Source organism: Pagrus major, chromosome 19, assembly GCF_040436345.1.
Source record: "Pagrus major chromosome 19, Pma_NU_1.0".
Taxonomy (NCBI): domain Eukaryota; kingdom Metazoa; phylum Chordata; class Actinopteri; order Spariformes; family Sparidae; genus Pagrus; species Pagrus major.
This window is the reverse complement of record NC_133233.1, coordinates 19538465-19600223: the sequence shown is the minus strand read 5'-3', so window position 1 is coordinate 19600223 and position 61759 is coordinate 19538465. Positions and strand designations below refer to the sequence as shown.

Genomic DNA, 61759 nt, shown 5'->3' with positions numbered 1-61759 from the left:
GCAGGGAGAGTCATCGTACATTTAGCGGGGAAATTTCGAATTTCCTGTCAGAAGAATGGTGTTTTGTTCATGAGCACGCTCCCGCAGCGTTTCGTTTTCTGTCTCGACTTGTCTCGTTCGCTGATTATCTGAGATGTAGACGTATCTCGCATTTAGTCTATTTAGATTTTTCTCTTTTATCACGCTGTTCATGTCTTTATGAGCGCTGCTTGAGACTGGATCTCTGTCGCAGGTGCTGCCTCTCCGTCTACCTGTGTTTAACTTTCTCCCGCAGTCAGCGCTTCGACTTTATGTGTTTGCTTAATGACAGGCTGCGTTTTTAAAGAGAGGATGTGTAAAAAAAAAAAGCAAGCTTCGGCAGGTTAGAAAAGCACACTTTGCTCTGCATAATCAGACAGACTGCCGCATGTCTGCAGTTTATGTGCATAGTGGAGGCAGCAGTAACGGTTAATGTGTCTCTCAACCCCAGGCCATAGAGATTTAAAGGGTCTGCAGAAGGATTACTTGGCATCACACATGCTGCCTACTTAAATAATTCAATTAATATGAAAATGAGGCACGCACCGTTGCAGTTTATTTGCTGGAGGTAACTTGTGAGGGGTCGTGAAGTAAAACCATTCTGCTTGTTTTTGGGTAAGTGTCAGCGGATCCATCAGGCACCAACATGCTCATTTGTTGACTTGAGATGTTAGCATTATTTTATATTCTAGTTGCCAAGAAGGATGTCTCAATCCATGATTCAGTTGGGATGGGCATTGTAGATGAATGCTTGGCTGAGACAGCATTTTCTCACTCCCAGCTTGGTCAGTGGCCTTAAGCTGTTCCTACTCCTTCAGCGACGGTTTTGCACTTGAAGGGCTTCGCGGTCAAGTTATCACAAATCCGTTACATGAATCAAACAGAAACCTATTTGGTTAGGGTCAGGAGTAGGTGACAACAGTTACGTTATTTACATACGTTGAGTTACTTGCGTTATAAAACAAATTAATCCTGATTCTTGGTCACAAACGGGACGCAAACCTCCGCCTCTAGTGGGAAAGTCCTGAAATATCTGAAGGGTCAGTTGCTGCTGTTTTCTGTCGGTGACTAAATCTCCGTGACTAGATATTGTACCCTAAGTGGGAAGTGGAAAAAAATGTTTTTTATGTTAATTTGGCTGAATTTAATAAAAGATAAAGATTTGGTGCTCAAGTTTTCACACTTTGCTGCCTTTATCTTTTAAAGTGTGTGTGCGTGATTGAGTTTGGGTGTGTCAGAGTGATGGACTGCTCCTCCTGACAAACGTTCCCAATGAATCGCGGCTAATGAAGGGAACGAGACACTCTGAATGGAGGAAAAATTGCAACGTTCTCTCTCATGATCTGTTAATCACATCTTCTATTTTTACGGAAGAATTTGTTGAGTTCTGTTCTAACAAGAGGGCCTTTCATCATGCAAATTATCTTTTTTTCTGTTATTATGAAGCTGAAATTAGCACAGTTACGGGAAATAAAACAACTGTTGGCGATGGCTACATCAGTTTATTCTGTGTGGACCCTGTCGAGTTGATCCGAGGTCTTACAGAGCCTGACAGTGAGGGTCCTCCAGAGCACTTGGCAGGGTCTGCTGGTGCACTGATAAAGCAGCTTGCAGTGGGCACTAAATTAAGCATTCTGACACCCAGAGATAGAAAGGCTAAGAAACCGTAGAGGAATGAGACTTTTTCATTCCTCTTTCTGCTGAAATTGTGCACACACACACCAGCATGCACAAATGCAACGAAGCATCCCACCTCCTCTATTTGCCAGTCATGTGTGGCAGTCTCCTGTCAGCAGCACTAAGTCAGGTGGGATCTGGGAGAAAAGAGGGGAAAACAAGCCCAGACCGAATGAAAGAAGGGGCGCGGACAGCACCTTTATTCTGCCGTTTTACGACCTCCTAAACGTCCTTGAAAGGTTTTAGGTGGAACCAAATTACAGTCTCTCCGGTGTTTGTGAATCAGAGGTGTTGACAGGCGTGAGTCCGGCCAACAAGGCTGCTCGTCAGAGTCAGGGCGAAGGTATGCGGGGGCTTTCAGACGCACTGAAAGAAAAGTGGAAGGGGAAAGATTTCCCTCCAAACAAAAGCCGAGGAACAGTCTCGCACTGACGAGAAGCCTTGTCCTGCTGGGGGGTTATTTTAGGTGTCCCTCAGGGGGGCTGCCCTCTCTGCCCTCCCCAAAATGCTTGACAAAAGACCCTGAGTTTCCCCTGGATAATAAGAATCTGCTGCCTCTGAGTCACAGAGGTGGAGCTCACAACAGAAATGCAGGTGCATGGCCTCCTTTTAAAGGGTGACTCATCATGACCGTTCACAGAGGGCCATGCTGGGAAAAGAGCAGCCATTTTATTCAAGGCCCCTATGTTGTGGTCATGGTGTGTTTTAAAGCATCCGCTGTTTGCCAGCTTTCCATCGGATATTGAGGAGCTGACAAAGATCCTTTAATGGATGAAAATAGATGTTTAGGTGCCTCTTGGATTAACTGCCGTTGACAGGAAGTTTGCCTGGGCTACTTTGTTGACATGGGTGTGACTAATGATGACCATTGGGAGCAGAGTGAGTGTCAGGAAGTGTTAGTGGTACGGTGAGAAAGAGACAGTGAGTGAATAGTTGGCCGGGAGAGCTTTCAGCAGCTACCACTAGCAGTCTTTCAGGTTGCATTTACACGGGCACGTAGCCTTTAGCGCAAGTGAAAAACATGTGAAATGCTACTTGATTAAGGCCATTTTTTTTGCCCTTCAGCGCAATGCATGATGGTTAGCCTGGTAAGCTAGCTAATTCTGCCACAGTAGCCTCGGCCTATTATAGTATTAATGCAGGCAACAAAGGTTGACTGCTCCTCCTGCTTCATTTTATCTGGAAGTATTATATAAAGTTTATATGATTTAAGCAGAATACTGTTGATGTAATTTTATTTTGAGTTGAGTCTCAAATTGGGCTAATTGTGAGCTAGCATAGCTGACAGCAGGCAATTAGCATTGAGGCTATACGACTCAGCATTTTCTGTCTCTAGCAGTTACAGCTTTCATGAATTAGCGTGTTTATTATGATTTCTGTGTGTACGGTAACTTGTGCGTTTATCACAGTTTTACTGATGTGAAACTGTATAAGATAAAGTTAGACCTTCTGTCTCTTAGCTAGCTAGATAGCTAACTTTTTTGTGCGGCCGCTCCAAGCGCTACAAGTTGGAAATTTCTCAACTTTTCAGAAAGGCGCGGTGGCGTCACCGTCACTCTCTTTCTTTTTCCTGGCCTTGGTGATAATATTCAACATATTTTTGTCTCCTATGGATCATGTCATGCACCCACATCCCCCTTGCTCTGATGTCCCGATGTCAAATAAAAAACAATTGGATAGTAAACCACAAAGGGGCAGTGTCGATCATACAGCGGCAGTTGTCTAGATGCAAGTGCAGCGTTTTTTCTCTCAGCGCACAAACGCTTTACCTCAGCACTCCCGAGCACGCAGCCAGTGCCTTTCTGCCAGAAATAAAACGCTATGTGGACACGGGCCCTTAGCCTCGGGCTAAGTGCAGTGTGAGAAGCACTTATGAGTTTATTTCATCATAGTAAGCTAACTGCTAAAGCTGTTAAATAGCTGATTAAGAGAATTGGTTTTCAGGGCCTTTATTTGAAAAGAAGGATAAAGTAGTATAGTTGAATAGCACCAACGCTAACAATAAAAGGCTATAAAGACAAGATATTAAAAAATCAAGGTATAAAGTGGCACAAAGCAGGGTCTTTATTTGTTTAAAAGAAGTGAAAATTGAGCTGACCTCTATGTTTTCTGGGAGTTTGTTCAACCTACGCGGTGGTAATGATCGCTGCCTCTCTTTGTTTAGTTTTTACGACTTTTTAGAGCGACCTGTAAAGGCACCGCTATATTGCAGTAGTTAAAGATAAAAGCATGAACATATTTTTCTCAGTCTTGCTGAGACACGGGTCTTTTAATTTTTGACACATTCTTAAGTTAATGTCGGCCAATTTTGTAATTTGTCTCAAAGCGGGTCCATAATTATACCAAAAACTGTGGCTGTGTTTATGGTCTTTAACATCACTGATTTAAGGTGAGCATTAACTTTTAATTGCTCTTCTTTGGCTCCAAAAACAATTAGCAATTAGCAACTCAGCCCTCTTTTTTTTTCTTTTTTTTTTTTACCCTGTGCTGCACCGTCTGCTCAGTTACATTCTTCCAATGTACATCGACACCCGCTTCAAAGAGCAGATTGGCCTCTTTGCTTCTTGCTTTGCCGATGCTCATTATAAAGTGAATCTGTCAGCTTCCACTTTGGGTGAATTAGCATCTGAAGCGCCTCCACTTGCTTTCACCACCTCCTCTCCTCCTCTCCTGAGAACCACTGGTTGGGGGCCCGGGGAGAGGAGAGAGGAGAGAGGACGACGACGACAAGGAGAAAGAAATGTGAGCGTGAGAGAAAAGAGGCAGAGGGGAAAGCAGTGGAAAACGCGCTCTGCTAGTTAAACCCAGTGACCTCTGTCTCACATAAAGAAGCGACCTAGAGTAATAGTCGAGGAATCAGCAGTATTTTCTAGCCTAGAGCCAAAACTATTTGCGGCTGCGACAGCATGCACAAACTTTGTCTTTGGATGAGTGCTATGAAAATAAAGTTTATTTCTAATTGTCTTTAACCGTTTAATCCTATTAGGGTCATGGGGAGCAGGAGCTTATCCGAGCATGCTGAGCATTAGCCTGAAGGCAGGGAAACGAGTCTGCAGTCCATCACAGGACGAACAGATAAACAGACCATCTCTGCCTGCTCTCAGTCATACCTGCAGGTGATTTAGCAACTCTGATCCACGTGATTCAGGGAAACCCATGTAAGCAGGCTGAGAACATGCATTTTTTGTCAGGTTGATCATGTATTTAGGTGTCTTTTACACCTCTTGGGGGGTTCTCGGAGGGCTTAAAGGTCAGTCCACCTTACCTGCAAACTTTCTGTCACACATGATCAGAATACTTGAAAACTTGACCGTTTAAAGTTATAGTCCCCAATTTTATCAGTCAGTCCGCACCATAGTTTAGACAAGAACATAGGATGTTTTAATGTTCAGAAATCTGGCCACCTTACCAGATGATTAGGCCCAGCAGGAGGTCTTGGAATACACTGGCGGAAACTCAGTTTTTGTGAATGTCAGGCAGCACTGTCAGCATGACACGAACCAAATCACATTCTGATACTTAAATGCTAACGTGTTTATTTTCTTATCTGATGTTGCAAAGAAATGGCTTTCTCAAATGTCAGAATAATGACGTACAGGTTGAAACAGGACCAAAATGAGGTAGTGGCGGTGTCAGTTATTGTGTGGTTTCTAAATTTTAGCGACGATTTTTGAATTTGTGCTTAATTCATATCTGCTTTTAGATATCCGTTTCGGTTCGGCTGCTTTGATTTCACTCCACATATTAACCACAACAGAGACGGTCCTGGTCCGGTTGTTTGAAATGCACCAGAGTTTCATTGACTGCTCTCACGCCAATTTAAACAAAAGAGTTTACAGTAGGTGTTAAGTATCCTCAGACTGAATGTGTTGAAGTGTTGTTTAGCTTGTAGGCTATTGTTGATCGGATCGTAATAACGTCAAGAGAGCAAAGTGTTTCTTTTTTATTTCCACCTCTAGTGAAAGCAGAAGATCTTCTGAAGGAGTTATTCCGTTTGATGCCTTTTTCATCTTTATTCTGACTCATTTCAGTTCAAGAAACTCTTTTTTACAATGATGCAGCACATTTCAGCTCAGATCCAGCAGCCTGTCTCAGGCTCAGTTAATCACCTCAGTCTGTATTTACATTCACACTGCACCATTTCTCACCTGTCACCAGCGTCTCATTTCAGACTCAGGGACAGGGATGATTTTGTATGACTGTGGCTCACTGGTCTGTGTGATGGCTGCTGAGTCATTCCTAATGTGGGTCTGTTCCAAGCAGCGAGGTGTTTTTTTCTCAAGAGCAATGAAAAAGTCCCTAGAGACAGTGAGTTATGAGGGAGGGGCAAGAGATTAATGACTTCAGTAGTACCTGGCTCTGTGATTTGACTATTGGCTATAGTAAAAAATTGAATTGTTATTGTCCTATGTCGTTATTTTTCTCGTCCGCCACCACTCCGATTTGTATCACACTGCAGGTAAGAATAATTGTGGTCACCTACTGTAAATATAATATGAAATTTCTGTCTCCCCAGGGGTCTCTTACTCATACGTGCAGGGGCAGGCAGGAGATGAGGACGCAGCAGTGGACGTGAAGCTGTACAGTCACCGGTGGAGGAGATGGCTTCCCCCAAAACCTCGTAACATGGACAGTAACAGAGCCAGTCAGGAGCAGGACCAGGATCCGGTGCAGGAGGAGCCCGAGGGCTTCCCAGGCCTGCTGTCTGCAGAGGACTCAGACAACAGCTCCCAGATAGAGGTAGGTGATGAAACTGATAATCCACTGATTTAACACAAAGAAAGACCATGTTGTGTAACATCTTCAGTGGCTCTGGGCGAGCTTTCTGGGAAAGTGACCTCAATGATGTAATGAGGGTTCTTCGCTTGTGTGTTGGAGGCTAAAAATGTAAAACAAAGCATGCGGTACATACTGGAGGTGGAGATTAATGGAAGACTATTCAGTTATGACAAGTATAGCATCCAGGGTTTTTGTAGCTTGAGCCTTACAAAATCAGGACTTTTCATTTGTTCATCTATTTCACACTTGGCAGGTGTATTGTTGAGGACCCCAGGAAGCGCAGTGTCGAATTTGGTGCAATTTTCGACACACGAAACGTTCAATATTAATACAGTTTGAATAAACAATGAACACCGCTCTGTGCAGCAGCAGAGGTCTGGCTTCAGCACTCCTGTTTTATGGCTTTATGACTACAGGACTTTTCAAATCCGAGACGATTTTTGAAATCGGGTTGTGTCACAGGCATAAGGTGAAGGAGGAGAGAGTAAAAAGTAAAATATTTGCTTCCAAAATGTAGTAGAGGGGAAGATTCAAGTAGCAGAAAATGGAAATACTCAAGTAAAGTACAAGTAGCTTGAAATTGAACATGAGTAAATGTGCTTAGTTACTGTCCATCACTGCATGGAAGCACTGTCAGTTGCTCCGGGACACATCCATCATTGGTTGTTGTGGTTTCAGCCCAGAAAGTACCGATGTGATCATCCTGATTTGGGATTTTGGATCTGTACACCCCCCTCATTAGATTACATTACAAAAGATTGCGACGGATAATCACGGTCACATTAGTTAATGGAATCAGTGTTTGCCATCATCATCTTCCTACTGATTTAAATTCAGACCAGCTTCAGTGTCGCTCACGCAGTGAAACCTTCCCGTCTGGTAAAGAATCCAGCTAATATAAAGAGAATGAATCGATAAAGTCTTCTGTTGAGCCGTACCTAAAAATACTGTTTGGTTGCTTCCCTGGAGCAATTATAAATCTCCTCAGAAGATTGGATGTTCAGTAATGAAAAAGAGGACTAGGAGGGGCCTCTGAGGATTAATATTTTATATCAAATTAAGCTCAGCCCTCAGGTGTTCATCTACCTTCTGCACGGGACTGGATCCTCTTAAACTTGACCTCAGTGAGACAAGAACAGGAAATTAACCCGGCCTCCCCCAGTTCCAAGAGGTTGGTCGAGCTGCTGGAGATTAATAGCCGGGTTTGCCTCGTGTTTTTTGTCTATGTAAATGAAAGGCATCGCCCATGTCCCCTTGTTATGGCGCCTCGGCCGGCACACAGCATCGAGGCGTTCTGTCATAATGATGGCGGCCGCCGGGGCTTAGACAGCTCGTTAAGTTTTCCTGTGGCTTCTAATCATCTCAGGTTCACAGCCCCGCGTCTCTCAGCGAGGAGGTGGAGGGAGCTTTGATCGTCAGCTGTAAACACTCACACACACGCTTCACACAAACATTCATGCAGGGACACGGCTGCGAAACACGCTAACGTGTGAGCACGTGCACTTTACATCCACGCGCACTCTTCACATAGCACCACACAAACACATCCTCCCCCATTGTTGTCAACTCTGAGGTTCATTTGTTGTTGCAGAACAGAAAAGCAGTCCACGGCACAAACACCCTGCTGTTCCTCTTGTCATTACTCAACACACACACACACACATACACTCATTCACCTGCCGCCAACACTTTGAATGTGAATCCTTTTCTCATGTCAACAGAGGGCAGAAACAGCAGAGCTGAAATCTTCCACCCATCAGTGAGCTGAATGGTTTTAAAGACTTGTCTGTTCTGCTCTGAAGGAGCTTTAACTGAGACAGAGGAGTGTCCACTGCAAGGGACAGACACTTAAACAAAGACATATATCATCGTATATCTGTGATGGTAAACACATTCAAAGAGTTATTTTGTGTCTGTATCTGTTTGGCCCACCTGCCTCCCATCAGCATGTTTAGTCTATTTCAGTAAGTGTTTTGCAGTGAAATGTCCCCTCAAGATAAATTAAATCTCTTACAGTTTGTCTTGAAGGCTGTTGAAGGTACTTCCCGTGTAGAAACAGATTTCTCTGACTCTCTTTCAATTGAGATGTTTTGGTATAACTTTGCTGAACAATACTGAGTTCAGTGAAGTCGTTACTCTTTTATTTTGGAGAGGCGGATAAGATCTGTTTGTTTAACTACAGCTGCCCCAAAAATGACTTGCTGTAAAGGAATTGGTTGACATTATGAAAAATACAGTCAGCTGCCAAGAGCAAGTTCAGTATCAGTTCAATATGAACCAATAGCCAGGAGTTGGTTAGCTTAGTGAAGACCAGAATCAGGGGGAAGCAGCTCGGCCAAAGTCTTGTCATCACTACAAACTTTAAGACTGGAGAGAAATAGTTTAACCTCCAGTAAAACCATAACACATTTTTAAAGAAATTCAATATAACGTGAGCTTTAGAAGTGTGGGATAGTTACCTTTGGAGTCTTTTTGCTAAGCTAAGCTAGCTGACTGCTGGTTTCTGCCTTATATTTACCATACACAATTGAAAGTGGTATCAGGTTTGTTACTAAGTTGCTAAAATAAACTTGCAAAAAGTTGATAGAGTTGATATCTTTACACGTTTTCCTTACTAAACCAAGCTGCAGCAAGTTAGGTGGGCTTGGCATGATGGCAGGACACAGGGGAGACAGCTGGCCTGGAGTCTTGTTATCTCCAGAGAAACTTCAGGAACTACACCCAGCCAAGAAATAGTCCATCCTTTCACCCCCCTCTTTAAACAAATTAAACTTAACATGTTAAGCTAACTAGCTGCTGGCACCAGCTTCAAATTAAGTAAGCTTATTTCCAGAAATGTAGAGCTCTTCCTTCAAAGTCATACAACATATGTTTGGCCAGGTATCTCTTAGAATAAAAGATTCAAACAGTTGTTTTACGGTGGATTGAATGCCTCTTAGTTGTAACAGGTTGAATCACTGTTAACTCCAAACTGTTTACATTTTCCATAAATCCACTTTTGTAGACCTGAAGAAATCTCTTCATCTCCTTCATTGTCTTTGCTTTGAGGTCAGTCTGTGTTTGGGTTAACTGGTGCCAAAACGCGAGTCTCCAACAATAGATCCATCTCACCTCGACATGCAGGTTTATAACAGTGGCCTTAACAGCAGACTGTCTGACGCCTTTGCATGACTGTGACTCTCTGTATCAGCTCTCTGGATCATTAACCCAGATTAAACAGCCTCTCGGCTGAAGGTGTCTCCGAGTCACTGTAAGGTTTAACGAGGGTTGAACAAGCTGTGGGAACGAGTCAGTACTACTGAGTTCAGGCCAGTCTCATTACTGTTTCTTTTATGCAGGAAAGGCAGGAGAGTTTGTGCTCGTCCTGACACGCTTACAGAAATCGCTTGTGGCTGTCAACGGTTGTGTTTTTGTTGTTTGTTTTCTGCCAAAGTGCTGCGTCAGAGCTTTTTTCAACCTCTTCTATGATCATGCTTTTCAGGCTCTAGACATTTCATAACCCCAGCTGTTGGGTTTATACTTGTGGAGTGCTTTGTTTGTGCAAGCAGGAAGCCCATATGGTGCCAGTGATATAATTCAAATGTATAATTTATATATATATATATATATACATTTGAATATTAAACACACATTATTCTGGGTGACTATTTCAAATACATATGGCTAATTCTATTGTCATTTCCAATTTTGCACAAAAAGACATGAAGGCATTCCTGTATGAGTCTTCATACTATTTAAAAGTAATATCTAAAGTAGGCACACACAGTTTGAAACCAAAAATGTATTCAGATATTGACGGTGAAGATCACTGAGCACCCTGAAGACATTTTGAAACATCTTTTTGTTGTTTTCTCAATTTGATGGAAATAAGACCATTTTACTGACGTCAGAAGAAAATGAAATCGATGCAGAATAATTGCAGAATCACTGTGAAAATCTTAAGCTATTTCCCAAAGTATCATCACTGTTTATCTTTAGACACATATAAAGATTTTTATATTTTTTTAAATCGGGTGAACCATTCTTCTACTCTGTCAGACTACAATATATCAGTGCTTCATACTGGCAGGACAGCACTGCTTCAAAAACACAATCTCCTTATTCATCTCAGTGTGAACACTGCATTGGCACAGCTGAAGGCTGCAGATACAGAGGACTCTGGGAAAGCTAACTACAGGGTCGTCAAGCAAAAGAGGCCTAACCTTTGTTGAAACGCATTATACTGGCCACTCACTCACATACAAGTGCGCATTCCTTGTGTAGAAACTCGTGACAACACGACAACTTTAATAAATGAATGTACTGTGCTCTAGCTGAGTAAAGTTTGGTGGTACGCTGATGTAAAATCTGCACTGTAAAAACTCACTATTGTATTGCCCAGACGCGACTTCTTGGACTATATTTTACGCTTTTACTGGTTCATTTTAGTGCTATTTCTGGTCCGAACACCTGCTTAGTCTCAGAGATCACCTGAGAACCTTGCCTGCATACCACGCGAGCCGACTTGCGGTCCTGACCTCGAGTTTCAGAAACTACTTTAGAGGTTGCTCACAGCTGTCAGGTGGCACCATTTTAAGTCCGATCTTTATGAGGAGTGTCAACAAACCACCAAAACACACTCCCAGAAGACATGTGGCGGCCACTCGGACAATAAATCGTACAGACTGCTCCTCTTTTCTGACCCTGTGTCATATTGCAACAGGAGTCGGCACCACAAGTGAAGCCAAGAGAGACGCATAACTCCTGATGTTCCCTCTGAAATAATGTGTACATTTGATGATTTCATTTTCACGCCTGGCTGTTCCTGCCTGCAGTAAAGTACAGCCTGTCCTGATAATGTAACCACTGTCAGACATGTCGGGCTGCCAATGTTAGCATACAGTATATCGGTGCTTTGGGGTACTGTTTGTATAGCTTGCTTTGATGTGTAGTTATACGAGTGTAGTTTATGGTGAAGCTCCGGAAGCTCTTTGGGGGTTACATGCTCCACTACATTCACTGTTTATTTGTGTTATTTCTTAAGGGAGAGAATTCACACAGCGAGGCAGCAAGCTAATTTTCATTACCTAACTTGATTCCCAGTGCTGCTTTTACCCTCACGAGCTCCATATTCACAACCTGCCGTGAATGCAAATTAGGTTTTTATTTCTTCCTCTGTTTGTTTTGTGTCTCAGTTTGTCAAGTTTGTTAAAAGATTCCCAGCGGATAATGTGTTTTGGAAAGAGATGTTTACTGTCTGTAGGTTACTGAGTGTTTACGCTCTCTAATGCATCTCAAGCAGCTGCTCTGCAGATGAACCTGAGGTTGTTTGAATTTCACTACGAGTCCAGTCTGCTTCAGCCTTTCAGCTGTCTGGCTGAGCATCGTCTCTGAGAGTTTTTTCTCAGTGGGTCAGCCAACATGTTGGTTTGCAGTCATTTCTGCAGATGAGCAAAGACAGCAGAGGCAGTGCATTTGTGTTACACTCTGTCTTGACCCAAGAGACAGCTTGCAAGTCCTATTCATGAGATCTACAGCCAAAGACCAGAAGAGCATTTAAATTATAGATCAGGTGTCTGGATTCACCTCAGACTACTCATGCATTTTATTCTGTCCAAATTTTCTGAATTTATGAAACAATCACATGCTGACACATGAATATTAATCCAGGTGAAAAGCTTTTTTATGAGAGTGATTCACCTTTTTTTGAGCATTTGAATGCCATCATTAATAGTGGAAAATGTAGTTGTAATTGCGATGAATAGTCAAGGTCATGACATTTCCTCTTGGTTCTGAGGAAGCTAACCGAGGACCCATCAGACTGGGTCCTAATTATACTCAGGTCAGGGTGAGGATCAAATATTGACAATTGATTTTCTTCCTATGCCGCCATTGTTCATACAACTTTAATGAACGTGCTGTTCTCTAGAATCTGTGCCCTGCTGTGCATTTAGAGATGTTTCTGGTGGAGCAGCATTTCTGCCAAGTGATGAGTGAATTTTAAATCCTTAATTACACCTCTTTACCATGGATCAGAAACCTGGCATCTCCATTCTCCATACACCTGCTCACCAAAACTTTGTTCAGCGCTCAATAATAGTAGTTTATATTATGGATATGATTTTGGATTGTGGTATTTAAGATTAGATGACAATGTTCAACGGAACATGATGCTGGTAAATTTGTCATGTTGGGTTATTTTACTAACGCTGAAGACTACTGCGAGTACGTTTAATGACTTTTATTGAACGTCACTCAACAGCATTAGCAGTAGGCTAACTTTCAGGAACAGCTCAACCAAAAATGAAAGTTCAGTCATTATCATAGTCATTGTCTCTGCTTTAACACACACCTCTTGTCACCACTGGACTTTGAAGCGTGATGATCTAGGATATCACACATAACTTAGGTGACACACGTCCATTCTGGCATTTCAGTAGTGATGTCAAGTCATGTATGTGTGGTTTTGGTTTCCACAGGTTTGTTTTCTATTAGGTCCAACATTTTGGATAATACTTACTGTAAGTATCCATACTTCTATTAAAAGTAATCAGATATTTGTTCTTGCAGCACAGACCAGTGTGTAGATTCACATTCTTGAGTTTCACCGCACACTCACGACCAGTACTATCAAGCTACTGAGACTGGAAGAGACAGAGCGTAGCGATGAATAATGGATCACAGGTATTATCAGCCGATGAAGAGCTGCACACATGAGCGATGCCGTCTTTTTACTGCTTTTTTAAAAAACAGGCCGCAGTCTGATTCTACTGTGTATTCTCTTCTCCTTGCGTGTTTGTAGTGACTTAGGAAAAGGAAGTCTGTGGAGGCTGACATGCAGCTTAGTCCCAACATATTGGAACATTTATTCAAAGCTCAAGCGCTCCTTGTGCATACATGAAATTGTATTTCCTCAGGAGGAGAGACATGGTTGCAGTTGAGGGGATTACGGCTTCCTTTTATTTTTCTGAAAAACATTAGTGAATCACAGCCACGGCTAGGTCTTCAATAGCGGCTTTAGAAAACATTTCGAAACATCTTATTTTCTTTTAAGTAAAACACCAAGAATAATCTCATAAAGGCGAAGCGATAAATTCCTCTATACAGGGTCTCCTCTGTGTTAAGGAGCCATTCAGAGTTGAAAACATGTTGGCACAGGATATTTAGGTCTCAGTATAATGCAATATTGATGTGGTGGGCAGCTCGGGTAAATGCCTCAGACAGAGATGGGAGTGAATGTGGAATGAATCTTTCCAACAGTTTGTTTTTGTGCTCTGGAGGCAGAAAATGGTCCATTATTGACAACAATTTGCATGTTCTCCACCTCTATCTAGTCGCAGTATTTCAGTTTGTGATGAAAATGTGTCCGGGTCACACTCATCCTCTCCTCTCACTCGTTCATCACGTGGCCATCTATTCTCCATTACCCTTGTTTGAGCTTCAGGCATCTTCAGTGTCTCTCAGGGTCAACTGGAACTTAGTCCACTAGAGATGTGTTTATCCAACAGGGCATGAAAACAGATATCTGACACACTTTTACAATACTGTATATTATCCAAAATGCAGACCAAAACACATGCAACATACAGCATATATAGAATTGTCTGTCTCATGATCAACAGTTTGTATTGGTTTGCATTAGCAATGTATTAAATTTGTATACATTTGTGTTATTTAAGGAAGGCTGATGTTCCTTTTTTGATATCCTGATTGGATCTAGGTCAGGTTTTGTTACTCTTATTGGTTTTAGTGCTATGAGACCATTGGTAAGAGAGGTCAGAGAGGTCGGTGTGTTTACCTGGGAAACTACAGCTAATAAACTGCTGTATCAGAATTGCAAGAAAAACAGAAACAAGCAGAGCTACTGAGTAGGCCAGGTCTTACAAGAAGTCCAGTAGGATCCTGTGACATGGTTTACTCCGCCGGCTAATAGGGAAGTGGGTGCTGGTACTTTAATTAAATTTTTGAAATTTAATTTGAAATTCATTATAATGACTCCATGTTTTGTGAATCTGCTTTCGTCAAGATGGTTTCTGTTCTCTACCTTTTTAAAATCTTAATATGCTTGGAGCCCATCTGTTCCTGTTGATAGTGCTAATAAAGTCTATTCAAAACAGAATCAGTGCAGTAGCAAACTTCACACCATGTTGGTATTCACACACATCAAAGTTACCAGGAGTCACTTGCTGGCACATTTTGGCACAAATTTGCCTGATTTAAAGAAACAGTGCCATCATCCCACAACCTCCCACCAAACGTCTCTCTATATTTGTGTATTTGTGTGTGTGTGTGAGACTGTTCCTCCGGTCAAACACCCTGCACTCTGTTTGCTGTGGTCCTGTCCACCTACACCCAATCTGGACGATGGCACCCTGCCCACCTTCTCCTTCACCCTCCCCCCTGAGGGGAAGAACAGCCAGCTGGCCTCTCTCACCTCCAAGGAGCCTCTATCTCCCTCATTCGTTCTCCACAAGACCCAAAAAACATCTTGTGCTGATTAGGATGAAGCTTTACAGCCTTGCATTTGTGTCTACTCCGTTTACAAGCGCCCTTGTTTTTTCTATTCTGAAAGTAATGTGCTGACTAAGGCTGCCTGCAGGGGCCTTTTTCCCTGACATGATTTGTCTGCACTTTAAGCTGCGATGAAAGGCTTCTGGCAATGTTTGTTTAAATCTACAAATTAATCAAAAGTAACACCACCTACACGGCTGAACTCCATTTAGAATTTTTGATATTTATCAATCCCACAGAGGCTTTGCTAAGCCAGAAACATTATCTCACTGTTGAATATTGTGTAGAGGCATTCGATTATAACTCTCTGAGGGAAATATGAATCCTTGAAGCAAAACGAGCTGAACAGGGAAGGATGGTGCTTTAATTAATGTTTGTCTCATGGCCTTTTGACAACCAAAGCGCAGTAGCTCAGAATAATACCGACCGTATATCAAAGTATCCACAAGGCTGTGTGAGTTCCTATTAGTGAGATCACAGCCAGACGTCGTGTGTACACTTCCCTGACTCCCCATCCAGCAAAACATTAACTTTAACAGTGTTTTAGATAAAAGGCCCAGCTGTAAGGTATCTCATTGGACCCGCAGGGGAAGAGACAAGCAATAGGAAGCACACGACATGAGAGCATTTCTTCCTAATTCTGCACAGGAAACAATAAAAGCAGACAGGCCGCTCCCACATGGCTTATAAAAGTCCATGAATGTTTCTGTTATAAAAGGCAATCCTGACTGTGCAGTCTGGTGCGAGCTTTTTAAGAGTGGAAGAGGTCGATTGTTTGTTTTTTAATTTGATTAGTGGACTTTAAAACCACTCTGTGTGCTGATTGTGCCCTAATTAAAACCTTGGAGCTGAATAAAAAAAACAAAGAAAGTGCACACGCACGTAGCACGCATAATGGAAATGATTGTATTGTAACATAATTCAATTGAGCAGGTAATTTGTTCTGCAGCTGAATTAAAAATATTCTACGATATTGATTTTCCATTTGTAGATGTTTTGTATTTGGCTTTAATTGTTTTTAAGAAACACTGTCGCTTGGGTTTTGATTTGCAGCAGCTTATAGGAACAATGAGCCACAGGATGTATTTACAAATAGATGTTTATATATTCTGCACACGCTATTCTGTATAACAAGAGCAGCTTTATTCACAGAGCAACACAGCAATATCCACTCTCTCCTTTAAACTGTATTACTTCTAAATAACTTTTGTTGTACTACGCTTTGATATTGAGACAATAGCGTAAACTCACAGGATGCATTTTGTTTTGTCACTTCTACAGGAGGATACAGATCACGACTACTACACGTCAAAATCATACGGCCCGTCTGATCAGATGAGCAAGGACTTGTGGGTAAATACCGACCAGATGGACAAGGGCAAAGTGAAGATTCACGGGATTCTGTCCAACACACACAGACAAGCAGCGGTAAGTTGGCATGAGGAGATCTCTTTGGTGACTTAGGAAGTTTTGAGGTGATGCTCTGCTTTCTTTTCTGTGAATGTTTGTGAGGTAACTCAAATTAAAATATACCCAAACCCTTTGGGGGCTGTTGCTTATTGTCATTAGCTTAGCTGCAGTTTAATCTAAAGTTTAAGATATGATGATGTTGCCGATTAGGGCTGCAAATAAGGAATATTCTCATTATTTGTTCTGGATTTTTTTCTCAAATAAATTCAGAAAATAGTAAAAGAAAAAAAATGTCCAAGGTGACGATTTCAAACTTCTCATTTGTCTGACCAACAGTCCAAAACCTCCAGCTAGATTTAGTTTTCAATTGCTGTGTTTCCAATGTATTTAAATGCACAATTCAATGTATCACATTCGAAAAGATTGATGAAAATGGCATAATTCGAAAAAACTTCCTCAATTTTGCATAGGTCTCGTTTTTGCTTGCTGTGGTTTTTGCCTTCTTAGAAAAAGGGCTGATGCGCTTCATGGCTGATTATTCAGAATTTCTCAGAATAAGTTCTGACATAGCAAACATAGCAAATGTTGAAGTCAAATGACTGATCAGCTGTTTTCGCTCTGTTTGCTGTTGGCTTAAGATTACAATTCCCTGACTAATATACACATTTCCTTCTAAATGACAAAGGCAACTGGTTTCATTTCTTCCTTTTCTTTGAGGTTTATTGGCGGATTGGCAAACAGCTGGTTTTGTTTCTGCTTTGCAACCTCTACTTTTATTACAGCCATGTGAACATAGTCAATACAGCCAGTTTGTTTATTTGCTCCCAATCAGCTGATGGAAACATGTCTTATTTGCATTTTCTTTTTGTGGCAAAAGTTCGCCTCAAATTCGCTCGATGATTAGATGGAAACACAGCTAATGTTCTTCTCAAAGTAGAAGCACGGATGAGAACAGTTTTGTTGTCGTTGCTAAAAAAAAAAAAAACCCATGACCCTGTTTCCCTGCCCCAACACACCTGATTTATATGAATGGCTCGTTATCAGCTTTAGCATGAGCTCGATGTTGAGCTGATCATTTGCATCAGGTGTGTTGGAGCAGGGAAACATCTCAAACACGCAGGACAGGGAGCCCCCAGAAACAGGTCTGAATAACTAAAAAGCTAAAAATTGATAGGATAACTTCATCATACACGTAGTTAAGCTGGTGTTGATATGCAGTTCAGCTGAACTCGTGCCAGTTTTAACACAGAAATCTGCTCAAACTCGGCTGTATTTTAAACCAGGAGTTTAACTGAACTTGATCTTGACTGCAGCTAAGCAGCAATAGCCCCATTTGTCGACTAGAGTTGTGCCGTTTCAACTTTTTATTTTTATACCAATCTGCATTTGTAGATATAATCCTCTAAATGGGCTCAAAGAAAGACAGAAAGCCGACGAAACAAAGAAGAGATTTGTTTTACTCAGTAGTTCTGTGCACTGTATTACTGACTATGCCATGAACTTATACTCACAAGCCCCAGCTGCTAGGTTGGCCATAGATTGCTTATAATACGTCGCCACAAACACGTGACTTTAACATTAAAACCATAGAGATGTGGCTGAAAAATAAAGAAGAAAAGTCTTAAAAGCTTCTCTGCAGTGAAGTTTCAAGGCTCCCCTCCCTCCATCTCTCTTCAAGCAGGTGAGCTATGTGAGGGGCATACTGATGGAGTCACACGAGGTAGCAGTAGATTGACTGGAGAGCAGAATGGGCAGTCAAAGACTTGGAAAGAAAAGACAAGGCATCCAGGGTGAACAATAGCTGGCCAGAAGATAGAAAAGAGTCCCACATTGTGCATTCTGCTCCTCTACCTTCAGTCATGTAATGATGGATTGAACCATACAAGCTATTCTTTTTAGCCGCAGACTCGGCCGGGAGGCGAGCCTTTTCTTCCACATAGTTCAGGAGGGATGTGGGAGGTTTCTCTGACTTTTGCTTAAATAATCAATACGTGAGTTTTCCAATTCAATGACCAGGCAAGCAATGCAGAGTCAAAAGGCGAAATGGAAATCTTGGCTGTATAATTTCATTGAGAGATTGCAGTGAAAACCATCTGTGCTGAAATTTACCCACCGTGTCAGCAGACTTAACATTTAAATAAATACAGTTTATTATGATGGCAGTAAAAGTCCTGAGAAACAGCATAAAATCTCTGAGTGCTGGATGCTGGACCAGGGTTGGGGAAAGCTTCCATGTTCCTTCCTGGCACTGCCGCCTGCCAGAGACGCTGAAAGGAATTGGGCCAATGAGGTCGTAAAACAAAACACAGCCGCAGAGGTCAACTTCATCACAGTGTTGTAGAAATGTTAAGCTCTGGATCGGCTGTATAGTCTGTGAGATTTAGTGTGGCTTGCCACAGGATTACTCCACCCAAACATAATCTAGGCTCATGTATAATAGCTGCATGTTTACTGTGGACTGTACCTCCGTAACATTTTCTGGCAGTGGTGCAGTGTGGCCATAGTTTACTCTGTTAATGGACAAAATAATGAATACTTTAAAACATCATTTGTGGTGAGGTACTTGAGCAGTTTGTTGTTCATTTGGTCCAAGAGAAACTGCGAATCCCCTTTTTATTACCTGTTAATTCCCACCAACATGCAGAAGTTTAAAAAGTATGGAAGTCCAATTCTGCCAGAAAAATAAAAAAAACAAGAGATGAAAAGTCAGGAATGATACCGATGGCCAGTAAAAATGATGAGATATTAAGTCACAGTGAAGAATTTGAAAGAATGAGTCAAAATGTCGACATATCTCATCGTTTTGACTTATTTTGTCACAATCCTTACTCAAAAAAACTCGTAATATTGATTTTACAAGACTAAAGGCCGGGGTCAAGCTTAGCGCTAACGTCAGCATGCTGTAATGCTCTCTGTGGCAATTCTAACAAGCTGATGTAAAGCAGGTATTAAGTCTACCAAGAAAAGTATTATGTAAATAGGTATTTACCAATGAATGCTGTTAGACGTTCTGTTACTGTTACGTTCCTCATAAATAAGGATGAATTCAGTGTTTAATGTTTTCATGCCGACATCAATATTCTTATGAAAATTGGGTATTTTTTAGGAGAGGATGTGATTGTTCTTACTTGTACTAATATGTAATGAAGGTCATATGCAAATATATTTTCACCACATTTAAATTCTTCCTTAGATCCCTGTTTTAGATTTCTACTCAGAAATGACACAAAGCAGAGCTAATCTGGCACACAGGGCACCTTTTGTGTTTTCCCTGCACATTTTTCGTCTGATCTAAATCCTCTTGTTGTTTTAAAGATGAGAAACAGTCTCTTCTCTGATCCTCCTCTTACCTCTGTCTTTCTGACTGGGGTCGTCTGTCTGTTTTTCCCCTCACAGAGAGTTAATCTGTCCTTCGATTTCCCTTTTTATGGACACTTCCTGCGTGAAATCACAGTGGCGACTGGTGGTAAGTGAACACTGTTCTTGGACTGTTTTCTCACTAGCAGTTATAACTGTTGTTGTTGGATATACTGTATGTGCTTGGCATATTTGATTGTACACAGACTGTTTTTATAGCAGCTGGGTTTACGGGGGGAATGTGGTAAGATTTATTAAATGAGTCTGGAGTAGAAAGACCTTTTATGAAATGGAAAAGAAAAGGGGAGAGAGTGCACGTGTTTCTGGTGCTTGGTGTACCTGTGAGTGTGGTGGTGGCTGTACAAAGACATCTCACCCCCGAATACAGAAAAGAACCAAACAATGAGTTATTTCTTTTCTCTGGGAAATTACATCAGAAGATTCAGGGGTTGCAAAAGGCTCGTCTGGCACAAAACCACAATACAAAACCACCGACAACACTCTGCCAGCCAAGCAGTCAGCCTGATACACGACCATTTACAGCTCTCACCTCTGTGGGATAGTTTGCTAGACAAGGGGGATTAAAAAAAACAAACCACTCCCAACGCTCAGCACCACCAACTCCACACCAGACTGAACTGGAAGAGAAACCAGACCGATGGGTTTGGACTGGAAACAGGAGTCCCTCTGCCAAAGCAGCCCAGTACACCCTGATAGACACGGATAAGGAGGTGGGGGAGCATCAGGACGTGTGTGTGTGTGTGGGTTGGACACGTGACTCAGCAGACGTGTTTGCCAGAGTGTGCAAAGCAATTTTCCACTTGAGTCTTGACGGCGAAACCACAACACCCCAACCAGCTATTATCACATCAAAGACTAAAGCTCTGCTCTTACCCAACTATTTCAGAGATGTGCTGCATTTACTGCCACTGGAATAATAGAGAGATGTCTCTTATCATCGTTATCATCACTGTCTCATTTTGATCCTCCATTACTGGCAAAGTTGGCTTTAGAAATGTGCCGGGTGACGGCGTGGAGGGATGGACAGGTTCAGAGGATGCTAGCACAGAGGAGATAACAAGAATTTGAATTCCTTCAGACGGAGATGGAGGGAAGAGACCGAGAGGAGGAGGCAGCTATCTGCCTCTCGCAGGCCTCTGGGGCTTTGTGTCTGAGACGCCCTTCTCATATCCCTCCGTTTCAGTCAGCTCGTCCTCCTCCTCTCCTCACTGGACCGTCTTTTCTCCCTCCTTTCAATACTGTCAGAAAACCACTCCTTTTTTAATATATATTAAATAAAAATGTAAATATTATTTCTTTATACTACCTGTGCTTAAACTCTGCAGCAGTTACAATTACACAGGACAGAAAAGTTACTGTCTCAATAGTGCAGCAGCCACTTTAACGATGTGGGCAACAAGATGGGGGTTGGCTTGCAGCCTCGTCAAACATATGAGGTTTAAGTCCACTTTTATGTGTTTTGCATGCAGTAAAGTGGGAATTACGCTGCAAAAAGTATCTATCATGAGAAGTAATTTGGCTGCTTTTGAGTCCCCAAACCTGATTCAAATACAAATCAACTGGCTGCAATAGTTTTTTACAAAAGTACCTTAGAAAAAGACACATTTTTGCTTACATTTCTAGAAAAACTGTTGCTGAGACTTCTTGATTTGTATAAGGAACTGGTGGAAACAATCTCTTTCTTGTCCTCTAACAACAAATGGCTTAATAAGATTGAATTGTGTTTTTGTGCACATTTAAAATCATACTCCAGCAACTTTGGCACCCTCCAGTGTGAGTCTGAGGCTATTATTTAAATAATTGATTCGTTTATTGGACAGAAAACTAACTGGCAACAGTCTTTTTAATCGATAAAAGCAAGTTGTTTTATTTCAAATTGTTTCTTGCGGGTTTGTTGTTTGTATCCGTTTTATATGCATGTTTTATATATATTATAACCCTGTGTTGTATAATGACAAATAAATCACCTTGAACTTTACACCTTAAAAGCAACATCTTCCTGTTTTAAAACCCACACAGACCTTGCAAAGTTACTGCAGTAGACACCTTAGATGCCTGAATAATAAAAGAGCAGAACATGTTTGATTTGCCTTGAAATGACTGAAAAGTAAATGAAGTACGTCAACAAAGAGAAACAATATTCCTACAGTCAAGACAGTAACTGTGACCATCAGCATGCAGCAGGTGTTGTAATGAACTGACAATAACAGAGAGCCTCCAGTCTGTGTTGAAGAGTGTGTGTTCGGACAGCTCGACATGTAGAGACCGTGAATATCAGTGATGATATATGATCTGACCACCACCAGCTGTGTCGACAGAGATCCAGCTGTGGCGTGTTGTTTACTGGGCCAGCTGTCACACTTTACGACCAGAATACAAATACAGATTCAGAATATACATCAGCATTTTTGTTGATGAAACCTATGGCACAATGTCTCCAAGAAACTATGTTTCTATAGGGTTAATTTTGAAACAATAAATATGTAGAAATGTGATTTTTAACAAAGTCCAACCAAGCCATGACTGTTTGACAACGTAAAAATATTCCAAAAGCCATAAACTAACTAAACTACAGGCTTTATTGTGAAAGTCTAACCGGACGTTGTATATTGGAAACTCAACTTCAGAGCCCTCCACGTGCAAAACCAATACTAGACGGGAAGTTAGAGCATCAAGTTGGAAGTGACAAAGTATTGGAAAAGTCAACAGTGACAGTTACTTGTCTGCTAACAACTAACTAAAACTACAATCTCTCCCAAACCAAACCGCTTTTGTTGACTCAACCTAACCAAACATGGATGCAAACCCCTTTCAGCTCAACCACCCCTGTACAGCTCGACTGTTTATAATCCAAACTATTAGGTTTCCATCAAAACATATCTGACAAAACAAGTTAGTTGCGTACAAACACAATATATGGCCGTCTTTGTTGTGACAAGGATGACAACTTTCTGGCTTTTTTGGCATAATTCAGTTTGACATTTTTGTCCAGTCATGGTGCCGATCACTGCCAATATTAAGTCTTCCAGTTGTGAAACATAAAGCACATTTGGTTCTGTGTGCCAGAGGATTTTTCCTCGGTGACACATAATGGATTAGTTATGGTCTCACTCGGTTTTGTTTTGTATCAATCAGCAATAAAAACAAGAAAAGCAGACATTTCATTTAGATAAAAACCCTGCAGCTTCGTATTTGGGAGACAAAAAGACGAATAGGATCCAGTCGTGGCTCAGAACAGCTGTGATAAATGGAAAATATCCTGTAAATTAAACACGGCTCAGGACGAAAGGAACAACGATCTCGTCTAAACAAAGCGTCCAATAAAGTGAAGCTTTGGTCTAGCGGGGACTGATAATTCCTGCTCGTGTTTTTCTTGGACACACGCAGCACATATAAACATAACTTGAAAAGAAAGATCCTGCTCCATCCCACCCTCCTAAGACCTCTTTCTCTGCCTCCACCTCCTCCCCTTTCTTTCTCCTCTTCTATTGTACATCTGTTGTTCCCCAGGTACCCTCCTCCTCCTGCTCTGTCCAGTCCCCCCTGCGCTGTAAATGACGGCCATAATGAATGAATTGCCTCTCTATTGAGCGCCCCGCGGCTCTCACCTCTTTAGTGTATTGAGAGGCTGTCCTGATTTTCTTTAGCCTGTCAAATAAGTCGTATTGTGTTTGCAGGAGATTGCCGGTAGAGAGCCGAGGCAGCAGCAGCAGCAGAAGTAAAACCCCTTCGACACCGGGCATTGTGTGTTTGTCCAGACAAGTGTGTGTGTGAGGGGATTTCTAGGCTTCCTGGAGGTTTTTAAAGTAAAAGGAGAAACGAACAAAGCGGACAAAGACAGAGATAAGACCGTGTTTGAGGAGAATGTTGGGTAAATATGAGATGAGATGGAATGTATAGCGGCTGATTCGGGGGAAGTCATTTGTGTCGCCGAACAATCAGATAAAGGATGTGAAAGTGCCGACGCAGCAACATATATCCATGAGAACACCACCAGCGAATGAGCATACAGCATGTTTATATTTACTGTAATTTAGGCAGGCAGACTAAACAACCCTACGTCTTTATTTTCTATCTTCTTTACCTTCGTATACCACAACATAACATAGGGTGAAGACTCTTATCTGCTGTGCTGCCCTCATGTTCTGGCAACAAAACATTTGTTTTTTGCACAAGACTGCATATAGGGAGTGTGTAACAATACCTGCTACTGCTACTTGTGTAAAGATTGCTAGTCTCCTGACATATTTTAAATATAATAATATTAAATTGTTCAACTTTTTGGATTATTCGCTTTCTTGCCGAGAGTGAGATGAGAAGATTGATACCATTCTCATGTCTGTACAGTAAATAGGAAGTCATAACCAGCAGTCGGTTAGCTTAGCTTAGCATAAAGACTGGAAACAGGAGGTAAAAGCTAGCCTGGCTCCATCCTGAGGTAACAAAATTGAAAAATCCACATGTGTTATCATATTTGTTTAATCTGTGCAGAAACCCAAGTGTAGAAACAAGTTGCGTTATGTGTTGAACTATTTTGAGCAATAACTTCCTGAAGATTTGTCGCCAAGCAACCAGTAAAGACTTAAGGAAGTTACGGGTGGCAGCCATGAAATAGTCCTGCGCACAACCCTCGTAAAACTCCCCTGGACGGAGTCAGGCTAGCTGTTTCCCCCTGCTAAGCTAAGCTAAGTTGAATATTTAGCCCACAGAGAGTGGTATCAATCACGTCATCAAAGTGGTCACTTCCGCCAGAGCAGAGAAGGTAGACCCAAATGCAGATGGCAAGCGGGAAGTGCAATGGATAAAGTTTTATTCAGGATCAGGGACACACGAGGAACAGGCAAACACGACCGAACATCAGGAAGGGAAAAACACAACAGCCGAATCAGGGAAACACAACAGATGACTCGACAAAGACTGGACTTAAATACATACTAAACTAATGAGGGGATGAGGTGCAGGTGGAGTGAGGCAGAGAAACACAGGTGACAGGGTAACAAGTGGAAAAACACTAGGAACAGGGAAAGAGCTGATGGGTGTTTTTGAAGCAGCTGTGCCTGCAGCAGGGAAAGCGAATAAATGTATTTCCAAAAAAAGTCAAACTACTCCTTTAAGATTATTGCTAAAAATGTGTTGTAATTGACTCATTCAAGGAATACTCATACGAAAGCAGATGAGTCACAGCTCTTTAGACCCTGAAGTGCAACACGGATTAACATTAACTCACAAGATGTTATTGATAAGTTCTGTTTTTCCCTCACGGTCTGTAAACACTGTAAGAATCCACTTTTCTATTATCGGAATAGTTTCATCCGGCCTTAAGGAAAACCATCTTAAAAAACAGTTCTGGCCACGGTGGCTCGGGTCCAGATCATTTTGTTGAATCGTGTGTCCCCTGTGATAGGAATAAAAGTAACTGTAACCATGGCAACTCCTACTATGGAGCCATAAAGGGCAGAAACTTTTAGCTCCATCACTCCTTCTTCCTCGAGGTGGAGTTCTCTACTGTCAGGACTTCACACAACTAAATAAAGTCATATCTTCACTCCCACCTCCCGCCGCTGCTCTCCTCGCTGCGAGTGCTGACAGTGCTCTATATAGAGAGCAGGGAGGTCTTTAGGGAAAGATTGATTCCCCTCATGATCTGCTCTGCTCCTGGTTCCCAAAGTGATAGATGTGTTTTTATAGCCCGCCCACTGTATGAGAAGACATATGGTGACATGAAATGAGGGTTTTATAGGCTTGGCCTCAATAGAGACTTTTCCCCAAAATCCCCTTTTTTCTTTCCGAGTTTTTTCTTCCTATAGACCTCAGGCAGCTACTTTATATACTGTGTTTCTGCTGAACTTCTGCAAAAAAAGCAAACAGACCCTTCCATATGGGAATGATTTCTTACTCTGGGCGGTTTGATGATTTTATTCAGTACATTATTGAAAAAAATGTCCATCTTGAAGACCAAGTGAGGGGAAGGACGTTTTCCATATGCAGCATTTTGATTTAAAGGAATAATTTGATGTTTCGGGGAAAAAACTCACTTGCTGAGTTAATCCCCGTGTTCGTTTATCATTTTTCTCTGCTAGATAAGTGCTGACCAGAGAGCTGGGATGAAGCACTTATGCAGTTGGAGACCAAAAAACTCTGCATGCTGGCTGCGATTAACATTAATTTAACACTAGGTAAAGAGAGGGTTAACTACCCTCACTTGCAATATTCAGTATCAAGCCAATCCGCTCCCAAATGATGATGAATGTTTTTCTCTCTAACAACGTTCAGTTCAGTTCTGTGTCAGACAGCCAGAAAAGACCATATTTTAGTGGCTTCTCTGTCACGTATCTCTAGGCACACTAGAAAATAACAGCCGGTCCGTCTGTCAGCATAAAAATCCTGCAATTTTCAACAAGACAAAAGTGGCAACATCAGGGAAAAAATAGATGCCCCCTTTCCTGTCGCAAGAATAATTTAAAAACAAGCATGTCTACTCTTTTTTGAGACACTGTCACTGTAAGTGTCTTATTAGTTCTTCAAACTGCTCTTCAAAAGGTAAAATATATTGGAAACATGATCATTTCACCCAAATGCCATGTTTTCCCTTTGTTCTGTGTAAAACATGATTTTAAAGGTATGTTAAGGTTTGGATATTTTGGCATTTCAGACAAAGCCAGAGGGAGAAACAAAAGCTTGAACAAATCTTGAAATAGCAGCTGACTTTGCTCAACTTTGATGTCAGTGGGGAAATTAAGATGCTGTTTGGTTCTGTTGTCATCAGCGCTTTATTTGTTATGCAAAGACCGGTCCCTGGTGATGAATAGTGGGCGTTTTCCCCCTTTTCTGGAGTCCATTAATAACCGTGTTTACGGGCTGTTAAATGATGCAGCTCCAGTTTGTGTCGACTGAGCACGTCCCTCTCTGCGGAGAGATCTATTTGTGCCTTGTTGAACGGACGAATAAATTGGAAAAGTTAACGTAATCCGTTTTTGTTGTCATGGGCTCTTCGTTAGTGTCTGTGATTGATGATGTGGAATAAAAACACACACAGGAGGAAGGAGAGGAGTACGTAAGGAGAGTAAATCAGTCAGACTCATAACGCCACCATGATGTATAGCTGTTCACTCAGCATATCTTCCTTTAAAGCCCCTCAGATTTTGCCCTTCTGTTTTTTGATAAAAGATAACAGCTCTAATTAATCGCCATCGCGAGTTAAAGCAGCCGTGCAGCAGGAGACCAGAGCCAGAGGGAGAAGTGATGGCTGTTGGGTAATGAGCAGCTTTTAACTTTGGACTGGGGGGCAGACTTGTTGTCTTCCTGTGAGATACTGTACCTGATAACATCTTTATAGAGGGAGGGAAGGTAGGAGTGGAGGGACAGAAGATTGATGCTTGTTTTTATGAGCTGCTAAAGGGTAAATCCACCTTAAAACACTCAATCACAGCAGGTACAACACCATAAATGATGCAATTAAACGTTGCACATTGATGATTCTAACTGAGAAAGAGTTTCTAATGGTGCTCCATTTAAAGTACTGGAAGTTAAAGTTTTTATGTCTTTTCTCTTTTCCTTCCGCAGGGTTCATCTACACAGGTGACGTGGTCCACCGGATGCTAACAGCTACACAGTACATCGCTCCTTTAATGGCAAACTTTGACCCCAGTGTCTCCAGAAACTCTACTGTCATCTACTTTGACAACGGTAACAGAAGTTTACTCCGAATATCTTATTTCTGCCTGAGTGTGTAGCAGTTGTCTACTCTGTTTGCCACGTTTTGCTCCAACCAGCTTTTTATTCTGGTAAAGTGGCCAATATTGTTAAGTGCTCAACAAATCACACATATCCAACATTGTAAAAGAAATATTTCCTGTGTGTTGGAAACTCATTTTAACATACAATGTAGAGAAAATACACAGTTTTTTCGACAAAAATAAGCTTCTTAAGTCTGCAGGGACCCTGCAGAAAGTGCTCATGCTACACTCAACACATTAGTCCTGGTAGATAGCTGATGTAATACGTTATATTAAAAACGGACTGATAAAAAAGGAAGAAATAACATAATACAGATACTAATGAATGTGCAATGTGTAGTTTAAAACGTTAAAAAATGAACTACAATTATTGACAAAATTTAGGAATTATTATATTCCTATTAATTTTATATGATATAATAATTTCTCAATTGATTTTACAAAACATCTACAGAATGTATCAATACGGCCCTCCACTAAATTCACACAAAGTGGTTGTTAATTTGTCATTAAAGCTATTTGAGTCATCCTCAGACATCTTTGTCCCCTAAATTTCACTTGCTCACATTAAACCAAGCAAGAGTGGACTTTTATATGATCTTTGCATCGATCTTAGGAAGTATCTTGATCTTGACTTTACAGAAGTAGTAGTTTTATCAATATGTATCAGTATTGCAGTATTAAATTACATTCACCTTGACAGAGTTCACACAAAATCATTGCAAAATTAATGCACATAGTCTCCAGAGAGTGATTCATAAAAGAGCAGGTCTTCATCACTAAATAATTTGTTATTAAACCCTCCGTGACCTCTGGGACATCCCCTGAAATTCCACCTACTTCTTTTAAACTAAATGGATGCCCTTCCTCACTCTCTGTACCTTTCCTTTGCCATCTGTGATGGCCGTTATCTATCATGTCAGTCAGTGCCGTCTAATCCCTCTGCTGCACAGTGACTGACCAACTGTGTGACCTTCTGCAGTGGAGCTCATCAGACTTTTAACCAAACTGGCAGCCGATCGATCCTCAGCCCGCCCGCTCCTCAGCACACTGTCCAGCAGTCAATGTCCTGCCAATACAGCAGAACAACTGTACCGTCTGTTGTGTTGTGTGAGCGTCAGTGCCTCCCTCCATTAGACCGTATGCGGTTTGATGAGGCGTTCACAGCAGAGTCGTACTGTTTGTTCTCGCCACAGCCTGAAACAGGATTGTGAGAGCTGTGCGAAACTTCACAGAGACGGCGTGAAGCTTCGTTTTTTAATTTTCACAACAAAAACTTTGACTTCTCGTGTTAATTAGAATCTTCTAAATAAAGACTTGAGTTTTTCAAGTGCTGCAAAAAGTATTTTGAAGTTTGATAATGAAAGAGGAGCGAAGTGTTTCAGCACCTGACAGATTTGACTGTTGCTGCCAGTGGGATCGTGGTGACGGCACCGCGGTGGTAAAAATACCTCTCACAGTCTTTTTGAGACTTTTAACACGACTATAGAACTCTGCTTTCACATCCATTCAAAGTACTAGACAAGCATTTATTAAGTCATTACTCATGGATGAATTTCCTGAAGGAGTCGCAGCACTTTCATCTGATCCTGTTAAAAATGATTATATTAAGGAGTCGAATGCTTCAAGCCCAAATGTTGCTGTCCATCAGGCCCAGAGGAATCAAAGATCCAATTTACTCTTAAGTCACTTAATGCGTCACAGGAAGTCTGGAGAGCTTTTACACTTTGCTAAAAAAAAGGGGAGAAGTGTAAATGCATCACAGGAACATTGAAGGTGGATTGAAATCTCTTTCCTCCTTCGTCAGTATGTAGTTTGAGGAAGCAGTCATTCATATGTGAAGTCCCCTGAAATTCCCCCTTAACTACAAAGAAATGTGTTTTTTGAAACAGAGAGGAAAGTGGCTCCATGATTTCAACCATTGACTGTACAAAATATTGACAAACTTCTGGGTTTAAGTGCCTTAAATCTGCATTTTTTTCCTAATGGCCAGCTGGGAGTGACTCCACCGGCTGTAAAAACAAGTGTGATTGCATGTAAGCTCATGAGCCTACTTTTCACTTGATTTATCACCCCAGTAAACCATTTCCAAATGAGTTTATGATTTTAATCACTAGTTTAAAGCCTTCCTCTATACATCATGATGTTTGTTTTGTAAGTTATGGTCCCATTTAGAGTAAAATAAGCAATAAACCGGGTATGCTTTAGGGCGTGGCTACCTTGTGATTGACAAGTCGATGCCGTGGTGTGTCGTCGGTGTCCCCTCCACCTCCACACTTTCATCTAAATAAGCTAAAAAAAAACAGAACAAACAAGATGGAGATGGCTGTAATGTCAAACTCGAGACATAAAGTTGGGTTTACAGTTGATTTTTAACACATACGATCATACAGAAGACGCACAAAGCTGTCGGGTCAACCACTAATTATCTGAGTGGGTGATATTTTTCTCTATGGGTGCAATGTGGATGATAGTTGGTAGCTAGCAAGCTTGTTAAAACAGTTGCGGTAACAACACCAGTCAAAAGGATATTGGCATTATCACCACCATCTGCTGTGGAGTGGGGACGACCATGATTTGCATGTAGCTCCGGAAAAAAAGATGGATGCAATTAGATTTGTATTCTGTGGACAAAGGAGACACACGATGTGGCTACATGTAAACAAAAGAGTATTATCTACTAGGCACTTAAAAATGACAAGTGTAAATGGGGCCTCACTGTCATCGCTCACATGGACACTTGAACAGAACAATGCCATTGTTTAGCGTTATTCGTAACACATGTGATGTCAAAACATCTGCTGTGAAAAAGGCAACAGAAAGTAATATTTTATACATTTGGTTATCATCAAAAAAACATTACAATAGTCACAAATACATTTGATAAAAGTAAATAAACATGAGTGTTAAACGTGAAATAGACTAAACAGAACTGATGCCGTCTAAACATCTGCAAAAACCTCCAGGAAAATGACTCCAGCATGCCGAGGGTGGGCCTGTGTAATAGAGCTGGATTTCTCTTGTTTGTTTTGAGTTCATACAGCATGTTAAGCTTGTAAGTAGAATTAGAAACAAGGCCAGTGTGTGCTCCCTCCACACCTCCTCACCCAATCTGTATTTTTAGCCAGGGAGCCCCAGATAGCACGGCGGCAGCCTCCCCTCCTGAACCCAATGCATTTTAAGCAGACTTATATTAAGCTTAACTTGTGCTGACTGAGTAAGCATGCTGCGCCATAAGGCTGCAATTTAGAGCTCCGGTCCTCGCTCTGATATTCACCGCCTTCTCCCTCACTCTGTCCTCTGTAATGCATTACACAGCAACTCTTCAATACTCCCTATTTTTCCTTATTTTTCATCCAAGCGCTGCTCTTCACTCTACAGTTGTCCAGCTGCGATATTAGTCACATGATATTAAATGTCAATGAAAGATCAGACCCAGACTTGTTTTTCATCCACGTCTGTTGCCAGAGGCCGTCTGTTCACACCACATATAACTTATGACGGGGTTTCCTCTTTAAGCAGATGACCAGGCTCTCCAAACTGTCAACAGAGGAGCTAAATCTCATCTTAGCTTCGGATAGAAGAGCTCCGACCATGTGATGTAAAAATTGATTAGTTGTGTTAACAAACCTTTATTGCCCTGGCACGTAGCCAAATGACGGAGGAGGAGGGAATGGCTTTCACATCAATCTGCCCTCCAGAGTCCACAGTAAATCAGAATAGTGTTAAAAGTAATGCGACTGTCTGCCGGGTGGAGCTGAAGGCCTCGTGAGTCTGCTGCTAATTTAATACAAACCCAAATTAAGGCAACACCTACTGAAGACTTCTTGTGGTCAAGTGTGATTCAAAGTGTGTGGCTTTTACAGTAAGCACATTCTTATTTATTCATTCATTCATTCATTATTCATACACTTCGCCTCTGGAGGTCTTTAAGATGCTTGGCAGTGTTTATTCATGAAAAACTGAACCAGGATCCAACACTCCTGATGTGTGAAGCAAGCTTTGTGTCCGTGGCATCCATGTTTAAATGATCAGTTCACCCATTGTACAAAATAACACCAGAGGTATGGAGGACTGAAACTGCCATAATCAAAAAACAAATAAAGACATACATTAATGGCACAATAAATTAATTATATGCCAATAAATGCTCCAAAAATAATATTAAATAAGTTGATTAAGTTTGTTTTGCTTCTGTATTTATTTACCTTTGTATTAAATCAATCAAATGAAAAATCATATGGGAAAGTTTTGGTTTCTATGCACCAATTTCCTGGAACTCACTCTCTAATACCATTTTGGGAATATAAGTCCATGATTATAAACCATTCAGCTTCTGTTTGTACCCATTTCAATTCAACTGTTTTTGTATCTTTTATGGACTGTATTTATATTCTTGATCTTTGAGTTTAAATAAAAGGTCATAATAAAAAAGGTGAATTAAAACAAAGGTAAAAAGCAAATTAATAAGAACCAAATCAAAAACAAAATATTAATGTCACATTTTATTAATTAATTAATGCCTACTTTTGTTGTTTTTAGTACATTTAATAACATTTTTTAAGCCTATTATTTTCTCAATGTTGGCAGCATAAGTCCTCTATATAGTGGTGTACTAAAAAAAGGTGAAATAAAACAGGAAAGGTTAAAAAAAAAACAATCAAATAAAAACAGAAATATCAATTTTTGTCCCATTTTATATATTAAATAATGCTTACATTTATTTTCTGTTCTTTTTAGTCAATTTAATGGTCAGTTTAATTTATAAGCCATTTTCTTAATTTTCCATTTTGGCAGTTTCAACCTCTTTATATCATGTTGTCTGAACATGCAGGTACAATGAGGGCTGCAACTAACGTTCTGCTGATTGTTCCATCAGTGAATATAAAATGTCAGAAAATAGTGAAAAATCACATTTGTTGAATATTAAACCCAAAATAGTTTAACTTACTCTCATGGTAGAAGAGGAGGAACGGAAAATCTAAAAAAAAGCGTGTTTGGCATTGTTGCTTGGAAAATTACTTGTTACTGTTAAAACTGTTATTAAAAAAAATTGCCGATTTGGAGCGCCTTGGTGGCCAAATGGTTACCGCACATGCCAAATGGCCGCATGGCCACGCAACGCGGCCAATTCAATTCCAGCCAGCGACCTTTGTTGCATTTCATCTCTCATCCCCGTTTCCTGCCGGCTTCTGCTGTCGATATTCACCTCCGATATCTTTGCCACCACTCACAATACGATGGAAGTGAAAGGATTTCTTTGGCAAGAAAAACAGAATTATTTTCTGTAGCCAGGATTACATAGAGATTGCTGCTTTAATTTCAGAGACACATCTCAAAACCTGAGCAAATGAAACTAAATGTGTCTAGTTATCCCTGTTGCTGACTGTTGCTGAGTATTCTCATTTTCCGTTTCAATAAGAAAAAGCCATTTACAGCTCTGTCATTCGCTCTCGCACAGCATGAAAAACTTTTACTGCTACAAAAACTGCCAGAGCTCCATAATCCATCACAGTAACCACCACGCCTTGATTTGGTCTTGTCAGAAGTTTCAGTTTTATTGCCGTTTCATCGAGCTCCAGTGGAGTGTTTTCATATCAGCGCTCACACTGCTTCAGCGTCAATCAGTTCCCACCCACAGGGGGAAAGGAAGCCTCTGCCAGGAAGTAATCCCTCAAAAACATATCGCCTTACAAAGACGATTGTGACATCGATGTCTTCTTAGTCTTCTTACACTTTTGCCCGGTCAGAGGTTTAATTTCACACTAGACCTGAGACAGTACAGATGGTATTTCAGAACCACTGAAAGACGAGTTGAAAAATAAAAAGTGGGATTTGTTTGCAGACACTAGCGATCACTGACGCCTGGATTTCCGTGGTTAGACATACTTAATTCAATGAGCTGTGTGTGTTTTAATTATGGGTCTTTCTCCTTTAGGGACGGCTCTGGTGGTGCAGTGGGACCACGTCCACCTACAGGACAACTACCACCTGGGGAGCTTCACCTTCCAGGCGACGCTGCACAACACCGGCAGGATTGTTTTTGCATATAAAGAGGTCAGGACTCACTCATCCAGCCAGTTTTCTTTATTTTTACTTTTCCTTTACTTTATTTCTCTTGTTTTATCTCCATTTACAAAGACAGTGTATTTCTTATCTTATGTCTTTTCACTCTCGCTGACACCAAGTTTTTATTATCTTGCATAAAACTGTGCTCAAGCCTTCATGGCCTTACAAGACACCACAAATGAATAAGAGCCAGATCCAGAGTGCTGGGTCCAGGTTTTATGTATACTCAACAGAAAAATAAAAATAACACTGTTGGTTTTGACCCCGTTTTCACAAGTTGAAGTATAAGATCTACGACTTTGTCTGTGCACACACAAAAGGCTTTCTACTTTGCTGCGCTTGTGAGGCCAGGTGGATGTGCTGCCAAAATTCTCAAAAAATGACATCGGAGACGGCTTATGGTAGTGAAAACATTCAGTTAATGGGCAACAGCTCTGGTGGACATTCCTGCAGTCAGCATGCTAATCGCATTCCTTCCAAATTACATCTGTGGAGTCGTGTAGTGTGATAAAACTGCACATTTTATGCTACAGTCCATTGTACTCGGAAAAAGGCCTCCGACACTGAAAAGTGCACTGAACGGTCATCCAAGTCAGAAACTCAGGCAAGATCTGTGGAGTCCGACTGCATAGAGCTTCTGACTTGCATTGGATTGCAGCATTAGAGTGGCCTTTTATTGCGACCAGTCCAAGACACACCTGTGCACTAATCACGCTGTGTAATCAGCAGCTCAATATGCCGCATCTGTCAGGTGGATGGATTTTCTAGGCAGAGTGCTCACTTACACTTATTTTAACACGTTTGTGGTCAAACTTTGATAGAAATTGGAACCAAAAAAGTGTTCAAAAAAAGTTAAAAACTAAAGAAAACAAGCTTGAGCAAACGTATGCTTCTGTCTCCAACTCTGTCCGAACTTTTAAAAATGTCTCAGTCATGTCAAACACTTACTTACACATATACTTCATGTTCATGTGTTTTCAGGCTGGTCATTATACAGAGGAATGAGAAAATAACAAGCTTAATGACGGCTGCTCCTTCAGAAAATATCACTTAATGCCCTCATGTCTTGATGTGGTTGTAGCATTATATGAAATCATGTTTCAGGTTTTGTATCAGGCGCCCCAGTGGAGTTTATTAATGTCCAAACAGTGAGAAAAAACAGCATAATTGAACAGAGAAAAAGAGACTAATGAAAACTATTATCCAACAGAGACTTCTGTAAGAGTGTGAAATTGCAATTACTAAGTAATGATCTATGATAATTGCAGTGGTTACAACAGCAGGGCTGCTTCTTTTGTCACTGAGGCCTGTTTTTGTTATTTTCTCATGTTAGACGAGCTGATCTGAAAGCTGCTGGAGTTTATTTATCCGATAGGTATTTCATTACGCGGCTATTATTGGTCTAAAAAGAACAACCTGACCTCCATCTCATTTATCTTTAAGAAGTAATCCCTGATTCTGTCCTGTTTATTTCCTTTCTTGCAGTGTTGTGTAAAATCAAAGCACAGCTTCTTTAACTTAAGGCCGACCTGTGTCTGAAATGTTTATTCTGTCCACCAAACATAGCAATAAGTGCTCATTGAAGTTGCATAATCCCCCAGCAGATTCCTATGGGAAATAAATTGGTTGTATTGTTTGTGCTGTCAGACCAACCATCAGTCAGATCGTCATTGTTCCGGTAAATTGATTTTCCCCTCTTCTATTTCAGATCCCCATTGAAGTGTCACAGATCAGCTCTGTCAATCACCCGGTGAAGGTGGGCCTGTCTGATGCCTTTGTGGTGGTCCACAAGATCCAACAGATACCCAGTGAGTCTCAAACACACCTGGTGGCTTTGAGGAGAGACATCTAACGGCTGTTTCTCGTTTCATAAAAGGATTTTAGTCTTTTACAAAAAGGTCTATCTCTGTAGGGACCGTTCTCGTAATGTTATCTGACACTTAGGCCTCATTCAGACAGCCAACCACCATTAAACTACAAAGGAGAAGCTGCTTCAGCCCCTAAGTCACACGTTTCATTGCTCTGATTGGTTTTACATCTATCAAATTGCATCCAAAGGCATTTTGGTCCTTTCCCGCTGATAATGCACATATACAAATTTGGTCAGGCGATGCCAGGCTGCGTTTGGAGGATTCATTTTTTTAAATCAAGTTAGCTGGAGATGAATTTTCAACCAACTCAGCGTTTAATTTACTACCATGAGCCTGCAAGTGACATTCTACTTTTCATATCTGACAAAAATCAGTGATAGAACGTCTACAAATTAAAAGCTTTTGCTCACTTCTGTGAGAAATCAAAGACTAAAAACTGAATAAAGCTGAATAAGAATAATAAAAATAAGCTGACTGAGCGCATTGTTTCATGGCTCTGAGTTCAGCCTGGTCTGTTTTGCTTTAGCTCCGACTGTCACCACCTCTTCTCCAACACTGCTCCAGCTCTCAGTGGGCAGCTGTGGGCACAGCTCCAGATCTGCCTCTCCTCCCATTTGCTTCTGAGGTACGGCAATTTAGGCCCATTAAATTTAAAGCAAATGCGAGCAAAGGGGAGACGCTTCAAACCTTTTTATCCTCAGTCAGACTCTGCTTCTCTCTCTCTCTCTCATGGGCTCTGATTCAAGGCCTGCCACAATAATGAGTTGTCAAATACGGTTTATTCAGTAATTTAAACTCTGTTTTGGTTGCGTGTGTGAAACTTGGATCATATGTTGTATTTCAAAGTTAATAACTTATAACTTAAGAAGGGCTTTTTTTTCATCCTTCACGTGGCATCATTATGTTGAGTTGGATGAGGAGGCGATTGCAGCTGAATATATCGTGAGAATGATTTTTGTAAGTAAAACAACTCACCAAACACCAGATCCTTGGAGTGGTAGGATTTTCTGACATGGGCTTTGTTTTGAAGGCTTTTCCTACAAGATCTCTTTCTAGACGGCTGTAGTTGTCACTGAGTGATTTGTATATTGAAGTTGTGAGCGCAGACCTACTAGCCGTCTTTGATGCCCCTGACACGGCATGATGAAACCAGTGTGTGCAGCTTCTTGGCTACGGAGTGATGAAATCTTGAATGGAAGCAGACTGAGACCGAGGTGTTGTGTTGTGTTGAGCTTGAATGATGTCTCTCAGGGGCACGCTGCCTTATTTTACGAGTTGGGAGTGAGAACGTGTTGACCATAACAATGTGCCTTTTGAAAATAAGTTTTAGAAACGCATGCTACTAGCTAACAGTTAGCTAACATTGCACACACAAACAGCTCGCACTTCACCGTTCATGTGTGTTGAGCTATTCCTGTTAGCTCACTCGTCAGTCCACAGTGGCTATGTTTAGCTTGGACTGCCATTTTCCTTTGATTTCACACAGAAGCGAACAAAATCAGCTTCTCATTTTCAGCCATTATAGTCACTGATTTTGTTGGCTGAAATGTCAAATGTCACAAGCAGGTTTTAAGCAATGGGTCAAACAAACAGACAAAAGCAGGCTGTTGGTGTGAGCCAGCAACGCCACTTTTGCCAGCTCAAATGACAAATGTTTGGCAGAATTTATTAGTTTTAACAAGCTAACTGATTAAGCTCCGAGACCTGGTTGAAAAATAAGAATGTTGTAAATTGGGGTCTTAAATTGGCTTTGCACATGATGGCTAACAGACTAAAGCTAACATTACAACATCATCGTGCCCACCAGGTTATGGTCAATGTAGAAGACAATGAATTATTTTATTCTAACATTGTTAGACTTGCTTTCAAACACTATATTTTTTCTTTTAATGTCACAAGACTAAAGGCTGTTTGGATGAAGACTAATTGCTGTGTTTGGCAGTTGTAACGCTATCTCGGGTAACATTAGCTGAGGTTGCTGACGTTCCAAGCGACCAGACAAACATACCGTTTAATCCATTCCTAACATTTCTGCTCTTAATTGGGTTTTTGGGTTTCGGGAAGGCTAAGTCAAAGAAAGCGCCCTCCAAACTCTTTAAATGCAGAGTATCTGTCTCACTACAGCCCTGTGCTTTCACATGTGGGGGAATCCATATCTTGACAGGCCTGCCGTGTGTAGTGAAATCAAACTCTTCAAGCAACAGCTGAAACAAACAAAGCTTTGTTTTCCTGCTGTTCAACGAGAATGTGATATTTGCAGAGTGCACAGGTTCTGAAGGAAAGGGCAGCATTTGCATCCTGCACCTGTCAGACCAAAGAGCTTGACGTGCCGCATGAGCTGCATGGAAGGAGTCTGTGGAGACAGATCAGATTCCAGGTTCTTATGGTAATGTCCTTAAAGGAAAAGCTCACCCAAAAATGAATGAGTATCTACTCACCCTCATGCTGATGGAAAGTCAAGTGACATTTTGTGGTCTAGTAAACATTTCTGGAGCTTCACAGCAAAACAGCGTTACAGCATTCTCCTAGACAATTGAAATAGATAGGGACTTGTTTAAAAATGTAAAAAAAACAACCAAAGAAAAAACATGTCAGGTGTAATTGTGTCACTGTGAAGCTCGGGAAATGTTAAATGGACTATGAGATTTCAGACTACTTTACATCGGTCTGGGGGTCAGTAGATGATGACTGAATTTTGATTTTTGGGTGAACTTTTCCTTTAAATGGATGTAAATAATAGTGGCGCTTTGATATGAGACTAGTCATTGATAGATAGGGGCCAACCTTTAGAAAAAGCAAGAATCAGCAGTTGTAGGGTGCCATAGTTCATTCCTCCACAGGTTTTCAGCCCCTCTTTGTAGGATGGTAACAGTTAATGTGTTACCTCAAGTCCCCATTTGTTCATTCAGTCTTTACATACAGTAGAAATATACAATAGGTTGGAAAAGATGCTGCAGTTCTTGGACTTATCTGTCTTGATCTGCTTTAGATCTTATTCAATGGCATCTTGGTGAAAGAAAACTAGATAGATATGTTTTTCATCATGTATCAGGGCAGTCAAATGACTTCTGATAGTTGGTGTGTGAAGTTTCCACATCCCGAGAACATAAAAACCTTAATCTCACCAGAGAGAAAACACAGATCGGAGCCATGACCACTGCAGGCTGCACCATGAAGAAGTGTTTCAACGCAGTTAATTGCCTCTGCAGCCAATTATTGCACGGCAACCATGGCAACGAGCGGGACATTATTTAACCGACTGTAGCACTGGCCCGAATTAAAAGCTCAAATAAAACCTTTTACGCTGCCTCCGGGCAGAGCGGGCCAACAGCCCATCCAGTAAATGAAAGAGATGAGAGAGAAGATTTGTGGGTGTCCTGTGGCCAGGGGTGTGTAATTAACAGGTCAGGTACAAGCACATGTGAAGACCCAGGCTTTAATATACTTTCCCTATGCTGGAGTATGCATTATTAGTCACAGTGAGTCATTCTTTTCATATCCTCCTGCCTGTACCTGGATTAATAATCTTGATTCCCAGCAGGAAGATGCCAAGACTGGAACTATTAATTACACACAGTAATCGGCTGTCATTATGTTTTATTTTTAGATTTCTCACAGCTGATCTTTGCTTAAGAGGAAACATTTAATATATTGGAGATATCAGCGAGCCGAGAGTGTAATCATGAGGTTAAAGGGGTCGATTGAGGGCGTTTATTATTATTTTCCGTAACAGTACAAACAGCCAGAGTGCCGTCTGATGAGCAGACTGCCGTTTCACCATCGATCTTCAACCCAGTGTCCTCGTGACATCATACTTCTATTGATTTCCGTGCAGTTCTTCCAAATGTATGAATTAGCAATAAGAGGCTGCATTGTATTGAGATTTTATCAAAAACACACATTTTTCCATTATGTTTTATATCTTAAAGGAGTCATATTATGCTCATTTTCAGGTTAATCATTTTATTTTGGGTTACTACTAGAATATCAGTTTCCTCATACATTCTCAACGCTCTGTTTTAGCACCTGTCTCTTTAAGGCCCCCCCCCCCCAAATGCCCAGTCTGCTCTAATTGGTCAGCTCACATACGTCTAAATTAATTCTTACGTGCCAAACTAGCTGCTAGGCATAAATTATGCTAATGTGCGACTCCATGATGTAGTGTGATGTCACAAAGTCACAGAATTAAAGGCGGGACTACTGACGAGGTGTTTCAGGAGCAGTGTTTTCTGTGGGAGAGAGGAGCTTCTGTTGGTGCTAAATTTCAAAAGATCTTTTACAAGCATAAACATCCATATAAAACTCTGAAGGAATGGAAAGAAAAGAATAAATGTAATAATATGTCTCCTTTAAGAGAGTGAAACTATGTATAAGTGTATTATATTTAATTTTGACAAAGTTAATTGACCCTCTTATGCATAATTGATGAGACACTTAAGCAAATCTGCCTTTGCTTGATAGCATCAGTGGAAGGTAACTAAATCCTCATTAGGTGTTGTTTATGTTGTGGCTGAGACCAGGCTATAATTGATCTGATTTGTGGCTTCCTTCCACCTACAAACCAGAGGCCAGCGAGGCTGCACAGTCTGCCCACACATCAGCAGCCTCAGGCTGGGGATCTGACCTTCCTCTGGCCCCCACCGTGTCATTAGGCACCTGATAATCCCTTTCCCAGGGGCAAGAGGAAGTCAGGCACCAGGGGAGGAGAGGCGGGGAAACGAAGGGAGGTCTTATTCTCAGGTTAGACCGAGCTGGCGCACATTTGCTGCTTTGATCAGTTGTCCCGTGTATAATCAAACCAAGCAGGTCTGCAGGGGAACAACATCCTCTCACATGGGAAGAACAACACTTGAGCAAGTGCAGCCAACATTTCAAGACCAAAACTCAACAACCAAACAAAGAAAGTGACATTAAATAGTGTGAAATTAACAGTTTAACATTTTGGGAATTGTTCGATTTTTTTCGTTTTTCTGCATTCTCCATTAACTGATTTATTGGCCACTTGGGGGCAGTGAAAACAAGGTATGAACACAGCGCTGACATATTATCACTTTGTTAGCAAACAGTTGATTATCATCACAACCAGCAGTTATAGAGTAGTGTTGCATCGTTACTGCAGAAAATGAGTATTAACATTAACATGCATCAATATATCAACATTTTTGACAAAACTATCATGGAGCAATATTATCACTCATTTGAAGTTGTGTTTCTTGCTAGCGTTGAAAACACTAACACTCCCCCAGGCCGAACTGCTAGCTGCACGGCTAACTGAGCTAACTAGATGCAGATTATTTTACTGTTGGACAGAGCCAGGCTAGTTTTTTCGCTGTTTCCCAGTCATTTCAGTGAGCTAACCATCTCCTGGATGTAGCTTCAGATTTAATGGACACGTCAGAATGGAATCAATCTTCTCGTCTTACTAAGGGATTGAACTAATGTCCCAAAATCTCAAACTTCCTTACTATATGATGAATGACACTCACCCCTTGATATATGTTACGCAGCCATAGTCTGGTGTATTGAATTTCAATTGAATTTTTGTAGCTCATTGCTCAAGCAAATATAAGTAGATGTCACGGATGTAGCAGTGCCTCAGTGTACACTTCTGTGCATCCCAGTGATTTATTCTACAGATTTAATGTTTAATTCCTGAAGCGCCTGCATAGAAAGTCGTAACAGTCCAATTAGGGTTTAGATTAAGAACTTTATTAACAGAAGCAAGGAGTTATTATCAGATTTGTTAAGATGCTGTGCACGAAAAGAGCCTTTTTGACTTCAACAAAGGGTGTCATTTATCCTCTTTTCCATTTCCACTGATGGTAGTAGTGAAGATGCATGGGCAGCAAAAGCAAGCAGCCCATTTTACCACTGACCCATATGAGTTATAAGGGCCAGAATGCAATGAGAGTCAATGATGTTTCTAATCAATTGCTCCATCTCACACCGGCTGATGACTTGCTGTTACAGATGACTGGGAAGGCAGCCTTTCAACAGGGTCTGATTGATATCAGCTCCCAGGGGAAATTGCTACCGTCCTTTGCCAAGTCATGGGCTGACACTTTGGGCACAATGAGAGGGGAGAGATAAAGTGCTGTGGTAGCATCCCTTATGACCTGATACTGCTTCCCGCTCTCTTTCTTCAGGGACCACTTGTCCCACTTCTTATCGCTGGGTGGAAGATTTGTGATGGTTTGCTCTCACACTCTGTCTCCTCTTTCTCCAAAATATAGACGTGCGACGGAGGACAATCTACGAGTACCACCGCGTCGAGCTGACGAAGACAAAGATCACCAATTCTACAGCCGTGGAAATGATGCCGTTACCCAGTAAGGAGGATTTATTGTAACAGCTTTAGGCTCAGTCAATGTACGCTTCTGGTGTTATGAGTGTTATTGGATGGATTCCTTCTTATTATATTGACCTTTTTCCTTGTCTGTGTGTCCATTAGACTATTGATTGTATAAATTGTTTTAAATCTGACACGTTTCAACCTTTCTCCTCTCCAGCCTGTCTCCAGTTCACCAGCTGTAGCGCGTGCATCTCCTCGCAGATCAACTTCAACTGTAGCTGGTGCCATCGGCTCAACAGGTTGGACTTTTTTAAACACTTTTGGTCGAAAGATTCACCTTTGACTGCTTTTACTCCTCTCCTCCCGACACATTCTCACTTCGGCTGAAACTGAAATGCAACCAAGACTTCCTGATCGCTAACGAAACACAGATACCACGTGATACCAACCTCTTTATACTATTGGCTGACAAACCTTGTTAGAAGCTGGAACCAGCCGTCAGAACAAACATTTTAAAATATTAATTCACAGTCATAATAATGTTTTTAAGGAAAAGAGATACTTTTAGTCTGCACCTTTCTACAAACTCTGTAGATGTGTGTTTTATTTGTCTACATAAAAATGTTATCAATACGACCTTTAACACTTTGATATTAGAATAACTTAATTAGGTCAAGGCTAAACTTACATTCTGTATTGTAATGTAAAGCAATGCACATCTGGAGTACACACAGCTGTCCACAGCATCTCTGGTGCAGTAGAATGCTATTCAGTAAATGGGAATGTAGTTTTACCAGCAGCTCATTTAAACATTTATTCAACTCACACACCTGTTCTGTCAACCTCTGCTCCGCTTCTCATCTTATCCTTCCTGTCTCCCCTGCACTTCAAACAAAAGTAAATATTTGAGCTGCTAGAAGAAGTGTTAGCGCGCCTCCACAGAATTTCCTGACAGCTGAAACGTGAGCTTTGTTTTGCTGGACGAGAAAGTTTGAGTCAAAAAGACAGAGAAGAGAAGTAAATTATAAAGATATAGTTGTGTTATCATTCTGACAGGTAAGAAAGTTTCAATAGATGTTTACTCTCCTGATAAACGTGTAGGCTGGATGTGTTGTTGAGGTTCGTTCGGGATGACGAGGGATCTCTTCTCTTTTGTTTGCTGCTGCACTCTGAATGCCTGATGCATCAAATTAATCTGCCACTCTTTTATTTTGGACTCATTTATTCCGTGAGTAATGTGGTTGACTGCAGAAATGTGCCGCACTTCTGCTCTGTCCGTTGAGATTTGTTATTTAAGATTTACACTGGGTTTTGAATTTGACTTTCCTTTTGCTTCCTAAATTTTCCTGCCTTTGACAGAGACAAACTAATTTCAGCACAACAACACGAGGAAGTGATTTACCTCTCAGCAATTTATGGACGCCATGGAGAGCTACTGTACGGCCGTAGCAGTGATCTCATTAAGCTGCATTTTAATTAGCTTTCTAACTGTTAATATCTGACTGTTCAGCCTTTCTCTGCCGTGTGTATCCTTCAGCCACTTCCTTTGAGAAAGGCAAACATGCTTTGAACACGTGCTAATTAAAAACCGTGGCAGCCTCTTTGGCTCCGGGGTTAATGAAAGGCGCTGACATTTTAAGAGAACAACCCTAATGAACTTTTCTCACAGTGAAGTGGTAGGAAGGTGAGAGCGCGGCGCCTCTGTCATGCTAAGTTCTGAACTGAACCAGTTTGCTGTGGGTCATGTGTGCAGCCGGTGTAGAAGCAGGTCAATAAAGCAGGACTGAAGTCCCAGTGGACATGAAGTGTCTGTGTAGCTGAACATTGATGTGTTTAGAGGCCTTGCAGGGGTTTGTTTACCCTAAAAAACACAGCTGGTGAGCATTACAAATGCAGCTCGTAGAAAATTAATCTCTGTTGAGAAGACAGATATTGAGTTTTAATATGTCTTAGACTCCCAGGAAATTATTATTGCATACTACTATGTTGAGAAATTGTGTTTGAGCTGTTGTTGCACTGCCAGACAATAAGGGATGGAAGAGGTATTCGGTTCCTTTACTTAATAAATCTAATGCAAGAATTTAACAGATTAAATAAAACAGTATTATCAGTAAAACGTAATTAAAGTAACAAAAGGGAAAGTACTTGTGCTGCAAGGCTTATTTATTAGCCCAGTATCACACCAAACCGTGTAATAGCCTCATTAGGGTCGAGTTATCAACAACAAACATGCTATGTCTGGTTACATTTTCAAAATAAAAGCATCAAAACTACTTGGTTAGGTTAAGGAAAAGATGAGGATTTCGCTCACAATAAATACTTCCTTAAAACAGTCACCACTGGCTGTGAATATACTGCCCAACCACCCAGATCCGCTTGATGCAGACTTTGAATTGCAATTGTGCATTGTTCCCTACATTATTGCTCCATGCTGGTACTGTACTTTCATACACGAGTATATTTTTCGCGCCGGCGACTCAAACTGTCGCCCTAACATGTTGAACTTTATTAAGGACGTCATTTTTTTCGACAGAAAACGTAAGGGGCTCTGGGTGCAAGTTTAATATTGTTCATTTGAATATACTTCCAAAATTGTGGTGATAAAAAGCTGCTGAAATTCAGCAAATTCCTCGTTTAAGCTCAAATAGTATCTGCGTGTCCATGAATTTGAGAAGGCATTTTAGAAGCGGGAATAAAATCCGAGAATGAAATCCATCCATCCTGCTGTGAATGCAGGAAACCTGAAGAGAAATATTCTCTTTCATTGGATCATTTATATTCAGATGAAGCACCTCCGCCCATTTGCAATTAAACGCATTGTGGCTCACTGCACTCGATGGCAACTAGCTGCGACGGATGCCATTGAGAAGAAACAAAACACAAGCTCCCCATAGGGACAGGTTGGTCCAGACCTGCTCGATAATACTGCGTCTCGTTCTGCTTCCATCTCCTCCCTCTCCGGAGGGAAAACCAGTCAGGGAAAAGTGGGGGATTAAGCGGAGGAATCTGTCTCGCCTGACTGAACAGATGAGGCAGAATCTTTTTTGGGGGGGGGGGGGGGGTGAATAAAAGTAATGGGATGATTAGAGAGGTAGAAAGATGAAAATGGACTCGTTCACATAAAGCCATTACCATAACAATATGTTCACCAGAGAAATGGAGCCTGCTGGGGATGTCTTAGACTCTACTGGACTCACATTGTCCTTCCTTCACAAAGCACAGATATCATTGCAGGTTTGAAACCACTGCTTCCCTGCATTGTGAGTCGGTCAGGTTCATTTTGTACATTTTTTTTATACAACTCCCACCTGAGTGACAAATAATTTTAGCTTTTCCACTTCAGTGTGAGTGGGTTTACCGCTTTGCATACCAACTTCAACTCCCAGACATGATAGTTTTTGTGGCAAAGGGCCGAGACAGGATGATGTCGGGTTCACTAGTGGGCGAGTTATAATTTTGATCCGTTTACAGCATGAAGGATTAGAAGCTGCTGCCTCGATTACTGTCTGCCTTTTGAGGTTATTAGAAGTCTTGGACCGTGATGTGGCATCTACTCAACAGCACCCTTATCCCAAGGCCCCATGACCCATTGAACTTCCCCCTCACAGATCCTCCGTCTGCATACTGTACAGAGCCGCTCCCTCCTTGAATCCAGACCTCAGAGGGAGGCGGTGGGAGGTGCAGATGTTTGCCTCTCAGCTTGATTCAGAGTTAAAAAAAAAGCATTATCGTATAAAATGATACATTTACATCTCTGACTCCTGAGAGTGCAGTTTAGATTATGTTACATATCTGTTAGAGGGCCACTCCACCAATTTTCACACATCAAGATCAGTTTCCTTGTCCTAAGGACTATTACTCAGCCTCTGTGGCTCTTGACACAATCTGAACTTCGGCTTAAAACTGTTGTCACAACTTTTTATGTCCACTGTCAATTAAAGATCTAGTGTGGAGGATTTAGGGGGATCTGTTGGCAGAAATGTAATATAGTATTCAGGATTATGTTGTCATCACTAAGAGCCGCTGTGTGTTCGTTACCTCAAAATGAGCCTGATCTACAGAGGGAAAAAATCCTCTTCGACAGAGTCCGCCATGTTGCACGTTATGTTTCTAGAGTAACTAAGAATGGACAAACCAAATGCCGGCTCTAGTGAGGGCATTTTGTGGCCACCGTAAGGGATTTTTTGGTGCATGATACTGTTCATATAGCTGTTATGATTTGGTCCTGTGCAGTTTTATATGTCACATTTGATTGGATTAATGTATGTATTCACCCTCAAGTTCAGGATGAGTCATCAAAAATATTCTAATAAATACGAGAAGATCGACGTGCTATGTATTTAGCATGTAACAACTGACACAGAGGTCAAAACTCCAGCAACTATTGTAGTATAGAACAACTTTATTGTTATAGACCGACATGTTTTGGTTTAGGTGCAGTCGTGGAACTCACACTGAGACAGGATTAGATTTTGAGAAATGTATCTTTTTATATCACTGTGGCAGCTATCTGAGACGGATGCCACTGAGAAGAAACAAAACACAAGCTCCCCATAGGGACAGGTTGGACCAGACCTGCTCGGTAATGCTATCTGCGAAATGTATTTTTTTATATCACCGTGTCCTAAAAACACTGCACTATAAATTGGTTTTGAGTAGTTTTAAAGAGTTTGAAGTGTTTGTACCTCGTGAAGAGGGTCTAAAAATATATGTCATTAGTGGCATTATGGGCAATGTTGGATCCAGCCCATGTTAAGGACCAGAGGGTTAGGGTAACGTATTAACAGTTTATAGACGCTAAAGCCTTATGAGTTTGTTATAGTTGTTCATAAGAGCATTAAGCACATTTATTGCATTTAACTTACTTATTATGTCCTTATAAACCTTTACAAAGCTTTTTTTGTTGCTTTATTGACTTAATTTGCATTAACATTATAAAAAAATTAACTATGAACTTATACGATTATGACAAGGACTTCAATAGAAGGTGTTACCATCTTTTCTGCAAACTGTCTCTCGCAAGTCCTCCCAACCGCATAATATACAACAATATTTGTTAAATATACGGAAGATTGACCATTTGCCTGATATTTGTTTCAGATGTTCCAGTGGCTTTGACCGCCATCGGCAGGACTGGGTGGACAACAGCTGCCCAGATGAGGTAAGCAGTCAGTAATTTGTACACATCATTTTCTTTTTTAAAGACCGCACGCAGCCATGACAACACTTCTCATCTTTCAGACTAAGGACAAGATGTGTGACACCATCGACACCACGTATCTCTACCCCTTCACCACCACGATCGTTGCCAAAACAACATCCAGGAGCAAAGAGGCCACTGCACGCGGGGACACACCCTCCACCTCCCACCCTCCCACCAGCGTCCCCACTGAAGGTAAAGTAGAATACAGAGCTGGAACGAGGCCACGGTGCATATTGTGCCGGAGCCCGAACCTTTCCTTCAAGCTGTGATGGATGCTCTGCTCTGGCAAGATGTTAAATGAAGTGCATTTGCTGGAACTGTTCTTTATTGGTATTGATGTGTTTCCTCTTTTACAACATGCACAAGACACTTCTCTCTTTTGGAGACAGCATAAATATGTGCTGTAGCTCTCCACTTAGGCTAAAAAGAATTAATTCCAGATGGCAGGCAGCGAAGCAAAGCACAGCAGCTGTGTTTGTACCAACTTTTAAACAATGCAGATTGAATTGGACAAATATCACCAGTCCAAAATAGATGCACCCACACAAACCTGTGATCATGTCGCTCAGCTCTGCTGTCTCGCCATCAATCTTTGTTCTCAGCTATCTTTTATTCCTAAAACGTCCCTTTCTTCGTTGATCGGATGACATATCAAAAGTTTTCTCATCCACTATTCTTCTATTTAATCATTTTTCAGGTTAATTGTGGAGCATTAACTTTCAGTATTCGCCTGTGAAGGCGGATGATTGGCCAAATTTCATTTCTGAAGGCTGAACGTTTAATGGGAAATTAGATTGAGCGCTGGCTTTTGTCAAAGTAAGTGGAAAGTGACTTTACAATCGTTTTGGAGTTTAGTGAAATTGGCTCGATCTGATATTGAAGCTCTCTGAAAGCTGGTCCTTGTTATTACCTGTGTCCCCGCTCTCTCTTCCATAGTCACATTTTACATCCGAGAGCTCTTTCTCGTCCGGTCCTGTGGCTTTTTAGTGGGAAAGAGAAAACGGATAACCGGTACAAAATTACATTTTACTTTGGTTAAACAGACAGTCAAGAGAGTTATGTTGAATATTTCCAATAAAGCCACAAAGGTAATATACAGATATAAAACCATGTGTGAAATATGTATATATGTGGGTTATGAATATATTTCTAGGTAGGAGTGAACATGGCTGGAGATACAAAACAGAGAGATTTTTAATAATGTTATATCTTTAAAAGGTACACAGTAATTTATAAGTCATTATTACTGAGGGTTGCAAAAGAAAATGTAAGTTCATAAACTCCTTCATGCTGCATAGATTAAGGAATGTTCTGTTCTGTTCAGTTCAGTTCAGCTCTACAGTATCAGTCCCTCAAATCATTCCAGAGAATTCAACTTTGTTCATATATATTGTTATAGTAGTTTGCTTTATATGTATGCACACACAATATTCATGTATAGGAGATGGTGGCGGTTTAATTGTTAACCCCCTTATATAAAATTGAGCAAAAATCCCAAATATTAAAGGCAATCAGTCAAAATACATTTTAACATGACATTTACAGTAGATAAGTTTTCAAAGATAAAATATTTCATCTGTCACAGTAACATGCTTCATTTCAGCTTCACTGAATGTTCGAAGGGGTCGTGTTCCTTTGATATTGCAGTGTAAAGCACCGAACACACGATTCACTGAACCCCAGCAGGCGTCTAACCCCAAACCATATTGCAGTATAATCTCAGTTATCTAATGCAAATCCTCTTTGAAAGGAGCAGTCAGGATCCTTCTGCTGATGATAGGAAAACCAAGGCCAAGGTGTCCTTTAAAGTTTGTTAAGTTTCATTTCTGTTTTTTTTTATCCCCCTTGTCTCCAGAGACACGAGCGTTACGAGTTGGCTGAATTTATGGTGCCAATTTTCAGCTCGATTCACTTTTTATGGCGTTTTGAGCAATTTCTTTAAGTAAACAGGCAATTAATCTTAATCAGCTCCAGATGTGGTGGTGGTGAATCAACATGATAGGAAGGAGCCACTCACCTACTGTCATCATGAAACACTGTGTAAATAATCAATACCAAAAGCATACACACTGTGCTGTATGCAGTGTGCTGCGTTAATTGTATGTGATATCTGGGATGCAGAACGGGCACATCAGTGAGCTGTCATTCATTTCAGACATCCGCTCTTCTGTGATGAATTAATTTTATAGCATCCTTTTAAGAACATTAGACCTCATCTATAGACAAGGTGAGCCTGTGAAGGACATATGGCTTCAACTTTGTATCTGACTGATACTCAGAGAAACTTTATTATCCATAACAAATTGATGGAAATGTGTCTTTGACCTGTCTTTCAAGATAAGTGTGGCTGTAAAAGAAGAAGAAATGGGCAGGATGTAGGGTAGAATGTCCTTAATTCCTTTTTTATAATGTAAAGGATAACACTAATGACATCAACCTTTAAAGGCAGGTCATAAAAATACATGCTTTCATTTTAAAGATGTGCATTGATGTCCAAAAACAGCATAGTAAATGTTACTCAAACAGGAGGAAAGAGTGCGTTTGTTGGGGACTATTTCAGCAGAGGGTGAATACACAAAAGGTTCTGATTACTATACAGATGATGCTTGTAAGTGGGATCAGTTCAGAGAGACATTATATTAAAGGAGACATGTTATGCTAATTTTTAGGTTCATAATTTTACTTTTACTTTTACTGGGTTACAACTACAACAGGTTTACATGCTTTAATGCTCAAAAAACACATCAGTCTTCTCATACTGTCCAGTGAAGCAGCACTGTATTCCCCCTCTGTCTGAAACGTTCTGTTTAAGCTCCTGTCTCTTTAAGGCCCTCCCTCCTGAATAACCATTCTCCTCTGATTGGTCAGCTCACACATGCCTGACCCAGCACCGCTAGCAACAATAGAGCAGCTGTGCGAAATCAATTCTTACATGTCAGACTAGCCGCGAGGCAAAAATTGTGCAGAATGTGTGACATGGTGATGTAGTGTGATGTCACAAAGTCACAGAATTAAAGGCGGGACTACTGATGAGGCGTTTCAGAAGCAGTGTTCTCTGTGGGAAAGCGCAGCTTCTTTTAAGCCTTATTCTCTATTCCAACTGCAACCCCAGTCTTGTCAAACAGACTTGGGAGTAAAAATAAATGTAAAAACATAATTCAAAACTGTATTTTCTTATCTTAAAAGTACAACAAGAACAAGGGTTTAGTGCTTCAATCCGTCTCTGTTGTCAGATGATATCAGTATACAAAAGCACAATGACCTGGCTTTGACATTGCCTCCAGCCAACAGGAAATAAAATGAAATGAAGAAGACAGCACGGGAGAACACCTCTTACAATCCATGCACTGACTATCTCGAGATCTCTTTGAATGATGAGGCTATTTTCCTGTGAATTGATTGGTCAGAAGGCGGTGAAACGACCTTATAAAGCATCTTAAAAGTAACTTTCTTCCTTTGAGAAGTGCTCAATTTAATATTTTTGGTCAATTTTCAGTATGTGTCCATGTTTTTCTCATCCTGTCCATCTCCTTTATTTTCTCCCTTTCATCTCTGTCCTTCTGTCCACCACTATAATCAATACGCTATTGAATTTACTTACTGAGTTTTGTAACTTATTTTTCCAAAAACAACCAATTCCTTAAAGTCAGTCTAGAAAATGTGATTTTAAGAGACTAAATAACTTGAGATGGACTCTTTTTGTTGGAGTGCAGCGTCTGCAGTGTTATTCCACTCTGCCTCTATCTCGTTGATGCTATTTCTACTCCATTGTTGAGTTTTTTCAGGCTTTCTACATTCAAGCCTGGGCAATCCATTATTTAATTCTCACAAAAAAAAAGTTTTTACCTTCAATAGCCGACCTTTTCTCCATCGCTCTCCCATTAATCATCTTGTGGGGGCACTCCAGCGCTGTTGGGAAGCTGGATGGGCTGCTGAGATGAAGGTGGACGCAGAGAGTTCAGGGAGGAGTGTGAAAACTGTCTAACTGTGAGGCAAAGCACGAAGAGTAACCCTACAGATCAAGCCAGGGCAGTGTGAGAGGACTTAGAGATATAAGATGTGTTTAGCTTATGTGTGTGTGTGACTGTATCTGTGTGTGGAGGTCAAGAGGTCACTCTGGGGTATTTGTTGTATAGCCGACGCTGAGAAACCCCTCGCGCTTTCTGACACGTACGGCAGATCAGTTTCCAAAACTCTCACCTGTCTGTTCAGCTGCAGGGGTCAAAGATCAGATCACAGAGCAGGCTGGGTGGCTCACAGTCGTGCTGGTGACCTGCAGCTGGACAAGAGAGTAAGGGAAAGCAAGACAGGCAGACTGGAGAAGAGAAATGTGCCTGTGTGGATGAGAAAATCCCTACATGGAAGGTTTAGATCTGCTCTCAACGAGGGAACGCAAAGTAACAGAAAAGCTTATCTGTAGTTTTAGTTTTGAGTTTCATACATCAATAACATCATTAATCTGTTTTCACTTGTCGTTGCACAGGTGTTATTTTTACCTCATGATCTGATATTGAAGCCTGGCACCTTGTTGAAGTTAAATTAAGTTTACGCTACACAATTTGAGCCCTGATTTTTCACTCACACACAGTTTTTGGAGATCCCCAGATCAGAGGCAAATCAGCGCTTGCTCTTGTGAGAAGACGATCAGTGTGTGTATATTTGCAAGCTGAGAGGTGAGCTGATGCGCTGCAGACTTGTTGTCATGAGCTGAAGTCAGAGAACGTCTCAGAAGTGCAAGATTAGGCCTTTTTTTAAAAATATATATTGATGTGTTTTTGTTGATAACCTTTTATTTATTTAAAAAACATTGCCTAAATGCCTAATAGGCACAAAAAGCCAACGACCAAAACGTGGGCTGCAACGGCTGCAGCGTAATGCTTGAGGGCAACTTTGACCTTCAAAAAAAGTGCAGTAAAAGTGTTTTTGCCCGACAGGCTCAGATTATTATTCCAATTGTCTGACAACATTAGAGAACATTACTGAAAGGATGCCTACAGAGAGCTTTTTGTCAAAGAGTTAAATCTTTTTTGTTTAACCAGAAACAGCCACCAAATCCACGAGACTCCATTCTCAAAAAGATTCATTTTAATGTTGTAAAACACACGTCACTAAAAATTTGACAGAAACACTGTGGAATCTCCCTTTAATATCTGCGTAATTTGGGTACATGGTTATAATATGTTATTTTACAGACCTAACTACTACATATATTAATGAGGAGTATAAATGGCAGCAGAAACGGAGAACCCTAGAAAACTTCCAGACTAGATCTCACTAACTTCTGGTATGAATGTCTGTAAAACACTTTTTTCATTGTGTTATTTTCCTTGAGCACGGCTGATGATTCATATTCATGACCCTCGCTCTGATGTGGGACTGACTGGGCCTAAATTCTGTGTGGTCACTTACAGTACAACATCTCATTTAATGATTCACTCAGACACCGAAATGTGGCTGCAGCAGTCGCTCTTGTGAGGATTGAAAATAGAAAATCCTTTTGAATTACATCGTTCAGTGAAATATATCTGGTGCCGTATGTGCTGAATTTGCATAATGTGAATCCTATGGTGTGTGTAAATGTCTGCTACCCTGTCGAGGAGAAGTGGGTCACGCTACATTTCCATATTTCACATGTGTAGTTAACCCCAGACAGCTTTTGTGTTTTGAATTATGAATGCTGGACCATTATATTCAAAGCTTTAATTTTTAATCTATTATATTACAATTTAAGTGTATTACATTTCATGTTGAAAAGAGGATGATCCACTAATGAAATAAGCTTCAAATCTCATTTGGGACCTTCAGGGAGTTTTTTATATTGTCAGAGCTTCAAAAACAAACTACAAAGAGAAATATTGATTATTGTGTCTGACGCTCAGATGTCTGTCTCTTTGTCTCGTCACAGATGACACCAAGATCGCCCTGCACCTCAGAGACAACCAGGGTGAGTCCACACCTTCCTCTGCTCTGCCTTTAACGCCCCGTGTGTGTTTCTTTGACTACCTCCTGTTTTTTTTGTTTTGACGCATTGTACCCAGATTGCTTTTTGATCTTTCTGGAGGACGTGTGGCTCGATCAGCTGATAAACCTCGTCCAGACTATAATGCTTAACTGTCCTTGGTGGGCTGCAGCCATCAATTACAGTGTCTGGACCGGTGTGAGGGAGAGTAGAGGCTGCGTTCACAAAAGTTGCACTTTATATCACTTTATATTAGTCACAAAGGCAATATACAGCAGAACTTTGTGTTTCGTATTTTTTCATTAAGATGTGACTGTACTTCTGGAAGGAAGAAGTGAAAAAGAAAGTCCCTGTCCAAACAATTTAGATGTCAACTAGTATGAATATCCAACCAAGAACTACTATATATTTCCTAAATTGTGTGAAGGAAAGAAACGTAGTTTGTGTTTACAGAATTTAGGCATATAAGATGGGGATCTTCTCACTATTTGGGCAAAAATATCTAAACTTAAATCCTTTTGGTGTTTAAATTGGTTCTTTTGCTGTGAAACATTTTCACAACATTTTCTGGCTTTGTTTGTCTCATAAGAGAGTATGAATGCCAAAGTCTGTAGAAATTGTTTTCATTTCTTTGGTCATTAAACACAAATCCAGTGAGGAAGACTTTTTTCCTTCAGCGTCTATATTTGCGAAAATGTGTTCCATCTTGGGCTGCAACTAAAGATTATTTTCATTGTTCATTAAAGTGAAATCTGAAATCTGTTGATTTGTTTTATTGTTTGCAATAAAAATAGATAAAATAAATAAATAAACATAAATAATGTTTCTCCAGATTAGATTATTACAAATAATGTGACAGCGACTGATGTTATGAATGTTAGGTTTGGTACGTTGAGAGATTTCAGTCCAATCACAACATGCATTAGCCACTAATATGTGCAAAACTCTGAAAAGCCTCCAAACTCAAATCAGTTTTTTGAAAATAGCTCCTCAAATGTTTCATTTCCTGTTGAGAGGAATTGGAAATCCGCCGCCTCTATCACACTTTCATTACACGAACGCTGCATGTCTCTCATCACCGGGACACTTTTGTGCCGGCGCCTGGCACTGTGATGAAATCTTGTTTTTATTTTTTCATACATCTAACCTTTTTCTCACCACCTACCTGTTCATAGTGTTATTCAAGGTGAACATGAGTTTCTACTGTTCAAGTCAGAGCTGATTTATCGATTTTAGACAGAAAGTTTTGAACATATTAAACCCAATGGGCTAACCAGACATTATAGCGCTCGTATCAGCTGGTTACACCAGGGTGTCCTCTGACTGTGGTAGGAAACCTTGAGCCTGAATCATAGGCCTGCCCAGTTTGTATTGTTAGTTTCCTAAAAAACCATTAGCCAGGTGAGAGGACGGTTGTGTGCCGCTAATGTTGAGCCGAAAAAAAAAAGAAAAGCTTGGCTGGGTTTATGTTCCTAAAGCTCTGATGCATTTTATTGCTGTCTAAGAGCTCTGCTGTCCATTAGTCTTTACTCAGTCTCCTCAGGTTCAAGCACTCATAAGGACAAAGCTAATGGAGAATGAATTCAGGGCAGTTTGCGAAAGGCGTGCCATTTCAGCGTCCTGATGCATAAATATTACTAAAGAAGTCCATAATTATGAACTGGAGAGTATTTTTAATCATGCTGGTTCTCTCGGTGACAGTGTCGGTTTGTCCAGACTGAAATATCTCGACAAGTAGAGCTACTACAGTTAGTCAAATGGTGGACAACAATTTTAGTAACTAATCAATCGTTTAAGTCAGTTATAAAGTAAAAATGCCAGAGACAGTCCTTGGTTACAGCCCTAACAACAATTATTAGATGGATTCATGGTGCCAGTGCCAGGTAAAAGGCTAGCATGAAAACAGGAATGATACACAAGAGAAAAACTAAACACACAGGCAGCAAACGCAGGTAAAGCACAAGGAGAAGACAGAACCAGGGAACCGGCTAGGAACACAGACGACACAGGACTGACGGGGGTAAACAGAAAAATAGCGGGAAATAGACAAAGGCAGGAAGTGGAAAGTCACAACAAGATACACAATGTTTATGTCCAAAATACCTCCAAAACTAATGACACTCCCCATCAGCCTCAGTCAGACTTTGTGTTTACATGTTAGCATTTTGCATGCTAGCATGTTAGCACAACAAAATTGCAAAACTTGAAAACAGAAGACTTAAAAACAGGGTGCAAGGTTCTTGTCCACCGGCCCAATGGATAGTGAATATTAGATTACCATTGATTGCACTTGCATATTTTAGCAGTATTTGGCTAGTGGCTGGTGTTAATTTTGAGCCCATCTTAAAGATGTTTTCTTAGCTGTCGCACTCTATACGTGATATTTTCATGCCTTTGTCTCTGCTGCCTTATTGGCTTAAATGTATCGCTCAGAACAGTCTGCCAAGACCCATGACCTCTCTCTGCTGCCCTCCCGCTGGTTATTTAGCCGCTAGGCTGTTGATTTCTCATTGTGTCTACATCTTCGCTCAGCCTCATGCCCCCTGCTAACCTACCCACACTCCAGACTAACAGCCTGTCTCATGGTTTGGGCTTCCAGCTGACCCAGAGACGGCTCTCGGACTCTGTAGCTCTGACAGATGAACACTCTCTGTGAAAACAAGAGAAACATCAAACACCCTCACATCACTTTTTGGGGGGGATTAAAGCACAATAGCGAGAATGTCATAATGTTGTTTTCTCTGCCAATGTAGTCCTGACTGACAGTCTGAGAGCTATCATGACAACAGTTTTCAGTCAGATTATAGACAATGGAGATAATCTCTTGTTTTGTTTTGTTTTGTTTATTTAATGTGAAGCCATTACAGGAGATGTTTCAGCGCACCAGAACATCCATAATTTGTTTTATTTTTTTTCTAAATATCCGCTTTAGGAGTGCACGTAATGGCCACCCCGACTTACACAACCATTCACAGTGACTGCCCACACACATCGGACAGGTTTGATTACCAGCCGGTTATTCTGTGTGCTGGATATCAATGAGGCAGGGAGCCAGGGGAGCGGCTGGTTGGCTGACGAGCTCGGCAGTGGCTGTAGCTGCTAATTAAAGCCAGGGAGGAGCTCGGGGGAAAGGTTGTCAGGGGGGCATAGAAGACGAAATCTGTGAATAGATCTGGACTGAACCCGCTATAATATGAGCGAGATACGCTACGAGGGCAGAATCCTCACCGTTTGTTTCATGATCACTTCATTAGCTCTCCCCTGCTATGATCAGTGTTGCTGCTGGGACGTGCCCGCACTAAGAACAGTTCTTCTCTCTTCTATTCTTATTCTATGTGCTCTTTGAGATTAGAAATTGCAGGTGAAAAAATTGTTTTTTTCCTCTGTTTGGAAATTGTGCCTATATAGATGAAAACAGATACTCCCAACAGGGTGCAGGACGCTCTCATCATCTTCAAAAGAAATCTCAAAACACCTGCTGGGTCGAGGCTCCAATATGGATCTGAGAAAGTGCTTTAAAGACGTGTGATGTCTTCCAAGGCTCACTGAAGGACGGACTTATTATGTAGTCACTATATACAGTCTCTTCAGTTCGCAGTGCCTCAACTAGAGGCTACAAAAGGACTCTTATCAGCATCTATAGGACCATTTCCTCCTCCTATCAGTTCCATATGCTGCTAACCTTGGCTTGGGATTAACTCTTCCTGGCAGGAGAGAAGAAACTGCTCATGAATACCTAAACAGACCACAGAGCGATCAGAAAGATCCTGCCTCAAAGACCAAGTTTAAACCTGAACCTTCAATCGGCTCTCCAAGTGAAGGAAATATCCCCCTAAGAAAAAAAACCTTGTGAAATCTATAGAATATTAATATAAACATCAGGAGGTGTTTAAATGTTTAATTGTTTCCAAAAAATTCTGTCTACAAACATGTACATTTTAAGGCATATTGATACAAGTAAGAAAACAGGGTATTGATGAATGATGAGTGACCCCTGCTGGTCAACAACAGAACTGCAGTGAAAGGAGAAAAATGTAGTTTTGGTGCTTTTATTCAAAATATCTCTGCATTGTAGACACTTGTTGATTTGTATGTTTATAGGAAAGAGTGCAGAATGATTAACACTGACATTTGACAACATCAACTTGAATGAGCTGGGTTTCGCTCAGCAGCTAATTTGCACCCGAGGGACCGCTGACAAATAATAAAAAGCATTAGTAAACAATAAAGTTGAAATTAAGGAGCAGACAAAAAGAAACTGCATGCATAAAACGCGATTTTATTTGTGAAATAAGGTGTGCTCGTCTTTTAATTTTAAATAAGCAGCTTGTTGCTGAAACTTTTTTAGCTGTGTTGGATTTCCACATCTTTTAAATGCATACTTCTCTTCAATGGCTTATGATGCCTTTTTGTAAACGCACCTCAAAGATAGTTATTGAGTCTCATTCCCAGGACGTCAAATACCGACATTTTGGGTTGGTAAAGTTTCCCAAGCACAGCAACAAACTGAGAAAATAAGAAAATTTGATTCTCCCACTCTGTCTTTTTCCACGTTGTTATGTCTTTTGCATCGCTTCATCTTGCTACGTCTGCCGTTCGTGATATGCACAATATGCATGAAATCAGTCTTGTGATGTTTGAAGGCAGCGTGCAGTGATGCAAAAAAACGTTAATTCCCCTCAAATTCATTACAAATAAAGTAACAAGCCTGTTTTGACAATGTAAAGAGTAGAAAGTACAGATATTTGTTCAAATGTAGGGAGGAAAAGTAAAAAATGCTATATGTTTCTATATGTCTCCCTTGGAACAGAGATTCTTAATCTCAGATAGACTCTGCTGGTCAAATGGTTAAAAAAAACATTAGTAACTGTATCTCTGTATAAAAGGCTATTTCTTGTGTTGATTTTCAGTGATGCCTGCAGACAGCACAGTAGACAGGATGCCAGGTACTCACCCTCTGCACATCGGTCTGATCCTCGGCATCCTCCTGGTAATGCTCATCATGGTTGCCGGCGTGCTGGTCACCGTGTACGTCTACCATCACCCGACCTCTGCCGCCAGCCTCTTCCTAATCGAGGTGAGTGGAGACGCTGCCATCGGACATTTTGCCAAGAGTGGCTTCATTACAAGTGAAAGTTTTGTTCTTGACCTTGAAACAGTAACTAATCTTACCACAAGGTCCATTTAGCAGCTGTTCTGGACATTATGTGATTGACAGCTTATGCTTGACCTACTGTTCCTGAGGTCAAGAATGAATTTTATTCAATCTCCGACTTTAAAACTTTGAAGCTAACGTGTACGAGATGTCCTTGTCCTACAATTCTGACAACTTGGCAATGTCATCTGTCGAGGAATGAAAATAGGTAGTACGCTTGTACTTCAGTAAAAAAGATGAACCCTCTAGTGTTTGATATGTTGAATGAGTCATATTTTCCTAAATTTGCTGCTTTCTGGGAATTAAATGTTCAATGATATGTTCGTTCTTTTGCTGGGAAAAGGATATTTACTGCTTTAGATGCAGACAGTTATCGCTTGCGAGAATATAGTTGTTAAAATAGGAGTGTGTACAAAAAGACACATTTTTCTCAAACCTTCAGACAGTGTAATAGGAAGAAAGGATACACAGACACACCAAATTCAGAGCTCGTGCACATTTTATCCTTTAAATCCTGTCTCATAAATATGCATGAAGACTTTCAGAGGGGAATGATGAAACCTGGTGCACACAGTCTTTCTTAATAAATGAATGTGAAGTCCCCCGAGGATGACTAGGTGCTGTTTGGAGAGTTGTGCCCAAACATCTTTTAAAAAACAAAACTGCTCGTGTTCAAAGCTGTTCTCATTGTCAGTATTACAAGGTCATAATCAGTCACAGGAACTCCCTAAAGGGCTGTCGCTCGCTTAAGTAAGGCTCCGTCTTGGCATATTGTGCATAATTTCCTTTTGAAAAGTTTTAGAGTTTGTTTTGGTCAACAAATCACATAACAAGACCAAAACGAGTGTTGGTCGCTCTATACAATACTCAATAATACAGGTTACATAAAGTAAACTATATTGGGAATAGGGAGAGATTACAGGCAATAAAGGTTAGATATAGTACACTATAAAGTGAATAGGGAGTGATTTTTGACACTGGGTAAATACTACAAAGTGAATAGGGGAGTGATTTCAGACAATAAAGATTAGATATAGTACACTATAAAGTGAATAGGGAGTGATTTTTGACACTGGTTAAATACTACAAAGTGAATAGGGGAGTGATTTCAGACAATAAAGGTTAAATATAGTACACTATAAAGTGAATAGGGAGTGATTTTTGACACCGGTTAAATATAGTACGCTATATAGTGAATGGGGAGTGATTTCGGAGCCTATAGATAAAATATAGTTGACTCCATAGGGAATAAGGAGTGATTTTTTGACACAGGTTGAATATAGTACGCTATATAGTGAATGGGAAGTGATTTCCAACACAGGAAAGATACAGTACACTGTAGTATAGTGAATAGGGAGTGATTTCTGGGCCTGTAGATAAAATATAGTAGACTCCATAGGGAATAGGGTGTGATTTTTGACACTGGTTAAATATAGTACATTATGCAGTAAATAGGGAGTTATTTCTGACACTGGAGGTTAAATACAGTATGCTATGTGATAGATAGGGAGTTATGTCGGTCCCTTGCTGTCCTTCGGTCACAGACAAAGATCAACCACAGCCCTAACCTTTACATGACACTGTGATCTCTGACCTTTATCCTAAACCCCGTCCTCACACATGTCCTCTCCACCCTTGCAGAGACGCCCAAGCAGGTGGCCAGCCATGAAGTTTCGCAGAGGCTCGGGTCACCCAGCCTACGCAGAGGTGGAGCCGGTGGGCCAGGAGAAGGAGGGCTTCATCGAGTCCGAGCAGTGCTGAGGGAGGAGGGGGCGCCTGCATCCCCGCAGCCCCCCCCCCCTCCTCCTGTGCCGGCCCTCCTCTATCCTGCTCCACAGGGACTTCTCACCAGGAACCTCCAGGATCTGCCTATCGACGGAGGAGCTCAGTGTACACAATGACTCGTTACGACTGTGGAATCGGCCCATTGAGCGCTACATGAGACTGGATAAAGCAGCCAATGATGTGAGGAAGTGAGAAACCCCTGAAAACTGATCCAGGACTTGAACCCATTGTTCAGCTCCTGTTGGCAAGGAACTAACCCACCGGGGACAGAGGGAGGGACAGCATTAACGTCATCGACTCAGTCAGCATTGGTTAAGTTTTGTACGGCTGCTATCATGTTGCCATGGAGGGATTGTACAGCCTGACTGCCTGGACTAGATACTGGTGTGTCTGAGGGGGTGAATTATACAATATATATTTTCAGAAACAATACAGAGTATGTGAACAGAGATTTCCACTTTATTGTCGGTGGGGTTAAACTGTATAGGCCTTTGTATATCCATCAGGTTTTTACTTTTTTTCCTTTTCCTTCCAGTATGTTGTTTTCACATTGGTTGGCATATTTATGTGTATAGACCATGGGTATTGCTTTTCAATACCATAGCAGGCCTAATTGACTTTTCCACTGCCCGCTCTGCACAGAGAGGCTGCAGCTGTGCGATATGACGCGAGCCGAACTCCCGTCACTGCGATCGATCGCAGCTCGGAGAGAAAAAGCTCTGAACTTTCCGCATTGGTGTTTAACTAGTTTGTGACTTTTGGCTGGTTTCATTTTCTGAAAATGAAGTGTAAGGTGTGTTTTTTTATTTTTTTTTTGTTCACTGGGAATATGTCAGTGGGTTTTATTTTTAATGGGTGATGGGCACACTCTTTTTCCTTTTTCTTTTGATTGGTTCTTTGACTGATTCCTTACATCAATGATACCATTTTTTTTTTTTTTTGTTATTTTGATGTGCCATTTTTGTCCCCGACTAGAGTTTGCACAATTTTCTTTCCATGCACATTTTATTTGCTCATTTGACATGTGGTACTAATGCAAAATGACAAGACAGGCGCTTGTGAGTGTGTATGCTGACTATATTTTTTAAACTGTAAGTGATTCTGTGTGTGTGTATATGTGTGTGAATGCAAAAGAGAGCAGTTTACAGTGGTGATTGGATATCCACCTGCTTTATGGGTGCATATGTTTGAGCTGGCTCTGAACAGTTGATTCCTATTGATTTGAATCTGAGGTATCTGGATACAGTTTGTGTGAGCTAGGGAACACACTGGTATGGTTGGTTTTTTTCTTGATTTTTACAGTGTGGTTTTCTTTTTCCAGTATGTTGCCAGCATAACCATTGGCTACTCTGTGTTTATTTTATGATTGGCTCATCTGTGTGAACACATTAATGTATATACCAAGGCCAAAACATTTGCAGATTCAGGTAACACATGGCAAACATTTGTAGTATAGCAGTATAGTACAGAAAAACTTTTTTATTTTTTATGAGTGGCCTTTTTTTCTCTACTTTTTTACTTAAATGTGAATACTGTTCCAATCATTATTGTCACTGATCGACACACACGGCTTCTAACTGAACACATTCAAACGCTCATTTCTACTGTTAGATATTATTTCAAGACAAAATCATGTTTTTACACCAATGATTGTAGACTCATTTTAGAGACATTATCAATATCCTGGAATTCTACTGAAAAATAAAACGTGCAATATGACACCCGTTCAGTTTGACACTGAAAATGCATCAAAATAACAAACATCTGGATCTTTTATTTTTATTTCACACCTTGTCGTCATCACATTGAGACCAAAGACTAATCAGCATCAGAGTGAGCTATATTTACCTCAACCTCCCCACAGCCTCAGCAGCCATACCACCATCCAGAACACACCAATTTATGTGTAGTTATAGTAGCTTACTGGTTAGTACACA

At 40.9% G+C, this 61759-nt stretch overlaps 1 protein-coding gene across 1 annotated transcript; it reads left to right on the top strand.

The window, feature by feature from the left end:
- Window positions 1-16332: 16332 nt before the first annotated feature.
- Window positions 16333-59798, top strand: plxdc2b (plexin domain containing 2b). The gene is made up of 12 exons (XM_073488709.1): window positions 16333-16392; window positions 19771-19840; window positions 27316-27438; window positions 33427-33545; window positions 35266-35365; window positions 41662-41757; window positions 41938-42019; window positions 46821-46881; window positions 46962-47115; window positions 52829-52867; window positions 57793-57959; window positions 59679-59798. Exons 1-12 carry the CDS (start codon window positions 16333-16335, stop codon window positions 59796-59798), a joined length of 1191 nt encoding a protein of 396 aa, XP_073344810.1.
- Window positions 59799-61759: the final 1961 nt, after the last annotated feature.

Coding starts and splice junctions, on each gene's coding strand:
- plxdc2b (XM_073488709.1), top strand. CDS start 16,333: ATGGACAAGGGCAAAGTGAAGATTCACGGGATTCTGTCCAACACACAC. Junction 35,366..41,661: donor CAAGATCCAACAGATACCCA/GTGAGTCTCAAA, acceptor TCCAAAATATAG/ACGTGCGACGGAGGACAATC. Junction 57,960..59,678: donor CCAGCCTCTTCCTAATCGAG/GTGAGTGGAGAC, acceptor CCACCCTTGCAG/AGACGCCCAAGCAGGTGGCC.